We start from the raw sequence: 72,089 nt of genomic DNA, 5'->3' as shown, positions 1-72,089 counted from the left end.
ACGCCACTGATAACTGGGCTCCAGGCTGAATATTTGCCATCCACCACAACTCTCTGTTGTACCTATTGTAACTATTGAGTCTCCTATAACTAGTGCTCTCCTAATCTCCCCCCTTCCCTTCTGAGCCCCAGGGCCGGACCTCGTGCCAGAGACCCGGGCACTGCAGCCTACCCCTGCTAGGTAATCCCCCACCCCCTCCCCCCCCCAAACAGTAACCAAAGCGGTATACTTGTAATCACTCCAGAAGTAATTATTCATTCTGACAATTTTATAAAATAATATTTATGTGGCTATGTGTGTTTCTGGTAGGTTTGCCTTGACTAACTGACCCATCACCCATCGAGAGCCGACCTTGCCGGTTGACCTCTGTGCTACAACTATTAACTGAATTATGAGCAGAGGGGTGGTCGTAAACTTGTGAGAGTTTTCACTCTGTTTGCAAGAGCCCTGTTCGTGCTCACGGCTCCCTCTGACAGGGAAAACCTTAAATATAGAGCACGCTTTCAAACAGAGATTGACATTTTAACAAAAGAAAGTTCAATCAAATTATATTAATAAATAAAATACTGCATCTCCATCTGGGTCAATCCAGTCTCAGTAACAGACAGGGTCATCCACAGGCAGAGCTGGTCATGTGGATATCCTCACTGGGGCAGTGCTGGTCATGTACATATCCTCACTGGGACAGTGCTGGTCGTGTAGATATCCATGTATTATTCCTTGTGTCTGAATAAAGCTCATAGCCTTCCAGTTGAGGTAGATGCTTTATTGTGTGAGTTTGTTCTCACTCCAGTGCTTATACTGTATTTTACATCTGAGCTGTCTGTCTGTGTCCTGCTCACCAGCTGCCGTTCCTGTGAAGAGTGCCCCTTGACTTCCTATTTTGTCTATTATATATATCTCTGATGCTCCCTCTAGTGGTTACTTAGTTGTGGTGTATTTACATTTCCCCCTTGTGTATATACAGTAATGCATATCACTACATCCCCCTTTTTTCTTTTTACATATTTTCTGTATGTTGTTAAAGAAAATTGTACAAAACATGTAGATAAATGATGATATGTACAAGTTGTGATGATATTGATGATGATACAAAGCCAATTCATATTTGAGTCCAATCTTAATAAAAAATTTATGAGTCCAACTTTATGAATTTATTCGTTTGAGTTTTTTTTCTTCTTCACGTGGTGATGTTGATATTGTAATTTCTTTGTGAATGTCGTCAGTGTTCTTGTTTTTAAGTAACCAACAAGTCATCATGAGGTATTTGAATGGTCGAACCACTGATGGTGACTGACGTGGACTTTTTCTTGTGCTTGTGGTATCAATTTAGTGTGTCATCTGCCTTGAAAGCTGGTGTGCTTGTTTGTCCTGGAGCAAATGTGAATTTGTGAGATTCATTGTCATGCCATGGTATGTTTGTACTCTTGTTATTGCTTTGGAGTGTGCTGTTGCATTGTCCTTCATGTGCAGAGTTGTACCATGTTGTGCAGGTCATTGTTTCATTGTTGTTGTTTCTGTCGTTTCAGTCTTTGTTGTTTTCATTGTCGTTCCTGTTGTTGTTTTTGTCATGCTTGTTGTTTCTGTTTTTGTTGTTTTCGTTGTTGTTCTTGTTATTTTTGTTGTGTTTGTTGTTGCTGTTGTTGTCTTTGTTATGTTTTTTATTGTTGTTTTTGTTGTTGTGCTTGTAGTTTTTGTTGTCGTTCTTGTTGTGCTTCTTCTTGTTGCTGTTGTTGTTCTTGTTTCTGTTGTGCTTCTTGTGGTTTTTATTTTTCTTGTTGCACTCAATGACTGTTCCATGTGGGTAATTTGAGTCATTCTCAAAGTTATAGGTGTCAGTATCTTTGTGGTGTCTGATGTTTCATTGAGCGTTTCTTCTTGAGGATTGTGAAAATGATCTGATGTTGCATTGATCTTGGTGACTTTGATCACTTGTGGTTGATTTGATTCCTATTTGCTTCCTTGGTGCTTCTCTTCTGGAGTTATTTCTGGTTGATCTGCTTCATCTGTGATCTCTTGGTGCTCATCTTTTGGAGTCATTTGTGGTTCATTTGAATCATCTTTGGTTCCTTGGTGCTCTTCTTCTGGAGTCGAAAGCTTCAAGATTTCATTTTCTTGTGGGTAGTTTAGAGTAGATGAGGCTTCAATTGATTTGGTCTCACTGGACTCATGGGTAGCTCGACTCTAATTGTTGAGTGCTTCTGTACAGACAAGCTGAGATCTGTCAGTCTCGCTGTGATCTTGCACATCTTGTATGTCGATTGTGATCACATTGTCACTGTCCCCACATACAGTGGGTAGACATACATTGTCTTCTTGCCGTTCATATGTGCTGGGTAGACTTTCACAGTCTGCGTCTGGTTGCTCAGATAAGGTTGATAAACCTCATGGCCTTGTTCATGCATGGATTTCACTATTGAGTCTTTAGTTGCTTCCATTTTGGAGTCTGTCAACGAGCTCTCTGTGGAGGCTTGCATCGCTCTGTCTGCGGAGTCTTTCATCGCTCTCTGTGTGGAGTCGTGCAGTGATCTATGCATTTTCAACGGAGTCGGTCAGTACTCGCTGTCTGGCGTCATTTTCTTCTTGGGTATTTGACAGGTTGCTGTCATCCAATATATCAACGATCTACCATTGCATCATGGTATTGGATTCATCTACCATGAGTAAAGTTGTGTTGAGCTTTTCAACCCTGTCGCTGATGCTTTTATGATCATATCCGAATAACTCAGCCATGTCTGAGTAGTATTCTTCAATACACAAATCATCTGTTTTTGTTTCAGATTTGTTATTGTGCTCTTCGTGCTCAATGAACAAATCATATTTTTTAGTTTCTGATTTTTCATTATGTTTTGGGTGCAAACTACTTGTTCCAGGGGTGCTGCGAAAGTTAGTTTCAGCTGCTGGTAGAAGTCCAGGCCTCAGTGCCTTTTGAGGTTGAATGTTTTGGTTTTGTGCCTTTAGGAGTCTTGCTTGCAATTTTCGGGCATTTCCCCTTTAATTGGGCGTGGCCTGAGTCTTCGGGCCATTATGTCTATTATGAGGGAATACATACTTCACCTCGTCTTCACCAATCTGCCTGCTGCAGATACATCTACCCATGACAGTATCACTAGGAGTGACCACCACACAGTGATACCCTCCATCGTGTTGTGTGGCACTATCACCGTGCTAAATAGGATCGACTTCAAACAGATTCAGCAACTCAAGACTGGGCATCCATTAGGTGCAGCAGCGGAGTTGTATTCAACCACAATCTGCATCATAAGGTATGTGACACAAAACACACATCCATTCATCCTTCCTTTCCCATTTCCTAAGTTCCCCCAATTCTTATATCTGCCACTTATCAACATGTAAGTCTGTGACAATGCATCTGCAATAATATTGTCCGGTCTGGGAATATGTACAATTTTTACTTTGAACAATAAACTCCAAGTTGCGTTCCAAGTTTTACATTTTTCTACAAACTCAAGTGGATTATGGTTGGTATAGACTAAGCTTTGCTTATTATCATTCTGGTCATAAACTTCAAAATGTTGAAGGGCAAGTAGCAATGCTAAGGCCTCCTTGTCAATGATGGAGAAGTTTTTTTGACACAGACTTAGTTTTTTTGAAAAGTATCCCACAGGCCTCTCTATTCCTGACTTGTCATCCTATAGTAACATTGCCCCCACACCCCAGGTCACTGGCATCCGTGGCCATTGTAAAGAGTTTGGAAAAATCATGGGGTGGCCAACACTGGTTCGCTTAGCAATAAGGCCTCAGTTTCTCAAATGCTCTTTGGCATTCTGCAGACCATATCACCTTTGTTAGTTTCTGTGGGTTCAGTCGATATGGAGGCTGTTTTATCTGGTTGGTGTCACCTCCATTGTCATCATGTTTGGGTAATGTGTGTCCTGACAAATCTTCTTCTACTTTTGCAGTATCCTTGAGATCTTTTCATTGCTCTTCTTCCAAGTACCTAACTGCTCGAGTATTACCATATTTGCTAGTCATACCACAGGAGGGTCACTCTGTGAACTGTCGACCTCTTCCCTTACCATCTCTGTCCTCTTCCACTACTTCTACCACCCGACACATTGGTACCATCTTATCCTCTTCCCTACGATGATCAACATATTTATGTGGCGTAATTGGCCCTTCTTCGCAAGGTCTGCAGTATCTATTAGGTAAGTCACTTTACTCGCCCTCCTACCTTAAAGGGGCCGCTGAATTTCACTTTCAAGGGTTCGCCCTGCAAAGCCAACTGTACCAAAACCTCATCTTCAGCTTGGAATGTTGTGGACCTGGCATGTTTGTCTGCCCACATTTTCATTCTTTTTCCTCAAACCTATAAATGCTCTTGGCTACCTGACAAGGGCGGTACTGTAGCACAGTGGTTAGCACTGTTTCTTCAGAGCTCTTAAGGTCCCAGGTTTGATTCCCGGCTTGGGTCACTGAGTGGAGTTTGCATGTTCTCCCCGTGTGGGTTTCATAGAACATAGAACAGTACAGCACAGAACAGGCCCTCCGGCCCTCAATGTTGTGCCGAGCCATGATCACCCCACTCAAACCACGTATCCACCCTATACCCGTAACCCAACAACCCCCCCTTAACCTTACTTTTATTAGGACACTACGGGCAATTTAGCATGGCCAATCCACCTAACCCGCACATCTTTGGACTGTGGGAGGAAACCGGAGCACCCGGAGGAAACCCACGCACACAGGGGGAGGACGTGCAGACTCCACACAGACAGTGACCCAGCCGGGAATCGAACCGGGGACCCTGGAGCTGTGAAGCATTTATGCTAACCACCATGCTACCCTGCTGCCCACTATTTTCCTCCGGGTGCTCCGATTTCCTCCCCAGTCCAAAGACATGCATGTGGATTGGCCATGCTAAATTGCCCTTAGTGTCCAAAAAGGTTAGTTGGGGGTTACTGGGTTGCGGGGATAGGGTGGAGATGTGGCTTAGGTAGGGTGCTCTTTCTGAGGGCCGGTGCAGACTCGATGGGCCGAATGACCTCCTTCTGCACTATAAATTCTTTGATGAAGCTCCTGTGAGTCTTTCCGGGAATGTGGACACGTAATCCAGCATTGAAAAGTCATCTTTTCATTCATCAACTTTAATGAACCCATTACTTCAAAATACCCTTTCCAAAATACAAAACCTAGGAACACCCTGTCCTGGCAAACACTTTTTTGATTATGGGTCCACAGCCAAAAATAATAAAATCAATGAGGACAAAATAAATAAAAAGTAAGTACTTTATGGGCAGCACGGTAGCATGGTGGTTAGCATAAATGCTTCACAGCTCCAGGGTCCCAGGTTCGATTCCCGGCTGGGTCACTGTCTGTGCGGAGTCTGCACGTCCTCCCCGTGTGTGCGTGGGTTTCCTCTGGGTGCTCCGGTTTCCTCCCACAGTCCAAAGATGTGCGGGTTAGGTGGATTGGCCATGCTAAATTGCCCGTAGTGTCCTTAAAAAGTAAGGTTAAGGGGGGGTTGTTGGGTTACAGGTATAGGGTGGATACGTGGGTTTGAGTAGGGTGATCATTGCTCGGCACATCATTGAGGGCCGAAGGGCCTGTTCTGTGCTGTACTGTTCTATGTTCTATGTTCTCTTACAATACTCAAAAGTTCTGTCCTACCAAACAACTATTTATATAACTTTTACAAAAGTTTTACTTCAAAGATTCTATCAAGTTAGTTACACAGCCTGGAGTCCGTGTCTATTCTTCATTTTCTGACTCTAGGTGCAGTTCTATCACTTTTATTATAGATTCCAGTTTCTTTCCATCACTGACATTAATAGAAACATAGCAAATAGGAGAAGGAGGCCATTCATCCATCGGTCCTGCTCCACCATTCAATATGGTCATGGCTGATCCTCTATCTCAATGCCATACTCGTGCATTCTCCCCATCCCCCCCGATACCTTTAGAGTCTAGAAACCGATCTATTTACTTCTTAAGTATCTTGGCCTCCAGAGCCTCCTGTGGTAGATAATCCACAGGTTCACCGCCCTCAGTGAAAACATTTCTCATCTCAGTCTTGAATGGCCTACCCCATATCCTGAGACTCTATCCCCTTGTTCTGGACACCCCCCCACCCCCCAGCCACAGGAAACAACATCTCTGCAACCAGTCTGTCTAGTCTTCAGAATTGTATACGTTTCAATCAAATCCCCCCCCTCATTCTTCTAAATTCCAGTGAATACTGACCTAGTCAACCAAATCTCTCCTCATACGACAATCCTGCCATCCCAGGAATCAGTCTAGTGAACCTTTGCTGCGCTCCCTCAATGGCAAGTATATCCTTTCTTAGAAAAGGAGACCAAAATTCACACAATACTCCAGGTGTGGTCTCTCCAAGGCCCTGTACAGCTGCACGAAGACATCTTGCTCCTGAACTCAAGTCCGCTTGCAGTTAAGGCCAACACACCATTTGCCTTCCTAACTACTTGGTGTGCCTGCATGCTCGCTTTCAGTGACTGGAGTACTCAGACATCAAGTCCCTTCATGTCCCTGCCAACCCCATCCTAGTCGCCTCAAGTACACACGTGTTTGAGAATTAACCATCCAGACCTGGGCTTTTACCCTCTTTTAGTTTTTCTGGTCAGTCATTTTCTCCTTGTCACCCCAACTGTATCAATATTCTTTTTAAGCTCAACTTCGAAAGCTGTGCTCAAACTGGGATGCACCGGTTCTGGAAGACTGTATAAACTTTCCAGAGAACCTGTGAAAGAATGTGAAGGTGCTTACTGAACAGGGCCAGCTTTATGGGTGGATGATTGACCAGGTCTCCATGTTCAGTGGTTGGGCCTCACCTTGTCACTCAAGTCCTGTTTAAGATGCCACGTTATTTGGTAAAAATCCCCATATGGAACAATATGGCAAATGTTAGGAGTCTGCAGCCACTTTCATTTGCGCACAGCCACTCAAGGAGATGCACAAAGATGTCAGCCGATTCTTAGGCTCACCTTCAGCTAATCTCCCAGGTTCCTGCTGGCTGACTGCTTTATCAAACTGGAGTAGATCAAATTCTCTTTTTCATTACATGGGACTTTTACTGTCTCTTTGGGAATGCCATTTTGCAATTCTATCCACTTTTCTTTGAAGAAATAAAGAAAAATTGTTTTTTTTTTACGATTTACAAGTGTCATTGTTAAACATACCCAGCATAGACAGGCTCTGCAGAGAGAAACAGGCACACCTATGTCGCTAATATCAGTAAGCAGCACTTTTGGAAGATTATAATAAAGTATAATTTAGATGACAGAACTGTGATTACTAATCCTTCAACAAAGAGGTTTGAGAATCACTGTCCTGGTAATCTATTTCATCATCTTTCATGGGGAAAAAAGATATTTGTTATTAAAAGTTATTAAAATTAGTTATTCAATACTTTTCCACTATCGCCTCCTTGTCTTGCTCATCTTTTAATAACTATCCCTACTTTAATTTTCCATAGAATCCATACAGTGCAGAAGGTGGCCATTTGAGTCTGCCCCAATGCTCTGAAGGAACATGCTACCTAGGCCCACTCCCCACCATATCCCTGTATCTCCCATCTAACCTGTTTTTTTTTTATTTAGAGTACCCAATTATTTTTTTTCCACTTAAGGAGCAATTTTAGTATGGCCGATCCACCTACCCTACACATCTTTTGGGTTGTGGGGGAGAAACCCACGCAGACACGGGGAGAATGTTCAAACTCCACACGGACAGTGACCCAGAACCGGGATTGAACCTGGGACCTTGGCGCCATGAGGCAGCAATGCGTCGCCGTGCTGCCCTGCATCTAACCTGTTTTGATTCATTATTTCTCTTCCTCTGTTTTTTGTAATTAATTTATCTTTATACTGTGCCTTTATTTGATCTCTGGCTATTAATGTTGTCCTTAGCTCTCTTTTCCTGTCTCTCATTGTTAAAACACAAGTAGGAGCAGGAATAGGTTATTTGGCCCCTCATCCCTGCTCCATCATTCAATTAGGTCACAGTTAGTCCTCCATCTCAACTCCACGTTCCCACTCAATCCCCATAACCTGTGGTTCCCTTAAGAGTTCAAAACTTTATTGATCTCAGGTTTGAATATACTCTTGCTGAGCATCTGCTGGCCTCTGGGGTAGAGAATTCTAAAGATTCAGAACACTCAGAGACAGGGTTAGTGTCATTCCCAGTCCCTCCCACCCGGCCCCACCTCATTGGGTTTGAAGTCTTACGTACAGCCTAAGCTTTTTGGCGGAGACCTGCTGCCGGTGCCACATGCCGGTGCTGTCGGCACAACATCGAGGGCCAAAGGGCCTGTTCTGTGCTGTACTGTTCTATGAACTGGAACTCCCTCCTCCACTCTCCTAATCAGTTTATCTCCGTGTATCAAGCCAATCTTGGTAGTTTTCCACTACGGGCTTTCCCATTTAAAACCATATCTTAATTATGCCTTTCTAAAAATCACTATTTTAAACCACATGATGTTTTGAACATTATTATCTCGATGACCATGTATGGGTGCTTCTATCATCTTCATTCCCCATTACTAGATCCAGCACTGATTCCTCTCCAGTTACAATCCAAGTAAGAAAGGGGACTTATACCCACCTCAAAAACTTCATTCTCTTTCCATTACCGCATCCTCTCGGGGGAAGTTAAAATTTCCCTCGATCATAATTTGATGTTTTGTATTCCTTTCATAGATTTGCCTACAGATTTATTCCTTCACCTTTTCATCACTGTGGTGAACCACTCTGTGCGGCTGTATTAGGGGATGTAAGGTAGGACCTGCACTACCTGTTCGCCGGTAGCCCCTGCCGGCTAGCTCCGCCCACAAGGAGCCGTATAAATATGTGTCCTCCCCCTGATCAGCCATTTTGCCAGCTGCAGTAGGAGGCCACGCATCTGACTGTAATAAAGCCACAGTTGTACCAATTGGAGTCTTTTGTGCAATTGACCGTGCATCAATTTATTAGTCAGATTTTCTAAGAAATGGATATCAGAATCAAACCAGATCGCCTGCAGCTGGATCCGTACTCGCCCGAAACCATAAAGGACTTTAATCACTGGCTAGCTTGTTTTGAGGCCTACATCAATGCTGCGAACCCCACGCCGACGGAAGCTCAGAAGATTCAGGTCTCATACTCCAGGTTGAGCTCCAACGTGTTCCCATTGATCCAGGACGCCCCGAATTACGCAGAAGCGATGGCACTCCTAAAAGAGAACTACGCACAGAAAGCAAACACGCTCTTCACCAGGCACGTACTCGCCACTTGCCCTCAACTCCCTGGTGAGTCTATCAAAGACTTCTGGCGGGCCCTAATCCCACTCGTACGGGACTGTGACTGTCAGGCCATTACGCCCACCAAACATTCCAATCTCCTCATGCGCGATGCGTACGTAACGGGGATTGCATCGGACCCCATCCAACAACGTCTGCTGGAAGGGACCACGCTCGACCTAATGGAGACAAAAACTTTAGCGCTCTCCATGACGGTCGCATCTCGTAATGTCCAGGCCTACCCCGCTCGCCGCGTGGCCCACCTGTCCTACCCCTCCTGGGCCCCGCAAACAACACCCTTGGATGGGGCCCTGCCTGGTCAATACTTCTGCACCGCCCTCCAGTCTGCGCACCCCGGGGGGGTCAGCAGAAGCACCCCCGCCAGGCCCGCGCAGTCACCGCTACCGCACCTGCAATCGCCCCCTTCCTCCGGCCGAACGCACAATGGGCTCCACCACCTTCCCCTCCCAGGGCTACGTGCTGCCAGTGGGCGCCGCCATCTTCTCCTCCCAGGGCCATGTGCGGCCAGTGGGTGCCGCCATCTCCCCCCCCCCCCCTCAGACCACGTGCGGCCCATGGCCGCTCAGCTTTGACAAAGAGTCATCGGACTCGAAACATTAGCTCTTTTCTCTCTCTACAGATGCTGCCAGACTTGCTGAGATTTTCCAACATTTTCCCTTTCCTTTCAGATTCCAGCATCCACAGTAATTTGCTTTTCACTAAGACAGACACCCCGGCGCCAGAAAGACACAAACAAAGCAACGCCAACGGCCACCTAAAACACGCCCAGCCATCAGCGCACCCACCCCTTTATTAGTACAGATCGATACCGATGATCAAGATGCGGTCCAATTAATTGGGGCCAAGTTCAAAGTCCGCCCAAAAGCGCGCGAAGGCCCCTTTGGGTATAAGAACAAGCCCCCGAGAGAGAGTCGCTCTCTTGGACTCGGCTCTCAAAGCGGAGACACCCGTCTACCAGCTGCACCAGAAGCAAGTAAGTCCAAGGTCAACGTTCACCATCAGACGGATGACCTTAGCTGTTCTCCTGTTACACCTTCGCACCCAACAGCCTCAGATCCAAACAATGGCCATTGTTCCTCTGACTGAGTGGGCACCCAAAGTTAAGTATAGGCGTTAGCGTGAGAGTTTAGTTTATGGTATTTGTGCACGAGTAGAGATTATTGTGTGTAAACAAATAGTATTGACTTTGAACTAACTGGTGCATTGGTTCTTTGATCAGTATTCGGGTTTGAACCTTGTGGCGGTATCGAAAGATACCTAGCGACTCTGGAGCAAAACATAACTAGGATTAAGGAAGGCGACCATATTGAGAGCCAGATAAACAGAGCAACAAGCACTGCCACATCCAGCCATGAATAACGGTGGGGGAGGGGGTAGGGTGTGGGTAGCGTTGGGTGAGGGGGTAGTTCTGGGTAGGGGTGGATGAGGGGGTAGGGTCTGGGTAATGGTGGGTGAGGGGGTAGGGTCTGGGCAGCAGTGGGTGAGGGGGTAGGGTCTGGGCAGCGGTGAATGTGGGGGTCGGGTCTGGGCAACGGTGGGTGAGGGGGTAGGGTCTGGGTAACGGTGGGTGAGGGGGTAGGGTCTGGGCAGCGGTGGGTGAGGGGGTAGGGTCAGGGTAACGGTGGGTGAGGGGGTAGGGTCTGAGCAGCGGTGAATGTGGGGGTAGGGTCTGGGTAGCGGTGGGTGAGGGGGTAGGGTCTGGGTAATAGTGGGTGAGGGGGTAGGGTCTGGGCAGCGGTGAATGTGGTGGTAGGGTCTGGGTAGCGGTGAGTGAGGGGATAGGGTCTGGGTAACGGTGGGTGAGGGGGTAGGGTCTGGGTAACGGTGGGTGAGGGGGAGGGTCTGGGTAGCGTTGGGTGAGGGGATAGGGTCTGGGTAACGGTGGGTTGGGGGTAGGGTCTGGGGAGTGGTGGGTGAGGGGGTAGGGTCTGGGTAACGGTGGGTGAGGGGGTAGGGTCTGGGTAACCGTGGGTGAGGGGGTAGGGGTCTGGGCAGCGGTGGGTGAGGGAGTAGGGTCTGGGCTGCTGTGGGGGAGGGGGTAGGGTCTGGGTAGCGGTGGGGGAGGGGGTAGGGTCTGGGTAGCGGTGGGGGAGGGGGGTAGGGTCTGGGTAGCGGTGGGGGAGGGGGTAGGGTCTGGGCAGCGGTGGGTGAGGGGGTAGGGTCTGGGTAACAGTGGGTGAGGGGGTAGGGTCTGGGCAGCGGTGGGTGAAGGGCTAGGGTCTGGGTAACGGTGAGTGAGGGGATAGGGTCTGGGCAGCGGTGGGTGAGGGGGTAGGGTCTGGGCAGCGGTGGGTGAGGGGGTAGGGTCTGGGTAATGGTGAGTGAGGGGATAGGGTCTGGGCAGCGGTGGGTGAGGGAGTAGGGTCTGGGCTGCTGTGGGGGAGGGGGTAGGGTCTGGGTAGCGGTGGGGGAGGGGGTAGGGTCTGGGTAGCGGTGGGGGAGGGGGGTAGGGTCTGGGTAGCGGTGGGGGAGGGGGTAGGGTCTGGGCAGCGGTGGGTGAGGGGGTAGGGTCTGGGTAACAGTGGGTGAGGGGGGTAGGGTCTGGGCAGCGGTGGGTGAAGGGCTAGGGTCTGGGTAACGGTGAATGTGGGGGTCGGGTCTGGGCAACGGTGAATGTGGGGGTCGGGTCTGGGCAGCGGTGGGTGAGGGGGTAGGGTCTGGGTAATGGTGAGTGAGGGGATAGGGTCTGGGCAGCGGTGGGTGAGGGGGTAGGGTCTGGGTAACGGTGGGTGAGGGGGGTAGGGTCTGGGTAACGGTGGGTGAGGGGGTAGGGTCTGGGCAGCGGTGGGTGAGGGGGTAGGGTCTGGGTAATGGTGGGTGAGGGGGTAGGGTCTGGGTAACGGTGAGTGAGAGGATTGGGTCTGGGCAGCGGTGGGGGAGGGGGTTGGGTCTGGGTAATGGTGGGAGAGGGGGTAGGGTCTGGGCAGCGGTGGGTGAGGGGGGTAGGGTCTGGGTAACGGTGGGTGAGGGGGTAGGGTCTGGGTAACGGTGAATGTGGGGGTCGGGTCTGGGCAGCGGTGGGTGAGGGGGTAGGGTCTGGGTAACGGTGAATGTGGGGGTCGGTCTGGGCAGCGGTGGGTGAGGGGGTAGGGTCTGGGTAACGGTGAATGTGGGGGTCGGGTCTGGGCAGCGGTGGGTGAGGGGGTAGGGTCTGGGTAATGGTGAGTGAGGGGATAGGGTCTGGGCAGCGGTGGGTGAGGGGGTAGGGTCTGGGTAATGGTGGGTGAGGGGGGTAGGGTCTGGATAACGGTGGGTGAGGGGGTAGGGTCTGGGCAGCGGTGGGTGAGGGGGTAGGGTCTGGGTAACGGTGAGTGAGGGGATAGGGTCTGGGCAGCGGTGGGGGAGGGGGTTGGGTCTGGGTAATGGTGGGAGAGGGGGTAGGGTCTGGGCAGCGGTGGGTGAGGGGGTAGGGTCTGGGTAACGGTGAGTGAGGGGATAGGGTCTGGGTAACGGTGAATGTGGGGGTCGGGTCTGGGCAGCGGTGGGTGAGGGGGTTGGGTCTGGGTAATGGTGAGTGAGGGGATAGGGTCTGGGTAACGGTGGGTGAGGGGGTTGGGTCTGGGTAATGGTGGGTGAGGGGGTAGGGTCTGGGCAGCGGTGAATGTGGGGGTAGGGTCTGGGTAGCGGTGAGTGAGGGGATGGGGTCTGGGTAACGGTGGGTGAGGGGTAAGGTCTGGGTAACTAGGTTACTGATCCTGCTTGTCTGTAAAGAACTGCCACATGACCTGGTACCAGATGGTCATAGCAGCGTGTGGGACATTGGTCACTGCAGGATGTGAGGATGGGACCCATTGGATGAATAAGTAAATTACACTGTGGAACTGATGTGTTGTAGTTGAACAAAGAACAATACAGCACAGGAACAGGCCCTTCGGCCCCCAAGCCAGTACTGGGCATAATACCAACCTTTGCCAAACCCCTCACCAGTTGCTTCATCCGTATCCCTCTATACCCATCCTATCCATGTATTTGTCAAGATGCCTTTTGAACGCCATTAATGTATCTGCTTCCACAACCTCCCCAGGCACTCACCACCATCTGCGTAAAAAACATGTCTCGTACATCGCCTCTAAACTTTGCCCCATGGAACTTAAACCTATTGCTCCTGGTGACGGACCCCTCCACCATTCACTCTATCCATGCTCCTCATAATCTTGTAGACCTCTATCAGGTCACCCCTCAACGTCTTTCTACATAGCTAACGCCGTCCAGACCAGGCAACATCCTGGTAAACCTCCTCTGCACCCTCTCCAAAGCCTCCACATCCTCTGGTAGTGTAGCGACCAGCATTGTGCGCAATATTCCAAGTGAAGTAAACAACTGGCCCAGGGTTCGAAGGCTGCCGTTGCAGCCAGGAGCTGCTTCCACATCAGGATCCGAACAAATCAAATAAAAACTGATCATCATTGTTTCCCGCAGCTATAGAGGCCACAGGAAGGCTGGTGTGAGAACGTATCTCGATATCCTGGGACTGTCTGTTGAGGTAGTCGGAGTTGATGATAGGCTTTCAGGGAAGTTGTATGAGGAACAGACGAGGTGCAGCTGGTGAACCTCATGAGCCCCGGCCTGTGGGCTGAGCCAGTCTTTCCCCAAATTCAAGCTGAGAAGGTGGGCGGGGCTGTTTTAAATCCTGCAGTTGGTCTAATCCTCCATGAGCTCCCCCCCCCCCCCCCCCCCTCTCTATTTCTCTTGCACAATACACCCTTTGATATCTCTGCTTTCCTCTAAATCTGGCTTCTTGAGCACCTCTAATTTTACTTGTTCCACCATTGACATCCAAGACTAAGGTCTAGAATTCCCTCCCTAAATCTCTGCCTCTCTACCTCCCACTTACCTCCTTTCAGATGTTCCTCAGCACAAGTCTCTGATTACCTGTCCGAATGACACCTTGTGTGACTCGGTGCTATATAAATGCAGGTGGTTGTTGGGGAGAAACGTTTGAATGCTTGATGGAAGAGGTCTTGATCTTGAAACAGGGAGGATGAGGAAATTAGGAAAGGTGGGTCCGAAGGAACCAGAGATGAAGGTTCAGCATAGGACAAATTGGCATTGCCCCCAGAATGGGGAATTAATGAAAGCAGTGTTTGGAGACTCGGTCACTATTACTGAAATGCTTGTGTGTTCCTGCAGGTTCCCGGATACAGAGGAACCACCTGCAGTATGTGAGATCTCTCCGCTAGTCTCTTCTGAAGGAGAGGTAGATGGCCAGGTAGTTGACTCTGAATCTATCAACATGCTGGGGGTTACCATGGACCAGAAACTGAACTGGACCAGCCATATGGACCAGTGCTGGTCTGAGGAGACAGAAGAGCTCTTACGTGACTGCTTGGAGACAGTGGACTGGTCCATATTTAAGAACTCAGCGACTAACTTAAATGAGTATGTCACCACCGTCACAGACTTCATCAGCAAATGTGTGGACGACTGCGTGCCAAAGAAAGCAGTATGTACGTTCCCCAACCGGAAACCATGGCTCAACCGCGAGATTGACTCCCTACTGAAGGACAGATCTGAGGCGTTCAAGGCAGACGACCCTGTCCTATACAAGAAATCCAGGTACGACCTCCGCAAAGCCATCCGAGATGCCAAGAGAGAATATCAAACTAAGCTAGAGTCACAGACAGACTCTCGGCGGTTGTGGCAAGGACTAAGCAACATAACGGGCTACAAAGCGAAGCCGAGCAGTATCTCTGGCAGCAGTGCACCCCTCCCCGATGAACTCAATGCATTCTATGCTCGGTTTGAGCAGGTAACCAACAATCCGCTGTCGAATGCCCCAGCAACCCATAATTCACCCAGACCCACCATCACAGTTTCCGAAGTCAGATCGGCCTTCCTGAAAGTGAACCCACGGAAGGCGATGGGCCCGGACGGGATCCCTGGTCGTGCACTCAGAACCTGCGCGGACCAGCTGGCAGAGGTTTTCACAGACATCTTTAACCTATCCCTACTCCACTCCGAGGTCCCCACCTGCTTCAAGAAGACCACCATCATACCGGTACCGAAGAAGAACCAGGCAACGTGCCTCAATGACTACCACCCAGTGGCCCTGACGTCAGTTGTAATGAAGTGCTTTGAGAGGCTGATCATGAAGCGCATCACCTCCATACTCCCGGAACGCCTTGACCCACTTCAATTCGCATACCGTCGCAACCGGTCCACATCAGACGCCATTTCCCTGGCCCTACACTCATCCCTAGAGCATCTCAAAAACAAGGACTCCTACATCAGACTCTTATTTATTGACTACAGCTCCGCCTTCAACACCATAATCCCAGCCAAGCTCATATCAAAGCTCCAAAACCTAGGACTTGGCTCTCCACTCTGCAACTGGATCCTTGACTTTCTGACCAACAGACCACAGTCAGTAAGAATGAACACCAACACCTCCTCCACAATAGCCCTCAACACCGGTGCCCCGCAAGGCTGTGTACTTAGCCCCCTACTCTACTCCCTGTACACACACGACTGCATGGCAAAACTTGGTTCCAACTCCATCTACAACTTTGCTGACGATACGACCATAGTGGGCCGGATCTCGAACAACGACGAGTCTGAATACAGGAGGGAGATAGAGAACTTAGTGGAGTGGTGCAACGACAACAATCTCTCCCTTAATGCCAGCAAAACTAAAGAGCTGGTCATCGACTTCAGGAAGCATAGTACTGTACACACCCCTGTTAGCATCAACGGAGCCGAGGTAGAGATGGTGAGCAGTTTCAAATTCCTAGGGGTGCACATCACCAAAAATCTATCCTGGTCCACTCATGTCGACGCTATCACCAAGAAAGCACAACAGCGCCTTTACTTCCTCAGGAAACTAAGGAAATTTGGCATGTCCACATTAACCCTTACCAACTTTTACAGATGCACTATAGAGAGCATCCTCTCGGGCTGCATCACAGCCTGGTATGGCAACTGCTCGGCCCAGGACCGCAAGGAACTTCAGAGAGTCGTGAATACCGCCCAGTCCATCACACGAACCTGCCTCCCATCCATTGATTCCATCTACACCTCCCGCTGCCGGGGGAAAGCAGGCAGCATAATCAAGGATCCCTCCCACCTGGCTTACTCACTTTTCCAACTTCTTCCATCGGGCAGGAGATTCAGAAGTCTGAGAACACGGACGAACAGACTCAAAAACAGCTTCTTCCCCACTGTCACCAGACTCCTAAATGACCCTTTTATGGACTGTCCTCATTAACACTACACCCTGTCTGCTTCATCCGATGCCAATGCTTATGTAGTTACATTGTATATCTTGTGTTGCCCTATTATGTATTCTCATGTATTTTCTTGAATTCTGTTCAATTCCCTTTTCTTCCCATGTACTGAATGATCTGTTGAGCTGCTTGCAGAAAAATACTTTCACTGTACCTCGGTACACGTGACAATAAACAAATCCAATCCAATCCAATCTAATATCAATACTGTGGCTGCAAGAGCAGATCAGAGGGTAGGAATCCTGTGGTGAATAACTCACCTCCTGACTCCCCAAAGCCTGTCCACCATTAACGAGGCACAAGTCAGGAGTGTAGTTAAATATTCTCCACTTGCCTGGATGAGTGCGGCTCCAACAACACTCAAGAAGCTCGACACCATCCAGGACAAAGCAGCCCGCTTGATTGGCCCCCCTTCCACCACAAATTTACTCCCTCCATCACTGACACAGTGACAGCAGTGAGCACCACCTACAAGATGCAGTTCAGCATTCACCGACCAAGGCTTCTTTAGCCGAACCTTCCAAACCCATGACCTCCACCACTTAGAAGGACAAGGGCAGCGGGCGCATGGGAACACCACCACCTGCAAGTTCCCTTCCAAACCGCTCACCAAGCCGACCTGGAATCAAATCACTGTTCCTCCACTGGTCAAAATGCCTGGAACATCCTTCCTACTAATACGGCTGCTGTTCCTGCACCACATGGATTGTGGCAGTTCACCACCATCTTCTCACGGCCAATTAGGGATAGGCAAAAATCCAAATTAATATATAAAAAAACTCCAACAAACTCATTCCCTTTTAAAGAAGATACAAAACAGCAGTAAACCACACGGCCTTTTCAACCTGCTCCACCAGTCAATATCATGGCCGATCTTGGGTTTCAACTGTCCCACATGCATCCTCAAGACCAAAAATCTATCTCAGCCTTAAATGTTTCAGTGATGGCACGTCCACAAGAATTCCAAAGATTCACAACTGTTTCAGTGATAAATCTTTCATCTCAGTCCTAAATGATCGGACTCTATCCTGTGAGGGTGCCCGTCATGTATTAGATTTCCCAGCCAGTGAAAACATTTCAGCATTTACCCTGCCAAACCCCTTCACAATCTTTCCAAATACAACATTCCTAACCCAGTTCTGGTTCCAGTCACCCAAGAAATCTAACCCCTTCTTGCCACACCACTCATTCAGCCACATTTACTGCCCAGCCCTTTATTAATTAGTGGCATCTTATCTTTAAAAGAATCAATTTCTACCCTCCAGCATTCCATAGAACATTGCAGCGCAGTGCAGGCCCTTCGGCCCTCGATGTTGCGCTGACCTGTGAAACCACTCTAAAGCCCATCTACACTATTCCCTTATCATCCATATGTCTATCCAATGACCATTTAAATGCCCTTAGTGTTGGCGAGTCCACTACTGTTGCAGGCAGGGCATTCCACGCCCTCTGAGTAAAGAACCTTAACCTCTGACATCTGCCCTATATCTATCTCCCCTCAATTTAAAGCTATATCCCCTCGTGCTAGACATCTCCATCCGAGGAAAAAGGCTCTCGTTGTCCACCCTATCTAATCCTCTGATCATCTTGTATGCCTCAATTAAGTTACCTCTTAACCTTCTTCTCTCTAACGAAAACAGCCTCAAGTCCCTCAGCCTTCCCTCCATACCAGGCAACATCCTGGTAAATCCCCTCTGCACCCTTTCCAATGGCTCCACATCCTTCCTATAATGCGGCGACCAGAATTGCACGCAATACTCCAAATGCGGCCGCACCAGAGTTTTGTACAGCTGCAACATGACCTCATGGCTCCGAAACTCAATCCCTCCACCAATACAAGCTCACACACCGTACGCCTTCTTAACAACCCTATCAGCCTGGGTGGCAACTTTCAGGGATCAATGTACATGGACACCGAGATCTCTCTCATTCACACTACCAAGAATCTTACCAGTACTCTGTCTTCCTGTTATTCCTTCCAAAATGAATCACCTCACACTTTTCTGCATTAAACTCCATTTGCCACTTCTTACGAAAGGAGACAAGGACGTACCCACAACCGCCACGACAGACACTACTGGAAGACCTAATGGACGCAAGTATCCTAGAGAAAGGGAACTGTAGCGACATGTACGACCGACTGGTAGAAAGGGACGACACCGTACTGGACGCAACAAGAAAGAAATGGGAGGATGACCTGGGGACTGAGATAGGGTGGGGACTCTGAAGTGAAGCACTGCATAGGGTCAACTCCATCTCCACATGCGCAAGGCTCAGCCTGACGCAACTAAAAGTGGTACATAGAGCCCACTTAACAAGAAACCGTATGAGTAGGTTCTTCCCGGGAGGTGGAGGACAGATGTGAACGGTGCCAAAGAGGCCCGGCCAACCACGCCCACATGTTCTGGTCTTGTCCCAGACTTGTGGAGTACTGGACAGCCTTCTTAGAGGCCAAAGTGATGGGGGTGAGGGTGGAGCCATGCCCGATAGTGGCTGTCTTCGGGGTTTCAGACCAGCCAGATCTATTCCTGGGGAGGAGGGCGGACACCCTTGCCATGCCTCTGCATGGAGTTCGCCCACCATAGAATGCTGTTTGGCTGGCAGTCAGCAGCACCACCCAGAGCTGCAGACTGGCTGTCCGGCCTCTCGGAATCTCTCCAAATGGAGAAAATCAAATTCGCAATCCGAGGGTCAGAATGAGGAAGTGAACAAACGAATATGATGGACAGTAGGACCCTGAGGGTAATGAGTTCAGACAGAGAACAAAGGGATGAGCGCAGCATGGCTAGAAAGGGGGAGGGGAGCTTTGCCTCGTGGAGAGAATAGTGAAAAGGATGCTGGGTAACAAGAGGCCAGGATTGGGAAAATGCGAAGTGAGCCAAACAGAATATATGGCCAGGTCAGGTGTATACATTGGCCTATGGGAAGCTTGTATGCGAATCTTGATGTGATTCAATCCATATGTGCTGTGATATCTGTGTCTTAGTTCTCACTAACTTTTGGGAACTTTAGAAGACAGCTGTGTGTGTTCTAATGTCCCACGAGTCAGCCTTGCAAGCTGGTGGAAATAAAACAATAATTGATACCTGCTCATCCATCTCAGATTTTATTGAGTCCAGACCGGCCACAAAGAATCAGGAATTAACATTTGGTGCCGAAACCCGGGAGTCTCTATATGCTTGCCTTTCATCTGCGAAATCAGAATTGGACTGCTCTCGGAAGGGGAAAAAGGAAATGGGCCCACGGTATGTGTAGATACAACTCGCCATATCGATTTTCCTCTCTCTCGTATTTTGCCAACAGTCTAATCACTCACATTTGATCAGGTAAGATTGTCTCGACGAAATCAAAGGTCAGTCTGGTGGATTAGAAGAATTGATTTCAGTCAATGCAGGTACGGCTGAGGGTTGGAATGAGGTAACAATTCAGTTGGTGTCTGATGGAATGTTGTCTGGTCAGTCAGTTGTATGCGAGTAGAAAATTAAAAATTGGTTCTATTAAATTACAATTTAATTCGGTTAAGATCTTTAACGGGTTGAGGTAATGTTGCAGAAACAGTTCAGTAAAAGACTGCTGATGAAATGTTTGCGGACAGTTCAATTCCGTACAAATATAATTGGTTATGCTAACATTTATTATGCGAAGATATGGGTTGTTTGAATGAAACAGAATTGGGAGACGAATAGCCACTAGGGGGAACCAGAGACAAACCTGTGTGTTGATGAATGAAAGTATAATGATTGGAATTCTTTTTTCTGCATGGAGATCTCCAATGAATGAATGAGTCTGTTTAATAAGAATGTGATATCCTCTGTTCCTAAGTTGTGTAAAATGTTGTGTTTTAGGAGGTATTAAAGTGAGATTTAAAACGGGGTAAGTATTTGAAAGTTCTTTAGAAACTTAGTAATAATGATTAACATTGTGGGAGTTAATTAGAACATAATTCTCAGGAAATAAACACAAAGTGAAATCAAAATGTATAAATTGGGATTTGTAAATGATTAGTTGCAACTCGGCAGAGTCTTGGCTGCTTGGGAGTAAAACTTCTCTTTGTGTTTATGTGAAGACCAATTTAGTGCTGAGCATATTAAATTTCTACCTCATAATATTGATCACATTTCTTGCCTGCCATTTATAACTTCTAATTGATGTGAAACTATTTTATTTATTTATTTATAATTTATTTTTTGCAGGTGTCACCCCTGACATGCTGTTTCCTGATGCTCACTGTGAACCATTTTAAACTGAGGGCCATTAATCACCGCCCTTGTTCCATCATTCATAGAACATAGAACAGTACAGCACAGAACAGGCCCTTCGGCCCTCAATGTTGTGCCGAGCAATGATCATCCTACTCAAACCCACGTATCCACCCTATACCCGTAACCCAACAACCCCCCCCCTTAACCTTACTTTTTTAAGGACACTACGGGCAATTTAGCATGGCCAATCCACCTAACCCGCACATCTTTGGACTGTGGGAGGAAACCGGAGCACCCGGAGGAAACCCACGCACACACGGGGAGGACGTGCAGACTCCGCACAGACAGTGACCCAGCCGGGAACCGAACCTGGGATCCTGGAGCTGTGAAGCATTTATGCTAACCACCATGCTACCCTTACATTTAAATCTTTACTGATTACATTCCTACGCTCATTACCCTCAGGGTCCTACTGTCCATCATATTCGTTTGTTCACTTCCTCAAGACGACAGCTTCCACAGAACGTGGGAGCCATTCATGCAGTTGTTCCGGGACCTGTTTGTGGCCAACGAACAAGAGGAAGAATAGTCGGGTGGCCAAGAATCAGGGGAAAATGGACGGGAATCGGGGGAAGGTAGCCGGGGGGGGGGGGGGGGGGGGCTACGGGTTCGTTATGGGGGTTTGTTCTCATGGTTTTACGCTTATTTCTTTTTCTTGTTAATTTATTGTTTTTGTATTGGAGGGGAGGGGTTACTGTTTTTCTCTGTTGTGATAAAATTTGTTGTTGAAAACTTGAATAAAAATTATTCCAAAAAAAAAGAAAGGACAAAGCCGCAAGCGACAGTCTGATGGCAATCTAAGGCCCAAAACCAAATTGTAAATAAATGTCTATAAACATGTGCCTCAGCCATATTGGGGAATGTAAAATATGTATGCCGGTTAAAGGGGGCAGCCACAGTTGTTATTATGAAGATGCTTACCTGTAAATATACATGTTAATTCTTGCGTGTTTTTTTCTAATAATTTGTAATTTGTTGGATATAAAATATGAAAACTCAATAAATAACATTTCCAAAAAAAAACTCCATTTGCCACCTCTCAGCCCAGCTCTGCAGCTTATCTATGTCCCTCTCTAACTTGTAACATCCTTCCCCACTGTCCACAACTCCACCGACTTTAGTGTCATCTGCAAATTTACTCACCCATCCTTCTACGCTCTCCTCTAGGTCATTTATAAAAATGACAAACAGCAGTGGCCCCAAAACAGAACCTTGTGGCACCCCACTAGTAACTGGACTCCAGGCTGAACATTTCCCATCAACCACCACCTTCTTCCAGCTAGCCAATTTCTGATCCAAACTGCTAAATCACCCTGAATCCCATGCCTCTGTATTTTCTGCAATAACCTACCATGGGGAACCTTGTCAAACGCTTTACTGAAATCCATATACACCACATCAACTGCTTTACCCTCGTCCACCTGTTTGGTCATCTTCTCAAAGAACTCAATAAGGTTTGTGAAGCACGACCTACCCTTCACAAAACCGTGCTGACTATCTCTAATCAAATTATTCCTTTCTAGATGATTATAAATCCTATCTCTTATAAAACTTTCCAAGACTTTGCCCACAACAGAAGTAAGGCTCACTAGTCAATAGTTACCAGGGTTGTCTCTATTCCCTTTCTTGAACAACTGGCACTATTCCTGTACACAATGATGACATAAAGATCAAAGCCAAAGGCTCAGCAATCTCCTCCCTAGCTTCCCAGAGAATCCTAGGATAAATCCCATCCGGCCCAGGAGACTCATCTATTTTCACTCTTTCCAGAATTGCTAACACCTCCTCCTTATGAACCATAAGCCCTTCTAGTCTAGTCGCCTGTATCTCAGTATTCTCCTCGACCACATTGTCTTTTCCTGTACGAATAATGACGAAAAATATTCATTTAGCACCTCTCCTATCTCCTCGGACTCCACAGACAGCTTCCCACTACTGTCCTTGACTGGCCCTACTCTTACCCTAGTCATTCTTTTATTCCTGACATATCTATAGAAAGCTTTAGGGTTATCCTTGATCCTACCTGCCAAAGACTTCTCATGTCCCCTCCTGGCTCTTCTTAGATCTCTCTTTAGGTCCTTCCTTGCTAACTTGTAACTCTTGAGCGCCCTAACTGAACCTTCACGTCTCATCTTTCCATAAGCCTCCTTCTTCCTCTTGGCAAGTGATTCAACTACTTTAGTCAACCACGGTTCCCTCGCTCAACCACTTCCTCCCTTCCTGACAGGTACATACTTATCAAGGACACGCAGTAGCTGTTCCTTGAACAAGCTCCACATTTCAATTGTGCCCATCCCCTGCAGTTTCCCTCCCCATCCGATGCATCCTAAGTCTTACCTCATCGCATCATAATTGCCTTTCCCCCAGCTATAACTCTTGCCATGCGGTATATACCTATCCCTTTCCATCGCTAAAGTAAACGTAATTGAATTGTGGTCATGATCACCAAAGTGCTCACCTACCTCCAAATCTAACACCTGTCCTGGTTCATTACCCAGTACCAAATCCAATATAGCCTCGCCTCTCGTTGGCCTATCTACATACTGCGTCAGGAAACCCTCCTGCACACATTGGACAAAAACGGACCCATCTAAAGTACTCAAACTATAGCGTTTCCAGTCAATATTTGGAAAGTTAAAGTCCCCCATAACAACTACCCTGTTACTTTCGCTCCTATCCAGAATCACCTTTGCAATCCCTTCCTCTACATTTCTGGAACCTTTCGGAGGCCCATAGAAAACTCCTAACAGAGTGACCTCTCCTTTCCTGTTTCTAACCTCAGCCCATACTACCTCAGTAAAAGAGTCCTCATCAAACATCCTTTCTGCCACCGTAACACTGTCCTTGACTAACAATGCCATCCCTCCCCCTCTTTTACCACCTTCCCTGAGCTTACCGAAATATCTATACCCCGGCACCTGCAACAACCATTCCTATCCCAGCTCTATCCATGTCTCCGAAATGGCCACAACATCGAAGTCCCAGGTACCAACCCATGCCGCAAGTTCACCCACCTTATCCCGGATGCTCCTGGCATTGAAGTAGACACACTTTAAACCACCTTCCTGCCTGCCGGTACACTCCTGCAACTCAGAAACCTTACTCATGACTTCACTAATCTCAGCCTCCTGTATAATGGAGCTACAATTCAGGTTCCCAAGGACTACAATCAATCTGTTCTGCCCAATTCTTGGGTTCCAACATGAACCATGATTTCAGAGGGTCATCCTCCCCTTTGAGGATCTTCCCCACTCACTCCATTATGTCCCTATCCTGGCACATGGGAGGTAATCGTCCAGTTACAAGAACACAAACGGTCATCCTTGCCTTTCCTTGGCACCTTCTTCCCCCAGGTAATGTTTTGCTCAGGTGGGGTACCCTCCTCGGCCTGTCATTACCTGGAATGACAGATGTAGAGTACAGAATGCCCTCCAGTGTGATGCCCTAATTTCTTTCGCCCTGCACCCTATGATCACCTGTGAGCAGAGCTGACTTTCAGGTGAGAGGTTCAATCAAGCCCTTTCAGGTGAGAGGTTCAATCAAGCCCTTTCAGGTGAGAGGCTCAATCAAGCCCTTTCAGGCGAGAGGTTCAATTAAGCCCTTTCAGGTGAGAGGTTCAATTAAGCCCTTTCAGGTGAGAGGTTCAATTAAGCCCTTTCAGGTGAGAGGTTCAATCAAGCCCTTTCAGGTGAGAGGTTCAATCAAGCCCTTTCAGGTGAGAGGTTCAATCAAGCCCTTTCAGGTGATCATAAAAGATGCCCCAGTTTGTGCAGACAGACAAGGTTTCTCTGAAGCACCTGAAGCGAAGCATACTCACCCAAGCCTCCTCTCCCATCAACACCAGCCTCACACATCAGTGCAGTCACATTGTCTGAAGTGATCATTTGGTTGAAGCTTCCCATGTTGAGATCAAATATCTGAAGTGGAGGAAGTTGCAAGACCACCTTTGGTCCAATCTGAACACAAAGAACAAAGAAAAGTATAGCACAGGAACTGACCCTTCGGCCCTCCAAGCCTGCGCCGACCATACTGCCCGTCTAACCTGAAACCTTCTATACCTCCGGGGTCCGTATCCCTCTGTTTAATCTTAAACTTTAATGACCCTTAAACGTCACCATCGTACCTGCTTCCACCACCTCCTCTGGCAGTGAGTTCCAGGCACCCCCTACCCTTTTATGTAAAAAATTCCCCTCTAAGTTTTACCCTTTGCACCATAAACCTATGTCCCCCAGTAACTGACTCCTCCATCCTGGGTAAAAAGCTTCTGACTATCCACTCTGTCCATGCCCCTCATCATTTTGTAGACTTCTATCAGGTCACCCCTCAACCTCCGTCGCTCCATTGGGGTCAAACCAAGTTCATCCAACTTCACCTCATAGCTAATGCCCTCCATACCGGGCAACATCCTGCCAAACCTCAGCAACCCCTGGATGTCTCGCACCATCTCATTCAATTCTTTCCCCACTGGAAGAGTTACACAACAATTTGAACTTTTCCTCCATGGGAATACAATTTGCTCCTCTCGATGCAAAGAGAAATGGTTTGCTAGAATTTTCCACAGTCTGTTCCTCAGGACAAGGCGAGAAAGTCATACTTGCAGGCTCTCAATTTCATGTGAGGCTCAGATGAGCTGGAAAAAGCAGGATGTTGGTAGCTCGCTTGGGTCCTGGAACGATCGGTCCTGAAGCTCGGGATCAAGGTAAATGCTAAGAAAAAAGAATCAATGCTGTGGCCTTACTCCCATCGCAAGCACTCACAAAACCATCAGACACCAAGTCCAAAGGCTTAAACTTTATTTCTACAAGAACTTACAGGGAGAAGGGAAAAAAAAAGAGAAAGTGAGAGGAAATAATATATGCACTTAGGCAGTGCCGTTGTGGAATGGGGATTTAACACAAATAAAAGTTTTCACACTTCTGTCCCTGGTTACAGATTAATTGCATTCAAAACGATGCCGAGGAATCAGAAACTAAGCTTTTCTTTGGGTGAAACGGAATGCCGGCAGCAGGTTGATTAGAGTTACTCAGCTGGGGCAGGTCACAATCCCTTCTGTATTTAGCTTGGCAATACATCATTCTGACTTGCGAACAAAGCCAGAGGAGACCAGTTCAAAGGGAGAACTGATTTCGAGGCTTTGTTCTCATTTGTTCTTTGGGCCCTTCTCCAGAGGTTGTCCAATATCCCTTCCACGCAGCTTGAGGCCTTTTAAAAGAAAAAAAAAAGTAACGTTTGATTAATACCAAATAATTCTACCTGACACTCCTTTGCTGCTTAAAGTAATGTTTTTTAAATGCAGGGTGGGTGGGTTTATTTATTCATTCACGAGGCGAGTGCCAAGGAAACGATCAGCATTTATTGCTCTTGTGAAGCTAGTGCTGAGTCACCTTCTTATATTGAAGTTATAGATTTGTGTTTATATAGCATCAACACAATCACAGGATGGTTAAGGATACTGGACCAGACCCCAACATTTGTTAGGATACTGGACGAGAACCCAAACAATTTTTCTTTTTGTAAATCTGTGAGGAAAGGATACTTCACCCCAGGAGCAATGGCTCGGACCAATACGTATCTTAGGTTAAAACAAACGTTAACATTAAAGAAATAGCTTTACAATGATCAGTTAAACAATTCTTAAATAGAAGGAAAACTTGGTAACTTACTATCTACACCTGCCACTTATTCCAATTAAGCAACCCCAAAAGAGTTCAAATGCCACTTATAAAGTTAACAAAACCAGTTTACTTGCTTAGCTGTGTATACTGTTGGCGAGAGTTCCTTTCAAAAGCAGATCCAGTACACTTCTGCTCAACCCAACAGCATTTGGCAAAACAAATGCTGTTAAACTTAAAATATTTTATCGGACTGCAAAATTACAGGCCAACCTGGCTCCTCCCATTAATTACATAATCTGTATCCCACTATGTTCCATAACCTGCTTAGCTTGGACTAAACACCACCCCTCAAATTATCTACACTCCAAAAGAATCTCCAAGTAATTGGTTAAAATCAATAATTATCTCACTCTTACGACTCCTCAATTACAACTTTAGCAGACACACAGGGCTGGAGTCACCTTTGTCTGACGCTGAAATCGCAAAACGCAATTGGGCAGAGAATAGCGTTCACGCCAGAATCTCAGTAGGCGCCGGTTTGACGGCAAAGCGGGATTCTCCAGCACCCCGAAAATTGCATAAATGTGTCACTCGCCACTTATTATTATTATTATTAATTGCTTATTGTCACGAGTAGGCTTCAATGAAGTTACTGTGAAAAGCCCCTAGTCGCCACAATTTGGCGCCTGTTCGGGGAGGCTGGTACGGGAATTGAACAGGCGCTGCTGGCATTGTTCTGCATTGCAAGCCAGCTATTTAGCCCACTGTGCTAAACCAGCCCTACATGGTGTTTAAGCACCGTTGGCATCTCATCAGCGGGCCTGACCCTCTGGAGTCCAAGGCCCCCACAATTCACCACTGCCGATGAGCCGAGTTCCCAAGGGCACGGTTCACTTGTGGTCTCAGTGGTCAGCAACCCGGCGTGGCGGCTGTGGACCGTGTCCAGCTCCACCACAGTGAGCCGCTGGTTGGGGGGACTTCCACGAGGGCTGGGTGGACTGGTGGGGGTTGGCTGTGGTGGCAGTATTTGGCAGGTCGGGTCCGCGCACAGCCACCACGATGTTTCACAGCTCGGCAGCTGCAGATCGTGGCAGTGCATGCACCAGCCGTTTTTATCATGGGAGCCGGGAGTTTTACTCGGTACAGCTGCCAGCCCCTCACCGATCGCAGGATGGCTAAAGGTTCGGCGCCGATTTTTCCGTCGTGAAACGCCACAGCCGCTGGCGTCCACTTTGTCTCAAAAACAGTGAATCCAACCCACAGCCTGGATACCTTAACCTAACTTCTTTAATAATATTACTGCAAGAGATATAACCTATACTATATTTCGAAATTCATCACACATGTGCCTCTACCACCAACATGAATAAGACTGGCAGATGCACGGGAACACCACCACTTGAAGCCAATGAAGTACAGTCATTGCTGGAATGTGGCAGCCAATTTGCACAGAGCAAACTCCCACAAACAGCAATGTGATCATGACCAGATGCTCTCTGTTCCTTTTAGTGATGTTGATTCTGGGATAAATAGTGGACAGAAATATCTCCCCCCAATTCTTTGGAATAGGTTGAAAAAAATCGTATACCCACCCAAGAGGACAGAAAGGGCCTCAATTTAACCTCTTATCTGCAAAAACAGTCCCTCTAACAGTGCAGCACTCTCTCCAGACTGTTCCAGATTGCGCACATGGTTTGTTGTCTGTCAGGTCATTTCAAGCTGGTTTGAGAGCACATTGGGAGGAGGAGGACGACGATCCAGATCTTGTGATCTATACTGGAACCAACCCGAGGCAAGAGATCTTGTTTGGAATGTGCTTGGAGCTAAATTAACACAGAAGGGTCTCTGGTTTATTGCTTATGCCACGTGCAAATTGGGGTAGGGGTAAACAAGATTAGGGAGGTGAAGCACGCAGATAAACAAAAGATCCAGTGGTGAGATTACATTTCATGAGGGACTGGAACCAATACTGGGACAGAAGGAACTGTACAAATTGGGACAGATCCCACCCGAGCCAGATTGGGTCTGGGGTCCATTGGAAAAGATAAATCGGGCAGTCACAAGGACTTCAAACTTGTGAATGTGGGGCTGGGGTAGGGTTCAATACTGGAAAAGGGAGTGAAAATAATGGTTCAAAAGCATACAAAATAAAGACGATGAAGTAACAGGTCAGAAACTGTGCTTTAAGCATTTCAGATAAAGGGCAAACTAAAAGGTGCAAAGTAATTAAACTGGGAGAGAGAAATAAGAAATGCAAGTAAAACATTAGAGCGCAAAGATAGGGTAGGGAGTGTGACCCAAATTAATGTTCTTTATACTTTATACAAACACAGAGTAACAGGAGCAAACTTAATGAACTCCAGATCCAAACCCAATTTAGAGGGTGTAACATAGTAGTCCCTATTGAGGCATGGGCTTCATATCAGACAGGACTAGACACTAAATATATTAGGTCAGCAAGTCAGTCAACCTTGGCTCACAAAGGAAGTTTAAAGACTGTACAAGATGTTTTAAAAAGGCCAGAAAAGTTGCCCGAAATAGTAGTAAATCTGAGGATTGGGGGTTTTTAAGAATCCAGCAAAGGAAGACCAAGAAACTGATAAAGGAGAAATGAATAGGAATTTAATCTAGCAAAAAAACAATAAAAATGGACTGCAAAAGCTTCAGTAGGTAAGTAAAATGGAAGTGTCTGTTTAAAACAAATGTTTGTCCATTAGAGGCAGTGTCGGGAGAATTTATAACGGGGAACAGAGAAATAGAAGAGAAATTAAATGATTATTTTGTGTCTGTTTTCACTGAGGAAGATACAGGAAATCTCCCAGAGTTAGAGATCCAAGGGACTTGGGAGAATGGGGAATTGAAGGGAATTAGTATAAGTAAGAAGGTTGTATTGGAGAAATTAATGGGACTGAAGGTTGTTTAGTCCCCAGGACTGGCTATTCGACATCCCAGAGTGTTGGAAGTAGCTATGGTGGTGATGCATTGGTGAGCAATTTCCAAAATTCTATCGATTCTGTAATGGTGACTGCAGATTGGAAGCTAGCAAATGTCATTTGGAAAGGAAGGAGAGAGAAAACAGGGAAGATGCCTGACATCAGTAGCGATAAATGGACAGGTGGATAATGGTCTCAATGGGCAGAGTTGACATGGATTCATGAATAGGAACTCATGTTTGATGAACCTGGAGCTTTTTGAGGATGTTACAAACATAAATTTGGGGCAGCAGGGTAGCATGGTGGTTAGCATAAATGCTTCACAGCTCCAGGGTCCCAGGTTCGATTCCCGGCTGGGTCACTGTCTGTGTGGAGTCTGCACGTCCTCCCCCTGTGTGCGTGGGTTTCCTCCGGGTGCTCCGGTTTCCTCCCACAGTCCAAAGATGTGCGGGTGAGGTGGATTGGCCATGCTAAATTGCCCGTAGTGTCCTACAAAAAGTAAGGTTAAGGGGGAGTTGTTGGGTTACGGGTATAGGGTGGATACGTGGGTTTGAGTAGGGTGATCATGGCTCGGCACAACATTGAGGGCCGAAGGGCCTGTTCTGTGCTGTACTGTTCTATGTTCTATGTTCTATAAATGATAAAGGAGATATACTGGACTTGGAAATTCAGAAGGCTTTTGATAAGGACCCGCACAAGAGACTGGTTAGTAAAACTAAAGCATGTGGAATAGGAGGCAATATGCTCACATAATTTGAGGATTGGCTAACAGGCAAAGAGAGTAGAAAAGAGGGGTCATTCGCACCCCTCTGTGTGTGTGTGTGGAGAGGGTATGGAAACAAGTTAAAGTAGGAGTTAGGTACTTATTAATATTTAATCAACTGTATCTGCTGCGTATAATAGTTCTAGTTATAAATAAACACAAATTGTGTTTACATTTACAAACCTGGTGTTTGTGATTATTGGGCAGCCAAAGGCTGTATAAGAATCAATGGTTAAATTCTTGATGTCACAAGGAATTAAGGGCTACGGGGAGAATGCTGGTAGGTGGAGTTGAAATGCCCATCAGCCATGATTGAATGGCGGAGTGGACTCGATGGGCCGAATGGCCTTACTTCCACTCCTATGTCTTATGGTCTTAATTCACTTTTGTTGCGACTCCAGGGCACGTGGGACTGGAATTGACCGCGCACTAGCCCAGGGTGCTGTAACAATGCAATTATGTGCAATCAGTTGTTAATATTTTTGATTTAAGTTAGACAAAACGTTTAGAGATTTGGGACAAAGGCAGTTATATGAATTTAAACTGCAGATCAGCAATCATCATACTGAATGGTAGAACAGGTGACTCAGCACTTCTGGCTGAAGGTGGTGGTAAATGCTTTAGCTTCACCTTTTGAGAGAAAGGGAATGTTTACGGAACCTCTCCTACAGTTAGTTATTTAATTCTCCACCTCCATTTGCCAACTGAATGTGGCAGGACTGCACTGTGAACTGATCTACTGGTTGTGGAATTGCTTTGCTCTGTCCATAGCTTGCTGCCTATGCTGTTCAGCACGCATGCCGTTTTACTCAGTTGGTATCTCATTTTTGGGTACACACAATGCTTTTCATGATGGTAGCACAGTGGTTATCACTGCTGCTTCACAGTTCCAGGGACCCAGGATTAATTCCAGCCTTGGGTGACTGTGTGTGCAGTTTGCACTTTCTCCCCGTGTGTGGGGGTTTCCTCCGGGTGCTCCGGTTTCCTCACACTGTCCAAAGATGTGCCGTGATAAATTGCCCTCAGTGTCCAAAGGTTAAATGGGGTGTCTGGGTTACAGGGATAGGGTGGAGGCGTAGGCTTAAGTAGGGTGCTCTTTCTAAGGGCCGGTGCAGACTCGATGGGCTGAATGGCCTCCTTCTGCACTGTAAATTCTATGATTCTATCACTGAACCATGTTGGTCCCCGGCTTGATGGCAATGGTAGAGTGATAGATACAATTAGCTATGAGGCATCACATTGGAAAATAAAGTTCTGCCTCTGATGGCCTCACATCCAGTTTTTTGAGTTGCTCGGTTAGGAATCTCTGATTAGCACAGTAATACTGCCACACAACATAATGGAGGGCGTCCTCAACACAGGACTTTTTTTTCTACTGTTCTTGGCATGGACTGCTGCATGGGTAGACTGGGGTGGATGTGGTCAAGTAGGTTTTTCCTACTTCTTGAAATTCTCCCCACTGGTCAGAGACTCAGTTTGGCAAATATATTCTTCGGCCAGCTCAGTCAGTAGTCATTCTACCGAGCCACTCTTGGCATCAGACACTGAAGACCGCACCCCAGGTACATTCTGTGCCCTTGCCACCCTAAATGCTTCTTCCCATTTGTATTCAACACAGAGAAGCACTGATTCATCAGCTGGGGAGGGACATGCTAAGTGGTATACAAAAAAAAAAAAAGAGTAGACCAGACGGCCTGTCAATCCAGCCCGAACATTCAATACGATCATGGCTGACCTTGGGTTTCAACTCGGCTTTCCCACCCGCTCCGTGTATTTCTCGATTCTGTGAGAGAGCAAAACTTTGCCTATCCCAGCCCAAAATGTATTCACCGATGGAATATCCAAAACACTCAGTCTTGTTCTAATCATAAAAGATTCCAGAATTTTCACAACTGAAGTTGGACTAACTGGCTTGTAGTTTACTGTTTTCTGAAAAGCAGTGCACCATTTGCCAACTTCCATTCCTTCCCAAATGTAAGGAATTTGGAAAATCATATTCAATGCATCGACTATCTTTGCAGCTCTTTTAGAACCCTAGGTGTAGGCCATCAGATCCCAGGGATATGTCAGATTTCTCTCCATTGAGTTTCTTCCATTATTGCTCCTTAATAGAACATAGAACAGTACAGCACAGAACAGGCCCTTCGGCCCTCGATGTTGTGCCGAACAATGATCACCCTACTTAAACCCACGTAACCCGTATACCCATAACCCAACAATCCCCCCATTAACCTTACACTACGGGCAATTTAGCATGGCCAATCCACCTAACCCGCACATCTTTGGACTGTGGGAGGAAACCGGAGCACCCAGAGGAAACCCACGCACACACGGGGAGGACGTGCAGACTCCACACAGACAGTGACCCAGCCGGGAATCGAACCTGGGACCCTGGAGCTGTGAAGCATTGATGCTAACCACCATGCTACCGTGAGGCCCCAAATACTATCGTTAACTCCGAGTGAGTCACAGATGGGTATTTCCAGTTGGGATTTTGTTTTCCAATGGAATGTATTTTTGTAGAATATTTTGAATTGTTTCTTTAAATGTTTCCTGCTGTTCGTTTATAGCCATTATCTTTTAGTCGAGTAATCCAATTAACCTTCGCCATTTCTCCACCCATACCGAGGTTAAGCGCTATTGTTTAAGATTAGTGTTTGTGTTTGGAATGTATTACCTCACCAGGAAATTCAAAAGTATTATGATCACGATTTCCCAGTTGATTGTTTTATTATGACATCGCAATTAACATGCTTCATTACACATAGATCCCTGGTCAGTTCCATAGAAACATAGAAAATAGAAGCACGAGAAGGCCATTCAGCCCTTCAAGCCTGCTCCACCAATTGTTATGATCGTGGTTGATCATCACGTTCAACAACGCATTGCTCCAAGAAACTTCCACAAAATCATTCTACAAGCTCATCTTCTGGACCATTCTTGCCAAATTGATTGCCCCATACCACAAAGTCCCCCATAATTATTTCTTTTGTTACAAGCTCCAATAATTTCTTGTTTAATGCTGTTAGGGGACCCATAACTTGCCCCATTCCTCTCTCTCCCCCCCCCCCCCCCCCCCCCTGTTTTCGGACTCCTACTATTCCTAATTTCCACCCACAGTGATCCCACTTCATGAACGTGAGGCCAGATCCTTTCATCCAATGTCCTGATGTCATCCTTTACTATTAGGGCTACCACTCCTCCTTTTCCGATCTGTCTGTTTCCAAATTATTGTGAAATGGTCTAATTTGTTAATGTGGTGGTGAACTGGAGATTTCCTTGCCCACATTTGACCTGATGCCATGAGACTTCATGGGGTCAGGAGTTAACGATGAGGACTCCCAGGGCCATTACACAAGATGTAATGAGCCATGAGGTCATGTTGCAGTTGTACAAAACTCTAGTACGGCCGCATTTGGAGTATTGCGTACAGTTCTGGTCGCCTCATTATAGGAAGGACGTGGAAGCTTTGGAACGGGTGCAGAGGAGATTTACCAGGATGTTGCCTGGTATGGAGGGAAAATCTTATGAGGAAAGGCTGATGGACTTGAGGTTGTTTTCGTTAGAGAGAAGAAGGTTAAGAGGTGACTTAATAGAGGCATACAAAATGATCAGAGGGTTAGATAGGGTGGACAGCGAGAGCCTTCTCCCGCAGATGGAGGTGGCTAGCACGAGGGGACATAGCCTTAAATTGAGGGGTAATAGATATAGGACAGAGGTCAGAGGTGGGTTTTTTACGCAAAGAATGGTGAGGTCGTGGAATGCCCTACCTGCAACAGTAGTGAACTCGCCAACATTGAGGGCATTTAAAAGTTTATTGGATAAGCATATGGATGATAAGGGCATAGTGTAGGTTAGATGGCCTTTAGTTTTTTTTTCCATGTCGGTGCAACATTGTGGGCCGAAGGGCCTGTACTGCGCTGTATCGTTCTATGTTCTATGTTCTATGTTAGTGATTGGGACTTTGCAGGGCTGACAAGGTGCCCCATAGGAGACCGTTAAATAAGTTAAGACTCCATGGCGTACAGGGCAAGATCCTGGCATGGATGAGGATTGGCTGACTGGCAGAAGGCAGAGAGTGGGGATATAGGGGTCTTTTTTCAGGATGGCAGCCGGTGACTAGTGGTGTGCCTCAGGGGTTGGTGGTGGGACCAATACTTGTCACAAAATACATTAATGACCTGGAGGAAGGAACTGAAGGCACAGTTGCAATGTTTGCAGATGATACAAAGATCTGTAGAGGGGCAGGTAGTATTGAGGAAGCAGGCGGGCTTCAGAAGGATTTGGACAGGCTAGGAGAGTGGGCAAAGAAGTGGCAGATGGAATACAATGTGGAAAAGTGTGAGGTTATGCACTTTGGAAGGAGAAATAGAGGAATAGACTATTTTCTAAATGGGAAGATGCTTAGGAAATCAGAAGCACAAAGGGACTTGGGAGTCCTTGTTTACGGTTCTCTCAAGGTTAACGTGCAGGTTCAGTCGGCAGTTAGGAAGGTAAATGCAATGTTAGCATTCATGTCGAGAGGGCGAGAATACAAGACCAGGGATGTACTTCTGAGGCTATACAAGGCTCTGGTCAGACTCCATTTGGAGTATTGTGGGCATTTGGAGTATTGTGGGAAGGATGTACTGGCCTTGGAAAGGGTCCAGAGGAGGCTCACAAGAATGATCCCTGGAATGAAGAGTTTGTCGTATGAGGAACGGTTGAGGACTCTAGGTCTGTACTCGTTGGAGTTTAGATGGATGTGGGAGGATCTTATTGAAACTTACAAGATACTGCGTGGCCTGGATAGAGTGGACTTGGAGAGAATGTTTCCACTTGTAGGAAAAACTAGAAGCAGAGGACACAATATCAGACTAGAGGGAGATCCTTTAAAACAGAGAGGAGGAGGAATTTCTTCAGCCAGAGGATGGTGAATCTGTGTAACTCTTTGCCACAGAAGGCTATGGAGGCCAAATCACGGTGTGTCTTTAAGACCAAGATAGACAGGTTCTTGGCGGAGCAGGCTCGATGGGCCGAGTCCCTAATTCTGCTCCTATGTCATATGGTCTTATGGTCTAAGGTCCCTGCCAGGCTATTTGTTTAGTTTCATTCTTATATCTTCAGGTAGTTGAACAGAATCCACAACGGAGGCTGTGAACGTAAACTAGGAAAAACCAACATCAGAAACAGAAGCGGGAAACTACTGCACCAAACCACCAACCTTCTGAGACCAGCTGACTGCCAGGAGGGTGGGAGGTGCCTTCCTGGCATGTGTGGCCCAGCTACCCACCCAAGCTATCGGGCAGGTAACCACTACAGAGATGAGGCACCGTTGACTCACCGAGTACTCTTTCAATCTTGCCAAGGACCTGGTTGTTGGGAATGGCCTTTCCACATTCATAATCAGCAATGACCTGGGGCTTTTCACTGATTCTCTGAAGAGAAAAGAAACCAGCAACAGGTTAGACTGGAAAGTGATCTACTTCTTGCACTCTTGAGTTTTGCTTTGTAGGGTGAGCTTCGCTTAATGTGAAAACATACCAGCGTAAGGACATCCCTGAGAGATTGTTCCCGGAGAAATTACAGAGAGAAGTTGCTCTACTCTATCCTGTCCCAATCCCAATGGGGAACATGCAAACTCCAAACCCCAAATCACACTCCGACACCCATCCCTCATAACCAAAGTGAACCCTGACAACCGCACAATGGAATAAATCCTGACCACTGCCCCCTCCCCAAAGATTCCACTGCACAGTGAAATTAACAGAATAAAAGGAAATGATTTCCAGGGTGTCAGTGGGCCCTACACTGTGTACTCACTGTGGCCAGCTCCTTTTGATTTATTCCGAGACTCTGTCGGCCCTGCTGGATCAGTTTGCCAACAGTAAGCGACACTCGCTCGTGATGCAATTCCTCCGTCTCCCGGTCCAGTTTTGCAGTGTTCTTAGTGATTGTGTGCTGCTTGTTTTGTCCTGCAGACCCTGAGCGTAAAACAAAGCACAAAGTCATCCCTCACTCAGTTAGTGTTTGCTCAATTTGCACAAGTTCAAGCAGGAAGACTGGCGAGTTGAGATCTTTGTGGGCGGCACGGTGGCGGAGTGGTTAGCACCACTGCTTTGCAGCGCCGGGGGCCCGGGTTCAAGCCTGACCTCGGGTGACTGTCTGCGTGGGGTTCCTCCTAGTGCTCAGATTTCCTCCCACAGCCCAAAGATGTGCAGGTTGGGTGGACTGGCCATGCTAAATTGCTCCTTAGTGTCCAAAAGGTAGGTGGGGTTATGGGTATAGGCTGACCCTAGGTGGGGTGCCCTTTCAGAGGGTCTGTGCAGACTCGATGGGCCAAACGGCGCTGTAGAGATTCTACTATTATGAAAGATCATCAATCGACATGCATCAAACGCTCCTTCGACTGGGAAACATCAGGTTCACTACAGCGTAAAGCACTCTGACCCATTCAACACTCCCAGGGCAGGGACATTTGGGTTACCAATAAGAGCTTTACACTGTCCAAACTCCAGGGCTCACCCCAGGCACTCACTATGGGAGTGAGTTACATATTCAAATCATTTTTCTCAGTAAAGAATTACTGAATTATTAATAACTGCCTTATGTTAGTTATCGTCTGTTTAAGCTTCTTCACAAATGGGATCGTCTCTGCATCTACCCTGTCAAACTCTCTCAAAACCTTAACCCATTTCCAATAGGTCACTTGCAGCTTTTTCCTTTTCAAATAGCCCCAGTATGTGCAGACCCTCTTGGCAATCACTCTGCACAGTGGTTAGCACCACTGCCTCACAGCACCGGCACCCAGGTTCAAGTCTGGACTTGGGTGTCTGTGTGGAGCTTGCCCAGTGTCCGAGTGGGTTTCCTCCAGATGCTCTGGTTTCCTCCCACAGTCCAAAGGTGTGCGGGTTAGGTGGATTGGCTATGCTGAATTGCCCTTAGTGTCCAAATAAACGTTAAGTGGGGGATACGGGGGTTGGGTAGATACATGGGCTTCAGTAGGGTGCTCGTTGAAGACTCTATGGTCCCAACAGCCTCCTTCTGCACTGTAAATTCTATAATCTTTCAGCTTTGCTACCACCCCTGCAAATCATTTTTGTGATATGGAGAATAGACTATACAAATTACTGCAAGCATGGTCTCCCCAAGACTTTGCACAAGTTGAACGTGAATCTCGAGACTCCTTCACAACTCTACTCAGTTTCCTCTTGCCCAACAGTACGCTTGGGAAACAGTCCCCGTTCTTCCCACCTTATCCGTGTCAATATTGACATTCATTTGACAATTAGACACCTATTCTCCAAGCTAATGCACTGGATCATTTCAGTAAAGGTATTTCATATTAAGAAGTCAACGCTTTCAAAAACTGGACACAAACAAGCTGTTGCATGTGACTCCTGAACTACTATTAAATCTGCAGCAAGTACCCATGGACATAGTTCAGGGTACCTCACAGCCATTTATAGAATTTACCGCGTATTTGAGTGATCAGCAGACATCCCAAGATGCTTTACAATCAATTACCTACTTTGAGTGCAGACACAGCTGAAATGTAGGAAATGTAATAATAATAATCTTTATTGTCACAAGCAGGCTTACATTAACACTGCAATGAAGTTACTGTGAAAAGCCCCTAGTCGCCACATTCCGGCGCCTGTTCAGGTACATTGAGGGAGAATTCAGAATGTCCAAATTACCTAACAGCACGTCTTTCGGGACTTGTGGGGGGAAACCGGAGCACCCGGAGGAAACCCACGCAGAGAGAGAACGTGCAGACACAACACAGACAGTGACTCAGGCCGGGAATCGAACCTGCGACCCTGGCGCTGTGAAGCAACAGTGCTAACCACTGTGCTACCGTGCAGTTGATTTGCATTCCGCAAACTCCACACACAGAATTGTGTATTTTTGTGATCTTGACTAACTCGGCAGGGGTGTGGGAACCAAGAGGAAATATTAGAGGGGAATACCGGGGTGCTGAAAATACTGGGAGGGTCAGATCGTACTGGAGAAAAGTTAGTTAATATGTGAAGTTAGAGTACAGGAGAAAGTAATGACATCTAAATCAGGGTTGCTGTGCATGTGTGTGTCAATGGAGGGAGTGTAGTCAATAAGATTTGGGTGTCACAGGCACCGATATCATTGAGGAGACAGGATGGTGATAAGAGACCTGGCGCAAGGAAGGTCAGGACTGGGTGTTCAATATTCCTGGACACAAGGTGTTTAGAAAAGATAGGAAAGGGGGAGAGGTGGTTCAGGAGAGCATTGCTGTGCTGGAGAAAGAGAATATCCCAGAGGATTCAAAGACAGAATCAATTTGGCTCGAGCTAAGGAGCAAAAAGGGTATAATAACATTGCTCGGAGTAGTCTATAAACCTCCAGTTAGTGAGAAAGATGTAGAAGAAATCTGCAGGGAAATGACAGAGAAGCAAAGAGTATAGAGTAGTTTTAATGGGGGACTTTAATTACCCAAATGTAGACTGGGACAGTGATAGTGCAAAGGGCGGAGAGAGACATTTCCTAGATTGATGCAGGAAAATGTTCTACTGCAGTTTGTGTCCAGTCCAACAAGAAAGGATGCACTGCTGGAACTGGTTCTTGGAAATGGGGTGGGCCAAGTAGACCAAGTGCCAGTTGGGAACATTTAGGAGACAGTGACCATTGTATTGTAATGATGTGGAGATGCCGGCGTTGGACTGGGGTGAGCACAGTAAGAAGTCTTACAACACCAGGTTAAAGTCCAACAGGTTTGATTCAAACACGAGCTTTCGGAGCGCAGCTCCTTCTTCAGGTGAATCTGACCTGAGGAAGGAGCAGTGCTCCGAAAGCTCGTGCTTGAATCAAACCTGTTGGACTTTAACCTGGTGTTGTAAGACTTCTTATTGTATTGTAAGGTTTAGGATGATGATAGAAGAGAACAACAGGCAATCCAGAGTAAAAACAATTCACTGGGTGGGGAGCAAGAATGGGCTGGGCTGGTTAGACTGAAATGAAAGGTTGATGGGGAAAACTGCAGCTGAACAATGGGCTACCTTCAAAACAAAAATGTTCCAGACACAGGTAGAGCAAACAAATCCAGAGCTCTTGGATGAGAAAGAAGACAGAAATTAAGATAAGGAAGAAAAAAATGTGCTTAGAACCAGGAGTCAGGTAGATAATACAGTGACAACCAAGAGGAAAACAGAAGGTTCAGAGGGGAGGAGAAGACACATTAGGAAGCAAAGAGGGAGTGTGAGAAAATACTGGCAGCCAAAGTAAAGGGGAATCCCAAAGTCTTCTACAATCATATAAATAGTAAAAGTGTGGTTATAGCAGGCGCGAGGCTGATGAGGGATCTAAAAGAGAATTTACACATGGTTGAGGTATTAAATGTATTATTATCCCATCTGTTTTGCAATACTCGATTGCAGTGCATCTGCCTGGTCATAACCTGCCTGCAAGAGCAGAACGATGATCAGAGCCGAGAGGAATCCTGACTAATATTTCCTCCCTTCCCTAGATGTAGGTCATTGCTGAGATTAAACAACACAGAACAGACAATCCAGAAAGTTACAATCCAAAATATTACCCACTATCAACTCCTGATCGTTATCATAAATCAGCGTTACTTAGTCAAGAGTCAACTTATTAAAAGGTCTTTTGAAAGTCCATGTAGTCACATAAAGGGCAAAAGCATTTTTTGTTAGTTTGTTATTTACAGCACAGGAGGCCATTCGGCCCATCGTGTCTGCACCAGCTCCCAAAAGAACTATACAGCTAGTCCCATTCCCCAGCCCTATCTCCGTAACTCTCTGAATTCATCACTTTCAAATATGTACCCAGCTCTCTTTTGAAACCTCCTCCACCACTCTCCTAAGCAGCACATTCCAAATCCCAACAACTCTCCGAGTAAAGAAGTTTCTCCTCAACTCACTCCGAGCTCTCTTGCTGACCATCTTGAAATTGTGACCTCTAGTCACTGCCAGACCAGCCAGTGGAAACAGAATATCCTTCTTTACCCTGTCAAAAGTGTTCAGAATAAGGTCTCCTCTGAATCTTCTCTGCTGCAAGGAGAACAAGCCCAATTTCTCCAATCTTTCCTTGTATCTAAAATTCCTCATTCCTGGCATCATTCTAGTAAATCCCCTCTGCACTCTCTCCAGGGCTTTAACATCCTTCCTTAAATAAGCTGCCCTTCTGAACACAATACTCCAATGTGGTCTGACCAATGATGTGCAGAGGTGCAGCATCACTTCCTTGCTTTTATACTCTAATGCCTCCATTAATAAGCTCTAAGCCTTCTTAACAATTGTTTCCACTTGCCTGTCCACCTTTAGACAACTATGCACTTGAGCCCCGAGGTCGCTCTGCCACTGAACTAACCCCCCTCAAAGTTGTACCATTGAGCCTATATTGTGTCCCCATGTTTCAACCAACCTCACATTTCGCTGCATTCAAGTTCATCTGCCAGGTTTCTGCCCAAATGGCCAAATTGTCATCCTCACAATTCACTATTCCCCCTAACTTAGTATCATCTGAAAATGTTACACCCATCTCCAAATCATTTACATAAATCAGAAAAGGCAAGGGTCCCAACACTGAGCCTTGGGGAACACCACTTTCAACTCGTCTCCAGTCTGAGAAATGCCCATCCATACCTACTCTGTTACTTATCTCTTGGCCAACTTCTAATCCATCAATCCCAAACATTTTTAATTTGCGAACCAATCTTCCATGAAGCACCGCATCAAATGCTTTCCGAAAGTCCAAATATACAACTTCCACGGCACCACCTTCATCCGCTGCCTGTGTCACCTTGTCAAAGAACTCAATTAAATTTGTCAGACATGACCTGCCCTTGACAAAGCCATGTTGACTTTTTAGCATCAACCTATTTCTTTCCCAAGTGTATATTTATCTCATCTCATATTATGGCCTTCATCAATTTCCCACGATTGATGTCAAGCTGCCAGGTCTGTAGTTTCCTGGTTATTCTTTACCCCCTTTCTTAAAAAACGGCATCATATTTGCAACCCTCCAGTTCCTCGGGACTAATCCTGTGTTCAGAGAGGCCACTGGGCCCATCGAGTCTGCTCCATCATTCAATCATGGCTGATATTTTTCTCATTCCCATTCTCCTGCCTCCTCCCATAACCCCTTATTAATCAAGAACCTATCTATCTCGGTCTTACACACACGCAGTGATTTGACCTCCACAGCCTTCTGCGGCAAAAAGTTCCACAGATACACTACCCTCTGGCTGAAGAAATTCCTCATCTCTGTTTTAAAGGTTTTTCCCTTTTGTCTGATATTGTGTCCTCTGCTTCTAGTTTTTCTACAAGTTGAAACATCCTCTCCACATCCACTCTATCCAGGCCTCGCAGTATCCTGCAAGTTTCAATAAGATCCCCCCCCTCATCCTTCTAAACTCCAACGAGTAAAGACCTCAACCGTTCCTCATACGACAAACTCTTGATTCGAGGGATCTTTTTGTGAACCTCCTCTGGACTCTTTCCAAGGCCAGCACATACTTCCTTAGATACGGGGCCCAGAACTGCTCACAATACTCCAAATGGGGTCTGACCAGAGCCATATACTGCCTCAGAAGTACATCCGTGATCTTGTATTCTAGCCCTCTCGACACAAATGCTAACATTGCATTTGTTTTCCTAACTGCCGACAGAACCTGCACATTAGCCTTAAGAGTATCTTGAACAAGGACTCCCAAGTCCCTCTGTGCTTCTGATTTCCCAAGCATTTCCCAATTTAGAAAATAGTCAATGCTTCCATTCCTCCTTCCAAAGTGCATAACCCCACACTTTTCCACATTGTATTCCATCTGCCACTTCTTTGCCCACTCTCCTGGCCTGTCCAAGTCCTTCTGAAGCTTATCTGTTCCTCAATACTACCTGTTCCTCTACAGGTCTTTATATCATCCGCAAACTTAGCAAGTGCCTTCAGTACCTTCTTCCAGATTATTAATGTATATTGTAAAACATTGTGGCCCCAGCACTGACCCCTGAGGCACACCACTAGTCACCGGCTGCCATCCTGCAAAAGACCTCTTTATCCCCACTCTCTACCTTCTGCCAGTCAGCCAATCCTCTATCCATGCCAGGATCTTACTCTGAACACCATGGGCTCTTAACTTATTTACCAGTCTCCTATGTGGCACCTTGTCAAACGACTTCTGGAAATCTAAATAAACCACGTCCACTGGTTCTCCTTTGTCTAACTTCCTTGTTACCTCCTCAAAGAACTCTAACAGATTTGTCAGACATGGCTTCCCTTTGACAAAGCCGGGCTGACCCAGTCCTATTTTACCATGCACTGCCAAGTACTCCGCAATCTCATCTTTAACAATAGACTCTAAAATCTTACCATTGACCAAAGTCAGGCTAACCGGCCTATAATTTCCCGTCTTCTGCCTCCCTCCCTTCTTAAACAGCGGTGTTACATTAGCCACTTTCCAGTCCTCTGGGACCCTTCCTGCCTCCAGTGATTCCTGAAAGATCACCACCAATGCCTCCACAATTTCCTCAGCCATCTCTTTTAGAACACTGGGCTGTAGTCCATCGGTCCAGGTGATTTATCCACCTTCAGACCTTTCCGTTTCCTCAGAACCTTCTCCTTAGTGATGGTCACTGCACTCCCCTCTGCCCCCTGGTTCTCCTGGAGCTCTGGCATCCCACTGGTGTCTTCCACTGTGAAGACTGATGCAAAGTAACTATTCAGTTCCTCTGCCATTTCATTGTTTCCTATTATTACTTCTCCAGCCCCATATTTCAGTGGTCCAATGTCTATTTTTGCTTCTCTCTTACCTTTTATATATTGAAAAAAACTATTCCCATCTTCCTGTATATTACTAGCTAGCTTGCACTCATACTTCATCTTCTCCCCCCTTATTGCTTTTTTAGTTGTCCTCTGCTCGCTTTTAAAGGCTTCCCACTAATCCTCGCCACCTTGTATGCTTTTTCTTTAGCCTTTATGCTGTCCTTGACATCCCTCGTTAGCCATGGATGCCTTGGGGTTTTTGGGGGTTATTCGGGAAGCACAACAGAAATTCATCCCAAGGAGGAGGAAACATGCTAAGGGGAGGACAAGATCCTCCCCTTAGCATGTTTCCACCTCCTTGGGATGAATTTCTGTTGTGCTTCCCGAATAACCCTCAAAAACCCCTGCCATTGCTGTTCCACTGTCTTCCCTGCTCGGCTCCTTCTCCAATCAACTCTGGTCAGCTCCTCCTTCATGTCTTTGTAGTTACCCTTATTTATTTGTAATACCGTTACATCTGATTGCAACATCTCCCTCTCAAACTGCAGGGTAAATTCCATCATATTGTCGTCACTGCTCCCCAAGGGTTCCTTCAGCCCAAGTTCCCTAATCAAGTCTGCCTCATTACACATCACCAAATCCAGAATTGCCTGTTCCCTAGTAGGCTCTGTCACAAATTGCTCCAAAAAAATCTTAGACATTCAACAAATTCCTTTTCTTGGGATCCACGATCAACCTGATTTTCCCAGTCCACCTGCATATTGAAGTCCCCCACGAGTCCCCATAAGGGCAGCATGGGAGCATTGTGGATAGCACAATTGCTTCACAGCTCCAGGGTCCCAGGTTCGATTCCTGGCTTGGGTCACTGTCTGTGCGGAGTCTGCACGTTCTCCCCGTGTGTGCGTGGGTTTCCTCCGGGTGCTCCGGTTTCTTCCCACAGTCCAAAGATGTGCAGGTTAGGTGGATTGGCCAGGCTAAATTGCCCTTAGTGTCCAAAATTGCCCTTAGTGTTGGGTGGGGTACAGGGTGGAGGTGTGGGCTTGGGTAGGATGCTCTTTCCAAGAGCCGGTGCAGACTCGATCGGCCGAATGGCCTCCTTCTGCACTGTAAATTCTATGAAATGATTATTGTGATATTGCCTTTTTTACATGCCTTTTCTATCTCCTGATTTATTATCTACCCTACATCCTGACAAGGGGACCTGTACATAACTCCCATCAGGGTCTTTTTACCTTTGCAATTCCTCAAATCTACCCACAGAGATTCTATGTCTTCTGATCCTATATTGTTCCTTTCTTTCAATTGAACTTCATCCCTTACTAACAATGCAGCCCCACCCCCTTTTCCCATCTGCCTGTCCTTTCGATAGGACACATATCCTTGGGTATATAGATCCCAGCCCTGATCCCCTTGCAGCCACGTCTCTGTGATACCCACAACATCGCACCGGCCAATTTCAATGTGTGCAACAAGCTCATTTACTTTGTTCCGTATATTGCACACATTTAGGTACAACTCCCTCAGTCCTGCATTGACCACCTCCCTTCTCACGCTTTTCACCTTTTTTGCTCTGCCTGAGGGTGATGTTGTTCTCTTATTTTGGTTCTCTATTTCTCCTTCAGTTATTACACCTTCTACGCTAATGCTCTGGTTCCCCCCCCCCCCCCCCCCCCAAACCCCCCACCCACCCACCCACCCATTCAACCCCCCGATGGAGCTGTATAAATACCCATTAGGACATAGCTAGTGTACTGTGTGCTGTTCTGGTCGCTATACTACAGGAAGGATGTGATTACACTGGAGAGGGTGAAGAGGAGATTCACCAGGATGTTGCCTGGGCTGGAGCGTTTCAGCTATGAAGAGAGAGGCTGCTTAGGCTGGGGTTGTTTTCCTCGGAGCAGAGAAAGCAGAGGGGGGATCAAGGTGCACAAAATTACGAGGGACATAGACAAAGTAGATAGAATTGAACTTTTCCCCTTAGTAGAGCGGCATGGTAGCACAGTGGTTAGCACTGCTGCATCACAGCTCCAAGGTCCCAGGTTCAACTCCGGTCTTGGGTGACTGTGTGGAGTTTGCACTTCCTCCGTGTCTGCGTGGGTTTCCTCCGGGTGCTCTGGTTTCCACCCACAGTCCAAAGATGTGCAGGTTAGGTGGATTGGCCCTGCTAAATTGCCCCTTAGTATCCAAAAAATAATAACCAGGGAGCATGCTTTAAGATTTAGAAGGGATTTGAGGAAAAGGTTTTCACCCAGAGTGTGGTAGAAGCGGGAATCCTCACACATTTAAGAAGCATTTAGATGAGCCTGGGAATGCCATCGCACACAAGGCTACGGATAAAGTGCTTGAAAATGGGATTCGATTATAGGTGTTTGATGGGCAGCACCGACACGATGGAGCGAAGGGCCTCTTTCTCTGCTGTAAAAGCTCTATAACCCTCAGAGTCTAGGATCGCAGATGAAGAAATACAATCTTGATGCAACAGCTCGTGTCTCAGAGAGCAAGATGGGTCAGAAAGAAGAAACAGCCAACACCTCTCAACAATGCAGCCTGTTTCTTGGCTGGATTGTGAACTTGGCAGGATTCAGAAAAAGATGCTCACATTTCTTTGTAGTCTCCACATCATCTCCTCTGCGTTGGGCCGATGTGATTGCCTAGGAAAGAACAGAGAATGCAAAGTCAAGCTGTGAATTCATTCCTGGTAAAAGAAACCCTGTGACATGAAAAACTCACTCCTTTCACCAACAATTGTTTAAATCTATTTATAGAATCACAGAATTGTTACGAAGCAGGAGGTGGCCATTCGGCCCATCGTGTCTGCACATGGTCTCCAAACGAGCATCATGACTTTAGTGCCATTCCCCTGAAACCCTGCTCACTGTTTCATCTGATGCCCTCTTGAAAGTCTCGACTGAACCGGACTGGTTCACACTTCCAGGCTGTGCATTCCACTCGCTGTGCGTAAAGTTATTTTCTCACATCACACTTGCTTCTTTTGCAAATCACTATAAATCTGTGCCCTCTCGTTCTCAATCTTTTTGCGAGTGGGAAGTTTCTCCCTATCTACTCTGTTCACAATCCCTCATGATTTTCAACACCTCAATCAAATCTCCACTCAACCTTCTTCTCTCCAAGGAGAACAGTCCCAAACACTCCAATCTATCCTCATAACTGAAGTTTCTCATCTCTGAAACCATTCTTCAGGGCAGCACGGTGACACACTGGTGAGCACTGCTGCCTCACAGCTCCAGGGTCCTGCGTTTAATTCCGACCTCGAGTGACTGCCTGTGTAGAGTTTGCACTTTCTCCCCATGTGTGCGTGGGCTTCTACCAGGTGCTCCGGTTTCCTCCCACAATCCAAAGATGTGCACATTAGGTGGATTGGCCATACTAAAATTGCCCCTTAGTGCACAAAAAAAAAGGTTAGGTGGGGTTACTGGGCTACGGGGAGATGTTTGAGATGCGGGCTTAAGTAGGGTGCTGTTTCCAAGAGCCGGTGTAGACTCGATGGGCCGAATATTCTCCTTCTGCATTGTAACTTCTATGACTCTAAACCTCTCCAATGTGTTCACATCCTTCCTAGACTGTGGAGCCCAAAATTGTACACAATATTTCAGCTGAGGTGTACACCTCACTTCAGTATCACCTTGTGCTCTCTACTAATAAAGCCCAGAACACCATACGAGTTATTAACTGCTCGCCCCGCCTGCCCTGTCACCTTGAGTCTTACAACACAGTAATAGACCACTTACTGCATCTCTGACAATGTACATTCTCACTCATCTTACTCCCCAAACCCTTGAATATTCCCAAATTCATACTGGAACAGCTATCCAATCAATCCACACCCACCAAGGTCCATCAGTGCACAACGTTGGGGTACATTACTGGTAGAGACAGGTCTGTCACTGTCTAACACTGGCATATAGTATTGGTGGGGATGGGTCTGTCACTGTATAACACTGGGGTAGAGTATGGTGAGGACAGTTCTGTCACTGTATAACACTGGGGTACAGTTTTTAAGGGGTCAGGTCTGTCACTGTATAACACTGGGGTACAGTACTGGTGGGGACAGGTCTGTTACTGCATAACACTGGGTACAGTACTGGTGGGGACAGATCTGTCACTATATCACTGGGGTACAGTACTGGTGGGGATGGGTCTGTCATTGTATAACACTGGGGTAAAGTACTGGTGTGGATGGGTCTGTCACTGTGTAACACTGGGATACAGTACTGGTGGGAACAAGTCAGTCACTGTAGAATACTGGAGTAGACTATTGTTGGTACGGGCCTATCATTATAGTGCAGTACATGACTGAGGTGTAGAATTATGAATGCACAGGCTGATGCAATAGATGAAGAATTCACCAAGTTTCAGGAAGTGTTCTATTGCCCCCAACAGTGACTACGGTACAAATGAATGTATGATATACAGTCGGTGAGTGCTCAATTTACCCATCGTCACAGTTTAATGGAACAAAGCCCGTGGACATCTCCATTCAGCTCCCCATTGGGCATGGGGTCACCAAACAAAACTATCGCTGACAGAGAGGGCACTGAAGACTGGTGTTGTAACCAGACATCATTAAGTGATCTTTACTATGTATATACCCCACATGCTGTATCTGTCCTGGAAGTGTTTGATAGGGACTGCGTAGAATCATAATAGTTGTCCAAAAGCTTCAAAATTGTGAATGTTTAAGACAGGCGTTAAAAGGAGGAAAGAGTTGGTGAAGTTTAGGAGATCTGCAGAGGTTCCAGCCTTGGCAGCTGAGCCCCGTGCTGCAGCTGTCCTGGACGTGTTTGATATCAGCAATGGGGAGGGTCATTACTGTCATTACAGCAACAAATCTCAGCAGCAGAAACTGAACCCGGGACAGGTGATAGAGAGACTGCTGTAACCAGGCCCCAGAAATGGAAAACAAGCTGTTCCCCCGACACCGGGAGCAGAGAGTCAATACACAGGGGCACAGACAGCTGCCCAATGGGAATGGGACCCAAGGCTCATAAACACATGGAGCAGGGAGAGAGAGCAGAGAGCGGCTGACTCCGAGACACTGGGCCGGAGGAGAGATCCTGCCCAATGGTCCCCAGTCCGCCGGTCCCCGGTCCACCCCGGGGAACCTATCGGTACCTGCTTGCTCTTGGCCTGCGCCGCGCTCGGCCCTTTCTTCCTCAGCACCGTCACCGTGTCCCAGTCACTTTCCGCCATCTTCCCTCCGCTCACTGCGCAGATGCGGCCCCGCCCCTCAATCCAACTTTATTCAAACACCGATAAAGTCCAGCAGCCAATCAGAGATGGAGAGCGCAGCAGCCAATCAGAGACAAAGAGAGCGGTAGCCAATCAGAGACAGAGAGCGCGGCAGCCAATCAGAGACAGAGAGCGCGGCAGCCAATCAGAGACAGAGAGCGCGGTAGCCAATCAGAGACAGAGAGGGCGGCAGCCAATCAGAGACAGAGAGCGTGGCAGCCAATCAGAGACAGAGAGCGCGGCAGCCAATCAGAGACAGCGAGCGCAGCAGCCAATCAGAGACAGATGGCGCGGCAGCCAATCAGGGGTACAGATCGCCGCAGCCAATCAGAAACAGAGCGCGGCAGTCAATCAGGAACAGAGGTTGCTGCAGCCAATCAGAAACGGGGAGCCCGCAACGTCGTAGCTGGGAAGGCGAGGGCAGGATCGGTGACACCATCAGAGGAGAAAGATCCAGATCCAATTCCAGCAGGTCCCCATGAGGAGATCCACTTTCAATGTAAGTAGCCCCCGATAGGGGGATGAAGATCCAGATCCAAATGTCAGTCTATTCCCACGGGACATGGTCTATTTCCAAATGCCAGTAGATCCACACGGGAGATGAGTTTACAATGTCAGCAGATTCCCATAGTGGGAGCAAGATCCATCTCAAAAACCAGATCCCCATGGGGAATCCATTTGCAATGTCAGTGGTGGCGAGGGGAAGGTCAATTTCCAATGTCATTAGTTACCATTGGGGAGATCAGTTTCCAATATTGGTACATCCCCATGCAGATGAAGATTATTTCCCCCAATGTCAGTATTTCCTCTAGGGTGGATGAAGATAAATTTCCAATATCCGCAGATCCCTACAGGGGGAGGAAGATCAATTTCCAACGTCATCAGATCCCAATAGGGGGAGGAAGATCAATGTCCCAATAAAGGGAACCAGATTTATTTACAATGCCAGCAGATCCCCATAGAACATAGAACGATACAGCGCAGTACAGGCCCTTCGGCCTACGATGTTGCACCGACATGGGAAGTCAAAAACTAAAGGCCATCTAACCTACACTATGCCATTATCATCCATATGCTTATCCAATAAACTTTTAAATGTCCTCAATGTTGGCGAGTTCACTACTATAGAGATATATTTTACCATAGGGGTAAAAAGATCAATTTCCAATGTCAATACATCACCATGGTGGAACCTTTGACACTGTCTAGATGCCATAGGGAGAGGCAAATCATATCCCAATGTCAGTAGTTCCCCATTGTGGGGGTGGGGGCGGGTATCGATTTCAAAAAGTCTCATTTCCAATGTCAGCAGATCCTCATAGGGGTAGGAAGATCGATGTCTAACGTCAGTAGATCCCCATGGGGTAGAAAGATCCATTTACAATATTGGCAGATGCACGCTCGGGGAGGGACATCCATTAGCACCCCATGGGGGGATCTATTTCCAATGTCAGAAGAACCCCATGGCGGCGGGGGGAGGAAATCCGTTACCAATGTTGCCATATCCCTAGGCAGATCATTTTCAATCTCAATAGGTCCCCATGGGGGGGGGGGGGGGGGGAGATGAGTTTCCAATGTCAGCAGATTCCCATGGGGGGGAGATCAATTTCAATGTCAGCAGATCCCCATGGCGGGGGGGGAGATTTATTTCTAATGGCAACAGATCCCCATGGGGAAGGAAGATTTATTTCTAATGTCAGCAGATTCCCATGGGGCGGGGGAGGGAGATCAATTTCCAATGTCAACAGATCCCCATGGCAGGAGGCAGTTCTATGTTCAATTTAAACAGATCCCACAGGGTGAGTAGATTGATTTCCAATCTCAGCAGATCCCCATGGGGGAGGAAGATCAATTTCCAATGTCAGCAGATCCCCACTGGGGTAGGAATATCCACTTTCAATGCTATCAGATCGCAATAGGGGTAGGAATATTCATTGTTAATGTCAGCAGATCCCCACAGTTGGAGGGAGATCAATTTCCAATGTTAGCAGATATCCATGGGCGTAGAAGGGTCAATTTGAAATGTCAGCCGATCCCCACAGGGGGAGGAAGGTCAATTTCAAATGTCGGCAGATCCCCATTGGGGTAGTGTTACGACACCCTGGGAGAGTGCACAGTCAGTATCAGCCCCACAGACCCCAGAATCGCAACATAAGTGAATTAACCAATAATTTGCGTTTTCCTGAGATCTTTAACCCCTGACTGTTCCAATGAGTTACAGACATCAGATTTATAAGTAAAATATTAACAAACTGTTTATTGGTGATAAGGGAAAAGATGAATATGTAACGGAATATCAGGACATTGGTCTACCAGTCTACCTAACCCCAAAACCCCGTCCCACCCTCCTCTCAGACACACAAAAGACAGGCACATGGTTTGGGTTGGAGAGGATTTTTTTTTTAAATGGCGATTAAGGGAAAGGGTTTGAGATTACTCTTTCCTGCTGCGGCTGTGGCCTATGGGGAATAGATTTTTCAAGAAATAGAATTGCCTCCTGCCATTGGCGCAGTTCTGTCCTTTAACCACTAGATGGTGTTTTATACAAGATGTGGAGATGGCGGCGTTGGATTGGGGTGGGCACAGTCTTACAACACCAGGTTAAAGTCCAACAGGTTTGTTTTGAATCACTGAGGCATGAATCCAAGGTCCAGGATGCACGCATGAGTATGGCCTCAATCGGGACCTTGGATTCATGTCTCTTACATTCATCCCCCACCATTTGGCCTTGGCTTGCAAAATCCTACCAACTGTCCTGGCTTGAGACAATTCACATATCTTTAACCTGTGATTAACCCTCTCTCCAGTTGCTCAGTCTGGACCTGTAAAGACTTAATTACCTGTATTCAAAGTATCATCTTGCATCATTGACTTTATCTACATATATAAGACCATAAAACCATAAGAATTAGGCCACTCGGCCCATCGAGTCTGCTCCGCCATTCAATCGTGGCTGATATTTTTTCATCCCCATTCTCCTGCCTTCTCCCTATAACCCCTAATCCCCTTAATAAAATGGTTCTGGAGCCCACCGCTTCACTCACATGATGAAGGTGCTGCACTCGGAATGCTGGTGATTCGAAACAACCCTCTAGGACTTCGTTGTAAGACTTTTAGACAAGAATTCCAGGTCGGTGCAATTGAGTCCCTCTACCACCAGGTGGGGTTTTACATGGAATTCATGTCAATGCCCCTCCAGCCCTCTAGCACCAGATGGAGCCTCTGCCTCCGTGAGATATTACTGGGCTTTAAATCAGAATATTTGCACACCTTTTGATTTCTGTACAGACTCTGTCTGTATTATAAAGAATGCTCTCAGTTTAAGCTTCAATTTGAGCTCTTTCCAGCCTCCCAACAGATGATTAAAAGGATTGCAAATCTGCTGAGTGATTGTTCGTTTCCTTCCTCCAGAAGTCCTCCACAGACCTGAGTGCTGCCTGTGACTTGTCACTAGGAGAGCCTTCACAGAACTGACTTGGAGTTTGAGAAATTGCCTGATCGAGAGAGAGAGCAGCAGAGAGAGAGGATGCCTTCCAGCTGCAACCTGACTGAATCCTTTTCAGAACTGAAAAAAATGGTTCTGGCATCTCCTATCCTAGAAGTTTCTTAAAAGCTCCCTCAATCCCAGACAACAATAGGAGATGGCTGAGAATTCTACATTCACCAATTGGCTGCTTGCCAAGTCTATTAAATGGACACCACAGGCTCTGCTACAGATCCCAAAGGAGACATCTTGGCCTTGTCCATTAGATCAGGGGTATTTCAGTGTGCCTAAAATCTGAAGTTTAAACGGAAATCTCAGTATTGCAGCAGCGAGCAAGAAGACTATAGATTGAAGGCACGTAGCAGGACCAGGATTAACAGGAGGCACAGAACAGATAAAGATTTACAATGGTGTCCGAACATTACGAGGTAGGCAAGACACTTAACACCCACACATACCTTTCTAAACTAGCCCCAATACAATCCCACTGCCTGGTTTCGGCATTAGTAACAATTTGACTTTTAAACACAATATTTAATACTTGCATTCGCATTATTGCCTCCAAGAAATATGTACACAGTCTTTACAACAAACGATTGCAGAAATGACTCTGACAGAAAACCCTTGCATTCCGGGTTTTAAATATCAACGTAAACGGCAAGTAGTTAGCAGTTCAGAAACGGGTGACCAGCGCCGATTCAGCCTCCAACATGGTTGTCAACTTCAGAGACCCTCCTCGGCAGACCACGGATCACAGCAGGGTTTGTGTTCTTATAACATGTTCAATATGCATCTCGATGGGATAATAATAATATCTAATTGAGGTATATAAGGTGAGGATTGGCAGGGTAGATGTAGAATGGATGTTCCCCTTGTTGGACATTATAGAGAAAGCGAGGCCATAGTTTTAGACATAAGGGGAGGCAGGTTTAAAGCAGAAATTAAATGGAATTAATTCAATCAAAGGGTTGTGAATCTCTGGAACTCGCTACCTGAGGACGCAGTGGATGCCGGAACACTAAACACATTTGAAGAGGAGATAATTGTGTTTTAATTAGGAGCGGGATGAGTGGAAGGTAGATGGAGATGAGGCAGAAATTGGGTCAGCCATGATTGTGTTGAATGACAGAGCAGGCTCAAGGGGCTCAGTTGCCAACTCCTAGTTCTTATGTTCTGTTCTATCTCAAGGTGAACAATGGATTTTTTAAATTTATTTTTTTGTTTTTTAAATTTAGTGTACCCAATTTTTTTTCCAATCTAGGGGCAATTCAGCGTGTTCAATCCACCCATCATGCACATCTTTGGGTTGTGGGGCTAAACCCACGCAAACATGGGGAGAATGTGCAAACTCCACACGGACAGCAACCCAGAGCCGGGACCAAACCCGGGACTTCGGCGCTGTGAGGCAGCAGGGCTAACCCACTGCGCCACCGTGCTGCCCGAACAATGGATATTGACCAGAGGCTTAGAAACTGTTTGTTGGCCTGTGACTGTCAGATTAATGGGCATAATCACACGACATAAGCTTCAGATCTTTGCTAAATTTTAATATTACATTTCTGGACTCTAAAGTCAGTCCGCTATTTAACCTCTAGCCTGCAAAATACAACAGCAGGACTCCAGGCTGACCAGCGATCAAGTCAAAGCCTCCCCAATACCTGTTTCTCTTGAAGATTCCTGCCATTACCGAGCAGACCAACCTCTTCTTGTGGTATAGAGGTATTGTCACTGGACTAGTAATCCAGAGACTGTAGCCACCTGGGGTGGCCACGTCCCAATTACAAAATGGACACTTGCAGAGAATGAAGGGAAAAATGGACAATGCTGAGAAAGCAAGCAGGTGCAAGGTTTGTCTGTTGATTGGAGTTTGCAGCTCCCAGACAAGACCAATATTGCAAAGCCATTAGCATACTAATGAGCCATCTCCGGGGACAAAAGAGAAACATTTAGGTAAACAATACCAAAGCAGACACCCCGGCGCCAGAGGAGACTAGAACAAAGCCGGCCAACGGCCACCTAGGGCCCGCCCAGCAATCAGGGCAGCCACCCCTTTATTGGAGGAAATCAATACCAATGATCAGGATATGGTCCAATTAATTGGGACCAAGTTCAAGGACCGCCCAAAAGCGCGCAAAGCCCCCTTTGGGTATAAGAAGAAGCCCCCAAGAGAGAATCGCTCTCTTGGCCTTGGCTCTCAGCGACGAGAGGCCTGCCTAGCAGCTGCACCAGACAAGTAAGTCCAAAGTTAACGCACGCTACGAGATAGACGCTCCCAGCTACTATTCCGTACCAGCTCGACCCCAGCAGCCTCAGAACCAGACAACAGCCATTGTTCCTCTGACTGAGTGGGCGCCCGAAGCTAAGTATAGGCTTTTAGTAGTAGTGATAGTTTAGTTGGTAGAGTTTGTGCATGGGTATAATTGACTGTGTGTGTAAATAAATGAGTATTGATTTTGAACTTACTAACTGGTGTATCGAGTCTTTGATCAGTATTCGGTTTTGAACCTTGTGGCGGTATCGAAAGGTACCTGGCGACTCTTGAGCAAACGTAATTAGAATTAAGGACGGCGACCATATTAACCACCATAAACAGAGCCAATTAAAGAGAGAACACAACGAGCAACAAGACCCAGAGTAAAGCTCTGGGGATCCAGTTTCAAATCATGGCAGATGATGAAATTTGAATTCAATACATCTGAAATTAAAAGTCTAATGATGACCATGAAACCAATGTCGATTGTCGTAAAAACAAACCCGCTTCACTAATCTCCTTTAGAGCACAGTGGTTAACACTGTTGCTTCATAGCGCCAGGGTCCTAGATTTGATTCCCGGCTTGGGTCACTGTTTGCGGAGTCTGCATGTTCTCCCCGTGTCTGCGTGGGTTTCCTCCGGGTGCTCCGGTTTCCTCCCACAGTCCAAAGATGTGCGGGTTAGGCATTTTGGACATTCCGAATTCTCCCTCTGTGTACCCGAACAGGCGCCGGAATGTGTCGACGAGGGGCTTTCCACAGTAACTTCATTGCAGTGTTAATGTGAGCCTACTTGTGACACTAAAGTTTTTTTTTTAATCGTCCGTCCTTACCTGGTCTGGCCTACATGTGACTCCAGACCCACAGCAATGTGGTTCACTCTTAACTGTTCCCTCAAGGGCAATTAGGGACAGGTAATCGGTGCTGGGCCAATTGGTTACTCCCAAATCACATGAACAAATTTTTAAAAACTTTAAAGGAATTTGGTAACTCCTGTTTCAGATGCCTGAACCTGCTTGAACTGTAATTCCTCCAAGAAAAGGCCTTTTTTTGACTCTGGCAATCACGTGAACCGATATCCATAGCAGGGGATTATTTTCTTTTAAGCGATTCACAACCGTAAAAGTTCCTGTTTTCTGTCTTCTTAGTGTGTGTTGTGAACATTTGAATGTATGAATAAACTGTACTTCTGAAATAACACTAAAGAGAGTCACTTTAAAAGAGGGTCGGGGAAACACGGCAGTTAAATGATGCATCTAGAGCAGGGGTGGGCAAACTTTTGCGTGCAAGGGCCGCATTCAGAAATTCACAATTCACAAAGGGCCGCATAGTATATTAAGTAAAATAATTACTTCACCCGGTTATGATTCTGGGCGCCTCATATAGAACATAGAACAGTACAGCACAGAACAGGCCTTTCGGCCCTCGACGTTGTGCCAAGCAATGATCACCCTACTCAAGTCAACGTATCCACCCTATACCAGTAAGTAACCCAACAGCCCCCCCACCCATTAACCTTTAAAAAAAAATTTAAAAAAAAAAAAAAAAAAAAAATTTTTAAAAAAAATTTTTTTTTTTTTTTTTTTTTTAATGACTTGGTGGGCCGCAGAAATACCTTTGGCGGGCCGCATGCGGCCCGCGGGCCGTAGTTTGCCCACCCCTGATCTAGAGTGTGGTACTTTTCGGGAAGGTCTGTCTTGTTAAAGTTAGGCTGTTGCCAGTTGAAAGCAGATCCTGCAATGTTTTACTGGCACTATAAAGGAAATCTTGCTGGCATCTTCATGATGCATGTTGATGATTTTTTGTGGGGTGGGACTAGTGATTTTGAAGCTATTGTAATCTCTGGTTTGAGGAAAGAATTCAGGGTTGGAAGTCAGGCTTCCGGTGTATTTAAATATATTGGTTTGGAAATCGGGCAGACTCAGTTAGGGGCAACTTTACGTCAGCAATCTTACTTGGAAAGCATCAGCCCAATAGCAATTAGTCTTGGCCGGGTTTCACAAAAAGACGCAATGGTTTCGGAGATAGAAAAAGAGCAACTGCAAAGTTTAATTGGGCAACTGAACTGGTTAGGAAGACAGACTAGACCGGATGTGAGTTTTGATGTTTTAGAGTTGAGTACAAAGATGAATGATCCCAAAGTGGAAGACATAATAAGAGCAAATAAAGTGTTGGCCAAACTAAAAATGCAGGCGTGTGTTAACATAGAACAGTACAGCACAGAACAGGCCCTTCGGCCCTCAATGTTGTGCCGAGCCATGATCACCCTACTCAAACCCACGTATCCACCCTATACCCGTAACCCAACAACCTCCCCCTTAACCCTACTTTTTTATTAGGACACTACGGGCAATTTAGCATGGCCAATCCACCTAACCCGCACATCTTTGGACTGTGGGAGGAAACCGGAGCACCCGGAGGAAACCCACGCACACAGGGGGAGGACGTGCAGACTCCACACAGACAGTGACCCAGCCGGGAATCGAACCTGGGACCCTGGAGCTGTGAAGCATTTATGCTAACCACCATGCTACCCTGCTGCCCCAAGTTTCCTGTTTTAGGTGATCCTAGGCATTTGAAGTTTTGAAGTTTCCTGTTTTAGGTGATCCTAGGCATTTGAAACTCATAGTTTATAGTGATGCGTCCTATGCAAATTTATGTGATGGAGTTTCAAGCGCAGGAGGTTTTATAACTTTCCCTTTGGGGAACAATGGTAAATGTTGCCCTCTTGTGTGGGAAACAAAGAAAATAAGGAGAGTGGTCAAAAGCACTTTGGCTGCTGAGACGTTAAGCTTAGTGGAAGCGGTGGATATGGCCTTTTATATAAGTCAGATATTGACAGAAATTTTGGGATTAGGGGATTTGGGTAATATACCTATTGACTGTCACATTGACAATAAATCCCTGTGGGAAAATGTGCACTCTACAAAAAGTGTCAATGAAAAGAGGTTACGGATAGACATCGCAAGTTTAAAGCAGATGTTGGACAGAGGGGAAATAACAAAAATTAAATGGGTTGACAGTAGCTATCAACTGTCAGACTGTTTCATGGAAAGAGGGGCGTGTTTTAGTTTCTTGAAATTTGAGTTTCTTGAAATGTTGTTTTCCCCTAATTGTTTTTTTTTCTCCAAGGAAGGGGAGACTGTTAAGTAATGGGTTAAGAGACATTGCAATTAGTTGTCTCATTTATGTTAAATGTTCAATGATTGTCTCATTTATGTTAAGTGTTCAATGATTGACACTGATATGTAAAGGGGCTTCAGGTGGACTCTGGATCTTGTGATGTGATGATTGAGTTTAGTGCAGAGTCTGTTAAAGTGAAATAAAGGTGTTTGTGAAAAGGAGCTGGACTTTTGTCTTTTCACACCACAGCATCCATTTGTTTAACACTGCTGAATAGAGAAATTCCAAATTCAGCTCATGAGCAATCTGTAAAACCTTCACTTCCAATTCAGCTTCATAAGAAATAGGAGCAGTAGGAGGTTATTCAGCCCCTCCAGTCTGACACGACATTTAATAAGATTCATGGGTAATCCAACACTCACTAAGTCCACGTACTGCCTTCTAACCATAACCCTTAATTCCCCCACTGATTAAAAACCCATAGATCTCAGCCGTGAAAATTTTCAATGACTTGGACTCCACAAGTTCCTGGGGTAAAGAATTCCCGAAGATTCATCACTCTGAAAGAACAAATTCTTCCTCAAGCCCATCTTAAATGAGCATCTCCTTATTCTTCAACTATGCCCTCTGGTACGTCGTTATGGCACTGGCAGAGGGGAAGGAAACGGAGGTGGTTGTGGCATTGGATGCTGAGAAGGCGTTTTGACCGAGTAGAATGGGGGTACATGATGGCAGTTCTGGAGCGGTTTGGGATTGGACCAAGATTTGTGAACTGGGTAAAGCTATTATATAAGGAGCCGAGGGCGAGTGTCCGCACAAACAACATCAGCTCGAGATACTTTTCTCTCCACTGTGGGACGAGGCAGGGATGTCCCATGTCCCCCCTTCTGTTTGCACTTGCGATTGAGCCATTGGCCATCACATTAAGAAGTTTGAGGTATGGAAAGGAATAGTGCGGGGCGGGGGGGGGGGGGGGGGGGGGGGGATAGAGCATAGGGTGACCTCCTTTTATGCCGATGACGCTGTTATAGGTGTCGGAACCAAGTGTGTCGATAGGGGGAATATTGGAGCTGCTTCGAGTGTTTGGGTCTTTCTCGGGGTACAAGCTGAATCTGGACAAGAGTGAATATTTTGTAGTGTCTCACCCGGTGGTGGGGACAGGGGTGGGGGGGGGGGGTGCCATTTGGTAGGGCAGGGACTCACTTTAGGTACCTGGAGGTGCAGGTTGCCTGGGAGTTGAGAGGGCTCCGCATGTACAATATTTCTAGTTTGGTGGGGAGAGTGAAAGCTGATCTGGCAAGGTGGGATGGTCTCCCTCTGTCACTGGCGGGTCAGGTACAGGCGGTTAAAATGAACGTGTTGCTGCGATTTCTGTTTATTTTTCAATGCCTGCCGATTTTCCTGCCAAAGGCTTTTTTCAGAGAGATTGAGGGAAGGATTACCTCGTTCATATGGGGAGGGAAGGTGGCCAGAGTTAGAAAAGTGCTGCTACAAAGGGGAAGGCAGGCAGGGGGTTTGGGTCTTCCAAACCTGATGTATTACTACTAACGGCGAATTTGGAGAAGGTGCGGAGCTGGGTCAGAGGGGTTGATTCCCAGTGGGTCAGAATGGAGGAGAGTTTGTGTAGGGGGTCGGGACTGAAAGCACTGGCAACAGCGCCGCTCCCGATAGCTCCGGGGAAGTACTCAGAGAGTCCGGTAATAATAGCTTCATTGAAAATCTGGAGGCAGTTTCACCAACACTTCGGGTTGGGTGCAGGGTCAAGGGAAATGCCGATTCGGGGGAAACCACAGATTTGAGCCAGGGAGGTGGGATGGGCAATTTCGGAAATGGGAGGAGAGGGAATTAAGACACTAAAAGATTTGTTTCTTAGGGGTTGGTTTGCAGGATTGAAGGAGCTGGGAGTGAAGTATGGGCTGGAGCAGGGGGAAATTTTTAGATACATCCAGGTTCGAGATTTTGCCAGAAAGGAGATACAGAGCTTCCCGGTGGAGCCGTCCTTCAAATTGCTGGAGGAGGTGCTGATGACAGGGGGACTGGAGAAGGCACCACTGGAAGGGATCAAAGCAAAGTGGGGGGAAGAGTTGGGAGAGGGTATGGAGGACGGGTTCTGGTGTGAGGTGCTCCAGAGAGTGAATGTTTCCACCTCGTGCGTGAGGTTGGGGCTGATAAAGCTGAAGGTGGTATACAGAGCGCACCTCACGAGGGCGAGGATGAGCCGATTCTTTGAAGGAGTAGAAGATGTGTGTGAACGTTGAGGGGGGGGGGGGGGGGGGGGGGCGCTAATCACGTTCATATGTTTTGGTCCTGTGCAAAGATAGAGGATACTGGAAGGAGGTTTCTGGGTAATTTCTAAAGTGGTGCACGTGAAACTGGACCCGGGCCCCCGGGTGGCCATATTCAGGGTGTCGGACCAGCCAGGGTTGGAAACGGGTGCGGAGGCAGATGTTGTAGCCTTCGCCTCGTTGATCGCCTGAAGTCAGATCCTGATGGGTTGGAGAGCAGCCTCTCCACCCTGTGCCCTGGCGTGGCGGGGGGACCTGTTGGAATTCTTGACTCTTGAGAAGGTTAAGTTTGAACTGAGGGGAAGGACGGAGGGGTTCTACAATTCATGGGCATCATTCATTATGCACTTTCAAGAACTGGATAACATCGAAAATTAGTTGGGGCGTGTGGATGGTTGGGGGGAGGGGGGGCTGTGTGTGCTAATGGTGACTATGGGTGATCCCTAATTCCTTTTTGTCATTTGTTTGTGTGAACATGTGGGCTACTGTTTGGGGCTTGGTGGGAGGATGGGATCATTGTTATTGTTATGGGGATTGACATATTTGTTACTGATTATTGTTTATTGTTGGTGGGTGTAATTTTGGGAGAAAATGTGAAAAAGGAGAATAAATTTTTTTTTAAAAAAACTATGCCTGCCTGCTTTCTTAGCATGTTTCTCTACAGTCTTTGCAAACAGCCATTTTGTATTCTGGAAGTGGCCACTGGTACCTCATGTGCAACTCGCAACACCTCCTTTCTATACCGTACCGGCAATACGGTAGCATTGTGGATAGCACAATCGCTTCACAGCTCCAGGGTCCCAGGTTCGATTCCGGCTTGGGTCACTGTCTGTGTGGAGTCTGCACATCCTCCCCGTGTGTGCGTGTGTTTCCTCCGGGTGTTCCGGTTTCCTCCCACAGTCCAAAGATGTGCAGGTTAGGTGGATTGGCCATGATAAATTGCCCTTAGTGTCCAAAATTGCCCTTAGTGGTGGGTGGGGTTACTGGGTTATGGTGATAGGGTGGAGATGTTAACCTTGGGTAGGGTGCTCTTTCCAGGAGCCGGTGCAGACTCGATGGGCCAAATGGCCTCCTTCTGCACTGTAAATTCTATGATTCTATGATCTTCTGCCCACTTTTCATCTACATGCATATGTAAAGGTCTCCATTTTTTCATCAAGATATCACTTTTAAGGTAATAACACTCTGGTATACACTCAGATTCCTCTTCCGTATATTCTTTCTGATACATCCGTTTTATTTCTATATCTTTCCGTTGGAACTCCGCCAATTTTCCTGAACTAAAAATATCCGCCTTATCCTCCACCATCTGATCAAAAATCATTACTGATAAATGCACTTTAACTTCGTCTTCACTCTTTGATTTCTCCTCTTGTCTTAACCTGTGATGGACAACCTTAGCTGTTCTCCTGTTATACCTTCGCACCCAACAGCCTCAGATCCGAACAATGGCCTTTGTTCCTCTGACTGAGTGGGCACCCAAAGTTAAGTATAGGCGTTAGCATTTAGAGGTAGTTTAGTTTATGGTATTTGTGCATGAGTAGATATTACTGTGTGTGTAAATAAATAGTATTGACTTTGAACTAACTGGCTGGTGCATTGGTTCGTTGATCAGTATTCAGGTTTGAACCTTGTGTCAGTATCGAAAGATACCTGGCGACTCTAGAGCAAAGCATAATCAGGATTAAGGAAAGTGACCATATTGACCGCCATATTTAGAACCAGATAAACAGAGCAACATTTACTGGCGACCCAGTTGGGACTCGGCCTAGTCACTCCGAGAGAACCTAAACTTTGAATTAGAATCCAATTGGAAACAGAAAACCACAAGCATATGACCAATACTGATCAAACCATCAAGATTAGGAAGTGTGTTACTTGCATGCGTACTATCAGGGATATAAATTAACCTGAGAGATTTTGTTGCGTAAAACTGTCGGGAGTTTTGTAGGCCGGAAATTAGCGTAAGCCGTACCCGTGTTTACATCACCACTTTATCACCCCCTGTTCCAAATTCAGTACACCCCAGAGATAGAAAAGATGGCAATGGAACGCCTTATGAACCCCCAAGAATTCGAGGTCGCAGCGACCAGTAGAGTAGGACAATGTCCCATATGGGAAGAGGAAATCAGAAAGTACCTCAAAGGGAAAAGTTGGCCTCTTTGGAGCGGATTCTGTGCGAATGACGAAACAGGTCCCGGAAGTATAGGGCATACTTGGTGGGAGAACCTGTCAGAGATTCACAAGAAGAGCTTAGGGAAAGCTCGCAAGCCGATGGCAATCATGTCCTGCTTGGCACAATTGCGAGGCACAGAGGAGGCCTTTAGGACGCTCCGTAGAAAAATTGAAGAGAGAGATAAGAATAGTGAAGGAGATGTGAGCGAATTTGAGAAGGAGAACAGGGAACTGAGAGAGCAGTTAGCGGCGAGGGACAAAGAGATGGCTGATGCCAAGTGGGCACACCAATCTTGTCTCGCCCATGTGAGTAGTTTTCAGACCCAATATGATAAGGCCTACCAAGACACGCAACGCACGGTCTTGGTAAGACAGGAAACCGAACAGGTTGAACAGTTGCAGAAACAGTGCAACGACTTAAAAGCAACCCTACGAGCACTCCACACTTCCACGATGGAACAAAGGCAGAGCTCAGTCGACCACACAAAGTGCCGGAAGCAAATTGCAGAACTGAAATCCCTGCTTTCTGTTCAAAATGGGTTCCAGAGCACGTTTGGACCCCAGTTAGACCAAGAAAACGGCCCCGACAGGCAGGAGTTAAGTGAGACTGCCCATAGATATGTACATGGCACAGGTACACAGGAAAAACCCCAGAAAAGTAGAGCACCACAACCTTCGACTGCACAGGCAGAACACACCCCTATGAACCCTGTAACCACACAACGCAGGGTCACAACAGACGGAGACCCGGATTTGCTATACACGACCCCATTAACCGTCACTCAATTAAGGGACACGTGTGAGAAGATTACACCGTTCCTACCCAGATCGGACCCCCACCAGTTCTTTGCAATAGTAAAACAGCAGGCGACCATGTACGGCCTGGAGGAGAAGGAGCAAGTGAAGCTCTCAATTTTAAGCCTCAACCCTTCAGTTGTGGCAGCCCTTCCCGACCCACAAAACGTAGGAGGAGGCACACTCCAAGATATGCACACAGCGATCCTAGATGCAATCGGCTATAACAAAGGAGACCCCGGAGAAGGCCGAAACAAGTGTAGGCAAAAGAAGACAGAGCATCCCACAGCGTTTGCTGGACGCTTGTGGATACATTTTACTGCAGCATTCGGAGAGTTTGCCCGCGCCCATTTGTCCCCAGATAATATGGCCAAATAGACCCGCATCCTAGTCTCTCATGCGACAGAGGCAGGACAGAGAGCTTGCGCAAATTACGACCCTTCAGACAAGGCCCACAATGAGAAATGGTTCTGAAAAGATTGTCCCGCGCTTGGGAACAGTCCATGCAGGGAAAAACAGCATACGGTAGAGCAGAGGAAGAGCAGGCAGACATGCATCCAGTTAGGACGCACCAGAACCCCGCATGGGTCAATGGGGGCAGGAACGGCCCACAGCAGACCAAATCACAGGACTGTTGAAATTGAGGCCAATTAGGACACGTCGCACGAGAGTGCAATGCGCCCCAGAAACAGCAGAGAAACCAGCAGACAGGCACCCTAAATAGGAATAAGGGGTTAAAACTCCGAGGTTAGCAGCAGAAATGGCAGATGATTATGAATTAGTTCATAAATCAAAGCTCGGTTTCCGACATCAGTTTCAGCCTGTGAGGGATAGAAACTGGGGACATGAGAAATATTCAAATTGTAAAGGTAAAGGTGATCTGATGGAAGATAATAAGGAGAGTGTACCTCAGATTAAAAAAGAAATCCAGGAGGGTGGAAAAGAAATGAAAAGTTTCAAATGTTTTCACTGTAATAAACTAGGCCATGTAAAGTCACAGTGTTGGTGGTTGAAGAAAAGCACTGGGAAGGCTGATGTGGTAAAACAGGATAAGACAGTGGGGTTTGTGAAAGTGGTAAAGGAAAGCCCAAGTGAAGCGAAGGAGGTGCAAAAGATTGTACAGCCTGATCAAGAGGTGATTGATAAGAAGGTGCCAGATCTCTAAAGAATTTACTTGTGTGGGTAAAGTTTACTCATGTGTGTATCAGGAAGAGCAGGTAAAGAAGTCACAATTTTAAGAGATACGAGAGCTAGTCAATCTTTAATGGTAAGAGATGAGGAGTTACGTAGTGTGGGAAGAATGTTGCCAGAAAAGGTGAGCACAGTAAGAAGTCTTACAACACCAGGTTTCAGAGCACTGCTCCTTCCTCAGATGAGAAAAGGTGGCAATGTGTGGAATTCAGGGGGAGAGGAGTAGTGCTCAATTATATAAGGTAAGGTTGGAAAGTCCACTGAAGAGTGGTGAAGTGGTAGTAGGAGTAATAGAGAAACTATCTTCTCCAAGAATACAGTTTATCTTGGGTATTGTTATAGCTGGATCGCAGGTGGGGGTGATGCCTACTGTGGTTGATAAGTCAGTGGAAAATCAGACAACTGAAGTGTTGAAGAACAAATATCCTGGGATTTTTCCGGATTGTGTGAACAAGGTCGCAAAGTCACAGGTTAAGACAAGAGGACAAATCAAAGAGTGAAGATGAAGTGGAAGTGCAATTATCAGAAACAATTCTTGATCAGATGGTTGAAAAAGAACAAGAACGGGTGGAGGATGAGGCGGATATTTTTAGTTCAAGAAAATTGGTGGACTTACAACAGAAAGATATAGAAATGAAACGGATGTATCAGAAAGCATACACGGAAGAGAAATCTGCAGGTATACCAGAGTGTTATTACCGTAAAAGTGATGTCTTGATGAGAAAATGGAGACCTTTACATATGCAGGTGGATGAAAAGTGGGCAGAAGTTCATCAAGTAGCATTGCCGGTAGGGTATAGAAAGGAGGTGTTGCGAGTTGCACATCAGGTACCAGTGGGAGGTCATTTGTGAATAAGGAAAACTCAAGCTAAAATCCAAAAACATTTTTATTGGCCTGGACTACAGAAAGATGTAGTTAAAATTTGTCAATCACGTCACACATGTCAAGTGATAGGGAAACCTTAAAAAGTGGTAGTCTGCCGAAGCTGCAGATGTTATGAATAGAATAAAAGAATAGAAAATTATTTAAAACTGTATAGTGGATGTTGTGAATAATTGTAACTAAGTTATATTATTATAATGGCGAACAATTAAAAAGTGGTAGTCTGCCAATTTAACATTGTGGATAGGGATCTTTCCAAAAGACTGCACAAAAGGCTATAACGTGACTCGTATTTATCCCTTGGATAGAAAGGGAACCCAGTAAGCATTGTGAAGTACTTCTTCTTCCTCAGCAGATTATTCTATTACCACTCCCTTTGGAAGCGTGCAATCTTCCTGATGGTTTAATCACAGTGAACCGTGGCAGCATAAATTTGATCATCTTAGTGCCATCCACAGAAAGTGAATGTGTGTTGTCAATAACACTAGACTCCCAAACATCTGTTCATTTGGTAAGGAACAAGAGGTTGTGGTGCCACTGCTCTTCTAATTAACAATATATTGTCTGTTTTTCCCTAATTAACCTCACTAATGGATCATCAAATTGTTTCACATCCATAATTTTAGTCAGTCATTAATTACTAGGTGAGAGAAACAGACATGTTCCTGCTTTTCATTAAAAGAAGAATTCATCGATAGCCAAAAATAAAAGTGATGGGGAAACCTCAAGCAGTGATAAAACCAGCACCCATAATACCCATTCTAGCATTTGAGAAACCTTTTACAAGGGTCCTAATTGATTGTGCAGGACCGCTTCCTAAAACGAAAAGTGGGAATCAATATCTTTTGACTATAATGGATGTGTCTACTAAGTTTCTAGAGGCCATTCCAGTACGTAATATTACAGCTAAAAAGATTGTAGAGGAGTTACTTAAATTATTTACATGATATGGACTACCCATAGAAATACAATCGGATCAAGGATCAAATTTAACCTCAAAGTTATTCAAAGAAGTTATGGATAGTTTAGGAATAAAACAATTTAAATCAACTGCGTACCATCCAGAATCGCAGGGAGCGTTAGAAAGGTGGCATCAGACATTAAAGACAATGTTGAGGGCTTATTGTCGATTATCCAGAGGATTGAGATAAAGGAATTCCATTCGTACTGTTTGCAATTAGGGATGCACCTAATGAATCAACCAAATTCAGTCCTTTTGAACTAATTTTTGGTCATGAGGTAAGAGGACCACTTAAAATGATTAAGGAAAAATTGGTGAGTGAGAAATCAGAACTTACATTATTGGATTATGTGTCAAATTTTAGGGAACGATTAAATACAGCAGGTGAATTGGCTAGACAACATTTAAAAGTTGCACAAAATGTGATGAAACGGGTCGTGGACAAGAAATCCAAAGTTTGTAGTTTTGCCAGTGGAGACAGAGTTTTAGTGTTGTTACCAGTGGTAGGTGAACCTTTGAAAGCTAGGTTTTGTGGACCTTGTCAGATTGAAAGGAAATTAAGTGAGGTGAATAATGGTGTACAAACACCAGATAGAAGGAAAACTCACCAAGTGAGAGTTTTGTGAATATGTTTAAAAGGTACTTTGAAAGGGAAGGAGAGAAAAAGGAGGTTTTAATGATTCTAACTCAAAGTGACGAACCAAATGGCACTGTGAATTTGACATACCTCAAATTAAATTGAAAAATGAGGATGTTCTTAAAAATTGGGATTGTAGTGATCTCTAGGTGCATGCACACAAGGGGTTAATGGGTAAATAGCAGCACCACATGATCACTAGATGGCTGGACCAACAGGGGTATAAAAGCAGCCACACGGGGTCTCTGGCTCTCTCTCGTGGGCGTGCTGTGAACATAGATAGTTAGTGGAGTTATGTTTAGTTATTATTGTTAAATCTTGTTAACCAATTCCTGGTTTCCATGTTAAGTTTAAGAACTGGTGCATTAATAGTTATAGTTACTCAAGAAATCTTTGTTGTTACTGGACGAGTTTGAGTCTTCTTCAACAAGATTCAGAGGACCTCACCATCAACCAAAGATTGAGTAACACGTGTTATCGACCACGCAGGTAACACAATAGGGATAAATTGTTGAGTTACCTTCCAGAGGAAAAGCGGACTGACCTGAAAGTTATTGATATCACATGGGCAAGTTTGTGGAGATAAATTGGGAAGTACTAAAATGGCTATACATGATGGAGATGTGGGAAATGCTGTTCCAATCAAACAAACATCCATATTGACTTAATCCTTTAAAATTGGCACAGGTTAACAAAGAGATTGAGAGTATGCTTTAAAATGGCATAATTGAAGTGGGTTGCAGCCAATGGAGCTCACCCATAGTGATGGTACCTAACCCAGACGGTACCCAATAGTTGTGTGTGGACTATAGTAAGGTTAATGCAGTTACAAGAATGGACTCTTATCCTATCCCATGTTTGGAAGATTGCATTGAGAAAGTAGGAGAACCAGGTTTTATTTCCAAACTGGATTTACTTAAAGGTTACTGGCAGGTACCTTTATCCGAAAGGCCGAAGGAGATTTCAACTTCTGTGACTGCAGATGGTATATACCAATTCAAAGTTATGCCATTTGGCATGAAAAATGCACCAGCAACATTTGAACGGTTAACTAACAAAGTAGTTTCAGGATTACCCACTTGTGCGGTATACATTGTGCGGAACCGATGCAGGAAGTTGGAAGGTAGTAAAACAGGGACAGAAGCAAAAGGGAGTAAGGGGGAAAGTGTAAGGCAGAGCAGCCATAGTCAAAAATCAAAAAGGGTGACAGTGCAAGGTACAGTGACTGAGGGGAGCACAGTGAATAGGCCCAGTAATACTAAAAGGAATAAAACTGGAGATGTTAAGATTCAAAACAGAGGTAAAAAAAACAACATAAGTGTACTTTACCTGAATGCTCGTAGTATTCGAATAAAGTAAATGAGTTGATGGCGCAAATCATCGTGAATGACTATGATTTAGTGCCCATTACTGAAACATGGTTAAAGGATGGTCATGACTGGGAGTTAAATATCGGAGGGTATCAAACTATTAAGAAGGACAGAGTGGATCGTAAGGGAGGTGGTGGAGCTCTGTTATTTAAGGATGACATCCGGGCAATAGTAAGGGATGACATCGGTGCTATGGAGGATAAGGTTGAATCCATTTGGGTGGAAATCAGGAATAGTAAGGCGAAAAAGTCACTGATAGGAGTAGTCTATCGGCCACCAAATAGTAACATTATGGTGGGGCAGGGAATAAACAATGAAATAACTGATGCATGTAGAAATGATACAGCAGTTATCATGGGGGATTTTAATCTACATGTCGATTGGTTTAACCAGGTCGGTCAAGGCAACCTTGAGGAGGAGTTTATAGAATGTATCCGCGATAGTTTCCTAGAACAGTATGTAATAGAACCTACGAGGGAACAAGCGGTCCTAGATCTTGTCCTGTGTAATGAGACAGGATTGATTCATGATCTCATAGTTAGGGATCCTCTAGGAAGGAGCGATCACAATATGGTGGAATTTAAAATACAGATAGAGGGTGAGAAGGTAAAATCAAATACTAGTGTTTTGTGTTTAAACAAAGGAGATTACAATGGGATGAGAGAAGAACCAGCTATGGTAGACTGGGAGCAAAGACTTTATGGTGGAACAGTTGAGGAACAGTGGAGAACCTTCCAAGCAATTTTTCACAGTGCTCAGCAAAGGTTTATACCAACAAAAAGGAAGGACGGTAGAAAGAGGGAAAATCGACCGTGGATATCTAAGGAAATAAGGGAGAGTATCAAATTGAAGGAAAAAGTATACAAAGTGGCAAAGATTGGTGGGAGACTAGAGGACTAGGAAATCTTTAGGGGGCAACAGAAAGCTACTAAAAAAGCTATAAAGAAGAGTAACTTAGAGTATGAGAGTAAACTTTCTCAGAATATAAAAACAGACAGTAAAAGTTTCTACAAATATATAAACCAAAAAAGAGTGGCTACGGTAAATATTGGTCCTTTCGAGAATGAGAAGGGAGTTTTAATAATGGGAGATGAGGAAATGGCTGAGGAACTGAACAGGTTTTTTGGGTCAGTCTTCACAGTGGAAGACACAAATAACATGCCAGTGACTGATAGAAATGAGGCTATGACAGGTGAGGACCTTGAGAGGATTATCATCACTTAGGAGGTAGTGATGGGCAAGCTAATGGGGCTAAAGTTAGACAAGTCTCCTGGCCCTGATGGAATGCATCCCAGAGTGCTGAAAGAGATGGCCAGGGAAATTGCAAATGCACTAGTGATAATTTACCAAAATTCACTAGACTCTGGGGTGGTCCTGGCGGATTGGAAATTAGCAAACATGACACCACTGTTTAAAAAAGGAGGTAGGCAGAGAGCGGGTAATTATAGGCCAGTGAGCTTAACTTCGGTAGTAGGGAAGATGCTGGAATCTATCATCAAGGAACAAATAGTGAGGCATCTGGATAGAAATTGTCCCATTGGGCAGACGCAACATGGGTTCATTAAGGGCAGTTCATGCCCAACTAATTTAGTGGAATTTTTTGAGGACATAACCAGTGCGGTAGATAACGGGGAGCCAATGGATGTGGTATATCTGGATTTCCAGAAAGCCTTTGACAAGGTGCCACACAAAAGGTTGCTGCACAAGATAAAGATGCATGGCATTAAGGGTAAAGTAGTAGCATGGCTAGAGGATTGGCTAATTAATAGAAAGCAAAGAGTGGGGATTAATAGGTGTTTCTCTGGTTGGCAATCAGTAGCTAATGGTGTCCCTCAGGGATCTGTGTTGGGCCCACAATTTACATAGATGATTTGGAGTTGGGGACCAAGGGCAATGTGTCCAAGTTTGCAGATGACACTAAGATGAGTGGTAAAGCGAAAAGTGCAGAGATACTGGAAGTCTGCAGAGGAATTTGGATAGGTTAGGTGAATGGGCTAGGGTCAGGCAGATGCAATACAATGTTGACAAATGTGAGGTTATCCATTTTGGTAGGAATAACAGCAAACGGGATTATTATTTAAATGATAAAATATTAAAGCATGCTGCTGTGCAGAGACCTGGGTGTGCTCGTGCATGAGTCACAGAAAGTTGGTTTACAGGTGCAACAGGTGATTAAGAAGGCAAATGGAATTTTGTCCTTCATTGCTAGAGGGATGGAGTTTAAGACTAGGGAGGTTATGCTGCAATTGTATAAGGTGTTAGTGAGGCCACACCTGGAGTATTGTGTTCAATTTTGGTCTCCTTACCTGAGAAAGGACGTACTGGCACTGGAAGGTGTGCAGAGGAGATTCACTAGGTTAATCCCAGAGCTGAAGGGGTTCGATTACGAGGAGGTTGAGTAGACTGGGACTGTACTCTTTGGAATTTAGAAGAATGAGGGGGATCTTATAGAAACATATAAAATTATGAAGGGAATAGATAGGATAGATGCAGGCAGGTTGTTTCCACTGGCAGGTGAATCATAGAATTTACAGTGCAGAAGGCCATTCGGCCCATCGAGTCTGCACTGGCTCCTGGAAAGAGCACCCTACCCAAGGTTAACACCACCACCCTATCCTCATAACCCAGTAACCCCACCCAACGCTAAGGGCAATTTTGGACACTAAGGGCAATTTATCATGGCCAATCCACCTAACCTGCACATCTTTGGACTGTGGGAGGAAACCGGAGCACCCGGAAGAAACCCACTCACACACGGGGAGGATATGCAGACTCCGCACAGACAGTGACCCAAGCCAGAATCGAACCTGGGACCCTGGAGCTGTGAAGCGATTGTGCTATCCACAATGTACCGCCCTTAGGTGAAAGCAGAACTAGGTGGCATAGCCTCAAAATAAGCGGAAGTAGATTTACAAAGAACAAACAACAAAGAAAATTACAGCATAGGAACAGGCCCTTCGGCCCGCCCAGCCTGCGCCGATCCAGATCCTTTATCTAAACCTGTCTCCTATTTTCCAAGGTCTACTTCCCTCTCTTCCCACCCGTTCATATACCTGTCTAGGATTTACGACTGAGTTTAGGAGGAACTTCTTCACCCAAAGGGTTGTGAATCTATGGAATTCCTTGCCCAGTGAAGCAGTTGAGGCTCCTTCATTAAATGTTTTTAAGGTAAAGAGAGATAGTTTTTTGAAGAATAAAGGGATTAAGGGTTATGGTGTTCGGGCCGGAAAATGGAACCGAGTCCACAAAAGATCAGCCATGATCTCATTGAATGGTGGAGCAGGCTCGAGGGGCCAGATGGCCTACTCCTGCTCCTAGTTCTTATGATCTGGTAATTTTCAGTCAGACATGGAAAGAACATTTAAAACATCTGATGGAGTTATTCGATCGACTTCAGGCGGCGGGTTTGGTGATAAACCTAGCCAAAGGTGAATTTGGAAAAGCCCAAGTCACTTTCCTTGGACAAACAATCCAACAGGGTCAAATGGTCACACAGGATGTGAAATCAAGTTGTTGAGGAGTTTCTGATACCCTCAAGACAAAGGGAAATAATGCGATTTCTTGGCATGAATGGATTTGATTGAACATTTGTGCAAAAGCTTTGTGGCGTGATTGCTCCACTGATGGACTTCCTGAAGAAACGTCGAAAGTTTCAATGGAAAGCGGAGTTTCAACAGGCATTTGACTGCCTGAATGCTGTGATAACCAATGCTCATGTGTTAGAGAATTGCAAGGGACTCTGTGATCAGATTGAACTAAATTATCTGACTTTAAAGAGAAATAGAACATAGAACAGTAGAACATAGAACAGTACAGCACAGAACAGGCCCTTCGGCCCTCGATGTTGTGCCGAACAATGATCACCCTACTTAAACCCACGTAACCCGTATACCCGTAACCCAACAATCCCCCCATTAACCTTACACTACGGGCAATTTAGCATGGCCAATCCACCTAACCCGCACATCTTTGGACTGTGGGAGGAAACCGGAGCACCCGGAGGAAACCCACGCACACACGGGGAGGACGTGCAGACTCCACACAGACAGTGACCCAGCCGGGAATCGAACCTGGGACCACTGGAGCTGTGAAGCATTGATGCTAACCACCATGCTACCGTGAGGCCCCCTGCTGAGGCGTAGAGAAATAGATGGATCGTGCAGAGACCTTCTTGTCCAAAGAAACTTACAATCGAGAAGGATTTCAGTTGGAGGAAGAAGGAAAACAAAATGGACTATATTATTATACCAGTTTGCGAGTTTTTTTTTAACAAAAAAGTATATTTACTGTGTGCATTTCTTAAAGGATGGTGAAACGGTTAGATACAGAGTAAAGCTCCCTCTCTACTGCCCTCATCAAATACTCCCAGGACAGTTACAGCACGGAGTTAGATACAGAGTAAAGCTCCCTCTACCCTGTCCAAAACAAACACTCTCAGGACAGGTACAGCACGGGGTTAGATACAGAGTAAAGCTCCCTCTACACTGTCCCATCAAACACTCCCAGGACAGGTTCAGCACGGGGTTAGATACAGAGTAAGGCTCCCTCTACACTGTCCCCATCAAACACTCCCAGGACAGGTACAGCACGGGGTTAGATACAGAGTAAAGCTCCCTCTACACTGTCCCATTCAAACATTCCCAGGACAGTTTATCAGTGGTTCATAAACTGCGATCCATGGAGGTGACAGAGAAATTCCAGGGGATCCTCAATGCAGGGTCCTTACAGATGATGAGGATACATAAGGGTGCACAGTTGAGTGTAAAAAACATTAAAAAATGGCAGGAAGTATGCTAGCTTCCTTCCGCCCACATCCCTACTGCCCTCCCACTCTCGGTCCCCTTAAACCTGCCCGCCCCCCCGCACCCTTTGCTCCCCCA

The 72,089-nt window shown here is 46.2% G+C and overlaps 1 protein-coding gene across 2 annotated transcripts; it reads right to left on the bottom strand.

Annotated features, from left to right (window-relative positions):
- Positions 1-25,530: 25,530 nt before the first annotated feature.
- Positions 25,531-48,105, bottom strand: edf1 (endothelial differentiation-related factor 1). 2 transcript variants are annotated; one of them, XM_038782029.1, is made up of 5 exons: positions 47,939-48,104; positions 45,405-45,456; positions 35,873-36,033; positions 35,394-35,487; positions 25,531-25,961 (listed from the first exon to the last, which is right to left on the bottom strand). In XM_038782029.1, the coding sequence occupies exons 1-5, from the start codon at positions 48,014-48,016 to the stop codon at positions 25,900-25,902; spliced, it is 447 nt and encodes a 148-aa protein (XP_038637957.1). In that variant the 5' UTR covers positions 48,017-48,104; the 3' UTR covers positions 25,531-25,899. The 2 variants fall into 2 exon arrangements, with proteins under 2 accessions (XP_038637957.1, XP_038637958.1); XM_038782030.1 differs by lacking the exon at positions 35,394-35,487 and having other exon boundaries at positions 47,939-48,105.
- Positions 48,106-72,089: the final 23,984 nt, after the last annotated feature.

This window comes from Scyliorhinus canicula, chromosome 21 (assembly GCF_902713615.1).
Source record: "Scyliorhinus canicula chromosome 21, sScyCan1.1, whole genome shotgun sequence".
Classification (NCBI taxonomy): domain Eukaryota; kingdom Metazoa; phylum Chordata; class Chondrichthyes; order Carcharhiniformes; family Scyliorhinidae; genus Scyliorhinus; species Scyliorhinus canicula.
The sequence above is the reverse complement of the archived record's forward strand: the minus strand, read 5'-3'. Positions and strand labels throughout refer to the sequence as shown.

Coding starts and splice junctions, on each gene's coding strand:
- edf1 (XM_038782029.1), bottom strand. CDS start 48,016: ATGGCGGAAAGTGACTGGGACACGGTGACGGTGCTGAGGAAGAAAGGG. Junction 36,034..45,404: donor TGTGGAGACTACAAAGAAAT/GTGAGCATCTTT, acceptor TTTTACGCTCAG/GGTCTGCAGGACAAAACAAG. Junction 25,962..35,393: donor CAAGATTGAAAGAGTACTCG/GTGAGTCAACGG, acceptor TTCTTTTAAAAG/GCCTCAAGCTGCGTGGAAGG.